The 72089-nt window shown below is 38.6% G+C and overlaps 2 protein-coding genes across 4 annotated transcripts; one reads left to right on the top strand and one right to left on the bottom strand.

Moving 5' to 3' along the window:
* The first annotated feature begins 21849 nt into the window (after positions 1–21849).
* Positions 21850–68587, top strand: GFM1 (G elongation factor mitochondrial 1). 3 transcript variants are annotated; one of them, XM_033203110.1, is made up of 18 exons: positions 21850–22258; positions 23170–23322; positions 23697–23829; positions 24277–24481; positions 26848–26964; positions 29863–30013; positions 31056–31213; positions 32607–32691; positions 36661–36798; positions 38597–38698; positions 40354–40410; positions 43352–43489; positions 44333–44415; positions 57079–57241; positions 59929–60073; positions 65858–66018; positions 67163–67216; positions 67354–68587. In XM_033203110.1, exons 1-18 carry the CDS (start codon positions 22178–22180, stop codon positions 67483–67485), a joined length of 2256 nt encoding a protein of 751 aa, XP_033059001.1. In that variant the 5' UTR covers positions 21850–22177; the 3' UTR covers positions 67486–68587. The 3 variants fall into 3 exon arrangements, with proteins under 3 accessions (XP_033059001.1, XP_033059012.1, XP_033059021.1); XM_033203121.1 differs by having other exon boundaries at positions 22083–22114; positions 67354–68159; XM_033203130.1 differs by lacking the exon at positions 21850–22258 and adding an exon at positions 22739–22756 and having other exon boundaries at positions 67354–68159.
* LXN (latexin) lies at positions 44440–50702 on the bottom strand. Its single transcript, XM_033203142.1, has 6 exons — positions 50359–50702; positions 48970–49032; positions 47469–47646; positions 47033–47169; positions 45043–45105; positions 44440–44775 (listed from the first exon to the last, which is right to left on the bottom strand). Exons 1-6 carry the CDS (start codon positions 50485–50487, stop codon positions 44677–44679), a joined length of 669 nt encoding a protein of 222 aa, XP_033059033.1. The 5' UTR covers positions 50488–50702; the 3' UTR covers positions 44440–44676.
* Positions 68588–72089: the final 3502 nt, after the last annotated feature.

The following is a 72089-nucleotide window of genomic DNA, read 5'->3' as shown; positions in this document are numbered from 1 at the left end:
GGCAGGCGTGGTGGCGGGCACCTGTAATCCCAGCTACTCAGGAGACTGAGGCAGGAGAATTGCTGGAACCTGGGAGGCGGAGGTTGCAGTGAGCTGAGGTCGCACCACTGCACTCCAGCCTGGGCAACAGAGCAGGACTCCATCTCAAAAAAAAAAAAATCTGTATACACATACTAGGTAGGATGGTTTATTTTTAAGATTAGTATTTTATTTCCACTCCTTTTATGAGCCAATGATTTACGTGAGTTTACGAGGTTTTTTAATAAAATAAATAGAAATTAGAAGCTTGTTTTTCATCTGTATATTCATTATTGTTAATTTCATGAGAATGCCATTTGTTTTTATTCTTGGAAGTCTTCTACAGGAAGAACTATGTTTTTTTTTTCACTGTGCTCTGTTACAGGATGTTTTAAAGTGATTTACCTTGTGTCTACTTAAAAGAGTCTGAAGGCTGGGTGCAGTGGCTCAGGCCTGTAATCCCAGCACTGTAATCCCAGGAAGCCGAGTCAGGCAGATTGTCTGAGGTCAAGAGTTCAAGACCAGCCTGGCCAACATGGTGAAACCCCATCTCTACTAAAAATACAAAATTTAGTTGGGCGTGTTGGTGGGCACCTGTAATCCCAGCTACTCAGGAGGCTGAGGCATGAGAATCTCTTGAACTCGAGAGGCAGAGATTGCAGTGAGCCAAGATCACGCCATTGCACTCCACCCCGGATGAAAAGAGTGAAACTCCCATCTCAAAAAAAAAAAAGAGTCTGAAAAGTCAATGTGTTTAGATCTATGAAATTACTTTCCACGTAATTTGCTGATTGTAAAAAAAAAAAAATCCAGACTTATAAAACATGAATGGCTAATCTTTTGGGAAATGTTAATCCTAGTATTAAAATAAGGAACAATAGATATAAATTGGAAGATCATCAGAATTAAAATTTTCTAAGGTCCTTGTAGTCTTAAGGTTCAAGGTAAAAATAAATGATTAATTGATGACTGTGTTAAGAATGCTTGTCAAAATAGGGTAGCCACTGAAAGAATAGACTATCGATAGAGTGTATGCCTTTGAAGGAGATAAAATGAATTCAATCTCAAGGCAAGAAAGGAGGAAAAAGGTAAATACAAAACATAAAAAATTGATGAGAAATAAATGTAAATATGTATATAATTTGTGGCAAAACATTAAAAAGCAAAAATTTTCAGTTCAAATTTTTAAAAAATCTAGCACTATACTGTTTCCAAAAGTCATATTCAAAAGACATTAAAAGGTTGACAGAGGATGGAAAAGATTAGCCATAAGAAAATAATAATGACAAATATTAGCCATAAGAAAATTGGTATGTCTGTATTATAATGAAACATTTAAGGCAAAAAGTGACTACTAGATAATAAAGGGGGACCCTGCTAAATAATAAAAGATTTGACTGATCAGGAAGATACATCAATTCTAAGCCTATGTATACCTAATAACATAGCATTAAAATATATGAAGCGATATTTGAGAGAAGTGACTTCTGGTTCTAAACAAATGGAGCATACATATTTTTTCGTGTTCTTCCCACTAAGTACAGCTAAAAACTCTGGTAATAATTCTTAAACATTAGAGCAGAGAGAAAAAGACTAGCTAGGGACTTTGGTACTTGAAGAATGATATGGTGTGAAAGGAGTGGAAATAAAATAATCTGAAAAAAAAGTTACGTTGTGTATATAGTCTTAAAATAGTTTATAGACTATCATAAACATACATACAAATATGGTTGTGGGATATAGACATTATTAATCCTCTTTCTATGGTGCATAGAGTTAATTTTTAAGAAAAAAACAACTTTTCATAAGACTCCAGCTTCAAATTTTGCCTCACCAGAATCAGTGTGTTTTCAAGAACTGGAACTTTCTCAGGTTGTTTTCATTCTTTAAAATGATCGACTTTACTATTTGATTACATTTATTATGGAAAATGTAAAGATGCAGAAGAATGCTAAAATAGAAAATACCCATTATCCCATTATCCCCCAAACAACGAAAGATTTGTATATTCATTTCTAGTCCTTTTATGTGGATATATAGAATTTTAAAAACAAAATACTGTAAAATTATATCCTGATTTTTCGCATTTTGGAGTAACCATTTCTTGAGGACAGTAAGTATTCTTTGAAAACATGATCTTCAGTTTCATTGTTTACATCAGAGTCTAATTATAGCTGTACCATACTTTATCTCCAAATATTTGCTATTTCAGATTGTTTTAAATTTTTGCTATTGTAAATTTTTATGAATACAATTTTTATACATAACTATTGCTAATAATTTAAGATAAATTATGGGAACAGAGTTACCAAATCAAAGAGTATAGCTATTTTTAAATTTTTGATACATTTTAGTAAATTACAGAAAGATTGTACTTATTTATAGTCATACCAATGAATGTCCCAGAAATGTCCATTTTTTTCATATCCCTTGCCCAAAGAGAATAGTAGATGTTACCTCTCAAACTTTGATTATTACAAATTTTAATAGAGGTAAAATATTATCTCCTTATCTTAATTTTGGACTTTTTCTCTGATAATTAATGAAGTATGATCTTTTTCCATATGTTTGCAGCTGGTTTGCTTTGCTTTGCTGTATATTTTAAGCAGTGCAGATCTTGTAGGAGCTTCCAACATAAGCAATTTCTCATCATATCATTAGTTCTTCCTAGATGAGCAAGACATGAAACTGTGTGTATTTATCACATTATTTCAAGTTAAGTATCCCAATGTGACTGAAATTATAATATTTTCTCCTGGGCAGCCATGTTATTTTAGTCTTGTAATCTAACAAAATTAGCTCTTATTCTTCACATAATAAAGAGGTTTTGAATATTCCATGAACCCTATATGTGATATGATAGTGAAGAGTAAATTTAAGATCTTACTTGCATTTTCTATCAGGGTCTTATAAAACTCTATTAACTACATATTCATGCTCCTTATAGCAATCCCTATCTGTAGCCATGGCGATGTTGGTATAGTAAATTCCAGCTTATCACCGTTAGAATTCCACCTCTGGAATTGTAGTCATGTAATATCCACCCCTTCAGCATAGAACAAGAATATTTCTGCTCAGGAGCTAAAACAGAGGCCTGCACTTGTGTCCATTGTCCCCTTTGAGTGACATCACAGTCCTAGCTTCTTGGCAGTTGTAGAGAACCTCTTTAGTTTGGAGGCAGCTTCATTTAGTCATTGGAATATGTCATAGGAATGGCTCCTGTCATAGAAGATCTGAGAACTTATGATTGTCCTGTCAATGAACTGATCAATAATGATATGACCAGGCTGAAATTTCTTCTTTTACATATGTATAGAAATCTCCTCCTTCAAAGCCCAGATGTTTGCTTGGATGGTAACCAGGAGACTACACCTGGCTGGCCAACTACAGGGGATTTTAGTTGACAAAGAGATTGACTGGCTGTGGTCTGATCCATCTCTGCATTTTCTCTGAGAATGGTCTTTCCATGGGCCGCTCCCAGTCAATGACTAAGTCCTGCAGGGATATAGGTCTGTTCCTGAGAGTCGTCAGACTCTGATATCTGACTTTGGCTCAAGAACTCCCCAGTGGCCTTGCCAAAACTTCTGGAGAGTGAAAGGCAGTATAGGATGCTTTCACCAACTCTTCTTTCCCTCTCTTTTTCACTCAGGATCAAACTTGTATGACTGACTGGTGGCCCTCTCAACCTTACCTAGCTACCTCCATTTTCTCTCTCAGGTGTTTCTCCTAATAAAATCTTTGATCGTTTAATCCTTTCTTGGCATCTGCTTCTCAGAGAAACCAGACTAATGCAAGTTAGTAGTTGACTTTGAAAAACAAAATGGTTTTCTGCCTCCCATACTTTGCAAGAAGAACGTAATCAACATTTTATATTTTCTCTAAAATTAAGGCACTGGATGGCTTGCCATATGGATGGCCACATATTTTTCAGTTCTTTCTCTAAAGTTTCTGGATCATCCAGGCCCATTCTACCAATTATTTTAGTCCAGGGTCATGGTAGTAACATCTAAGTTACATACAAGAGACAGTAGCTGGGACTAGAGGTGCCACCATGCCTGTTTTTACTATGCACATGGAGGCTGACACTGGGAGAAGGCTGTGGTCAGAGCACAGGGAAAAATGTGCAAAAAAGTAGACAGCAGTTGAAAATGCAGTGGGAGGTGAGAAAGGCAAAGTCTAAAGGAGCAAGTTTCTTGTGCCCTGGAATAGCTGGATTGTTTGGTTACATTCAAGTTCATTTTTAAATTTTGACAGTGTGATGTTTTGATACATGTGTACATTGTGTAATGATCAAGACAGGATAATTAGTATACTTATCACCTCAGATACTTACCAATTCTTTGTGGTGAACATTCAAAATCCTCTCTTCTAGTTATTTTGAAATATACAGTCCGTTATTGTTAACTATAATCACCATACTGTGCAATAAATAGAACTTCTAACTGTAATTTTGTACATTAACCAACCTCTCCCCATTTTCCCATCTTCCCTACTGTCCCTAGCTTCTGGTGACCCACTATTCTACTCTTTTTTTTATATTTGAGATGGAGTCTCATGCAGTGGCACGATCCTGGCTCACTGCAACCTCTGCCTCCAGGGTTCAAGTGATTCTCCTGCCTCAGCCTCTCGAGTAGCTGGGATTGCAGGCACTCATCACCATGCCCAGCTAATTTTTATATTTTTGGTAGACACGGGGTTTCACCATGTTGGCCAGGCTGGTCTGGAACTCCTGACCTCAGATGATCTGCCCACTTCAACCCCCAAAGTGCTGGGATTACAGGCGTGAGCTACTGTGCCTGGCCTATAATTTTTTCTATGAACTCATTTTTTTTTCCCCTTGGACTTTTATCTGTGGGAATCCTTTTTTTTTTTTTTTTTTTTAACTTTTTGTAACCCAGGCTGGAGTGCAACAATTCAACCTCTGCTCCCTGCAACCTCTACCTCCTGGATTTAAGTGATTCTCCTATTCTCCTGCCTCAGCCTCCTAGTAGCTGGGACTAGAGGTGCCACTATGCCTGGCTTTTTTTTTTTTTTTTCCGCATTTTTTGTAAAGACAAGGTTTTGCCATGTTGCCCAGACTGGTCTTGAACTCCTGGGCTCAACTGTTCCACCTGTCTCAGCCTCCCAAAGTGCTAGGATTACAGGCATAAGCCACTGTGCCCAGCCAATAATTCTTTAGTCCTGTGTTGAAGGTTTGTTTTTTTTTTTCCTCTCTCTCTCTCTCAAAAAGGATTTCTATGTTGTTCTTCTAGCTGCAGTTGCTTGGGGATAGCAGTTGGTCAACATAGATAATCTTAAATTCAATTATCTGCATCCTTTCCAGCATTTGTTACTGTTTGTCTTTTTAATAATAGCCCTCTTAACAGGAGTGAGATGATACTTTATTGTGGTTTTGATTTGCATTTCCCTCATGATGGGTGATGTTGAACATTTTTTTTTCAAATATTTTTTGGCCATTTGCGTGTTGTCTTTTGAGAAATGTTTGTTCATATTATTTGTCCATTTAAAAATCAGATTGTTCGAGTTTTTTGCTGTTAAAATGTTTGAGTTCCTTATGTATTCTGGATGTTAATCCCTTGTCAGATAAGCAGTTTGCAAACATTTTCTCCTATCCTGTACATTTTCTTTTCAGTCTGTTTCATTTGTTGTGCAGAAAATTTTTAGTTAGATATAATCCCATTTGTTTACTTTTGTTTTTGTTGTCTGTGCTTTTAATGTTTTTTTTTTTTTTTTTTTTTTTTTGAGGCGGAGTCTCGCTCTGTCGCCCGGACTGGAGTGCAGTGGCCGGATCTCAGCTCACTGCAAGCTCCGTCTCCCAGGTTTACGCCATTCTCCTGCCTCAGCCTCCCGAGTAGCTGGGACTACAGGCGCCCGCCACCTCGCCTGGCTAGTTTTTGTATTTTTAGTAGAGACGGGGTTTCACCGTGTTAGCCAGGATGGTCTCGATCTCCTGACCTCGTGATCCGCCCGTCTCGGCCTCCCAAGCTTTTAATGTTTTATTCATAAAATCTTTTCCCATACCAATGTCCTGAAATGTTTCCCCTATTTTTTTTCTATTAATAATAGTTTTATTATTTAGGGTCTTACATTTAAGTCTTTCATCTGTTTTGAGTTGATTTTTAAGGTGAGAGGTGGGGGTCTAGTTTCATGCTTCTGCATATGGATATCTGGTTTTCCCAGTACCATTTATTGAAAAGACTGCTCTTTTCCCAATGACTCTTCTTGGCAGCTTTGTCAAAAATCAGCTGGCTGTGGGTATGTGGATTAATTTCTGGATTCTCTATTCTGTTTCACTAGTCTACATTTCTATTTTTATGCCAGTGTCATGCTGTTTTTGTTACTATATCTTGTAGCAAAATTTGAGATCTGGTAGTTTGGCACCTCCAGTTTTATTCTTTTTTCCTCAGAATTGCTTTGGCTGTTCAGGGTCTTTTCTAGTTCCATAATGAATTTTAGAATTTTTTTTTTCTATTTCTGTTAAAAATGTCATTGGTATTTTAATAAGAATTGCATTGAATCTGTAGGTTACTTTGGTAGTATTGTCATTTGAAGAGTATTAATAATTCCAATCCATAAGCATGGGATGTTTTTTCATTTGTTTGTACCCTCTAATTTTTTTCATCATTGTTTTACAGTTTTTCTTATAGAGGTCTTTTATTCCCTTGGTTAAATTTATTCCTAGGTATTTTATCTTATTTTTTATAGCTAAATGGGGTTGCCTTCTTAATTTATTTTCAGCTTCCTCACTGTTTGTGAATAGAAATGGTACTGATTTTTATATATTAACTTTGTATCCTACAAGTTTACCAAATTCCTTTATTAGTTTTAAGAGTTTTTTTGGTAGAGTCTTTAGGTTTTTCTGTATATATAAGATTATGTCATCTGCAAACAGGGACAATGTGATGCCCTCCTTTCCAATTTGCATGCCCTTTGTTTCTTCCTCTTGCCTAATTGCTCCAGCTGGGACATCCAGTACTGTGTTGAGTAAAAGTGGTAAGGCTGGGAATCCTTGTTTTTGTTTCAGTTCTTGGAGGAAAAGCTTTGAGGTTTTCCCCATTCAGTAAGATGTTAGCTATGGGTTTGTTGTATATAGCTATTATTACATTAAAGTTCTTTCCTTCTATACCCAATTTATTAAAAGTTTTTATCATGCAGGGATGTTGAAGTTTTCATCAAAAGCTTTTTCTGCATCTATTTAGATGATCAAATAGTTTTTGTCCTTCATTCTGTTGAAGTGATATATGGCATTTATTAATTTGCAAATGTTGAACCATTCTTGCCTCCCAGTTCAAAGTGATTCTTCTGCCTCAGCCTCCCAAGTAGCTGGGATTACAGGCATGCACCACCATGCCTGGCTAATTTTGTATTTTTAGTGGAGACAGGGTTTCTCCATGTTGGTCAAGCTGGTATCGAACTCCCGACCTCAGGTGATCCATCCGTCTCAGGCTCCCAAAGTGCTGGGATTATAGGTGTGAGCTACTGCACTTGGCCCTACTTTTTTTCTTAAAAGGGAGAACTGAGCTGTAGCTTAGGGTTTTGTTGTTGTTGTTTTGAGATGGAGTTTCATTCTTGTTGCCCAGGCTGGAGTGCAATGACGCAATCTCAACTCACCGCAACCTCTGCCTCCTGGGTTCAAGCAATTCTCCTGCCTCAGCCTCCTGAGTAGCTGGGATTACAGGCATGCACCATCATGCCCGGCTAATTTTGTATTTTTAGTACAGACGGGGTTTCTCCATGTTTGTCAGGCTGGTCTTGAACTCCTGACCTCAGGTGATCCACCTGCTTTGGCCTCCCAAAGTGCTGATATTACAGGTGTGAACGACCGTGCCTGGCCCTGGATTACAGTTTTTGTGTGGTGGATCAATGTATGCTGCTTATGGGCAGGACTCCACAGTGTGTCACCACTGAGTTGTTTCTACCACTTATATGTCTCAGTTTCTGTCTCCCGAGGTGAGGGCTCAAAATGTTGGGTGATTAGCCCTTATATGCTTTTCCTGGACAAGTCTTTTTTTGTCTCTGTCACCCAGGCTGGAGTGCAATGGCATGATCTCAGCTTACTGCAACCTCTGCCTCCCAGGTTCAAGTGATTCCTCTGCCTTATCCTTCCAAATAGCTGGGACTACAGGTGCATGCCACAATGCCTGACTAATTTTTGGATTTTTTTTTTTTTTTTTAGTAGAGGAGGAGTTTCATCATGTTGGCCAGGCTGGTCTCAAACTCCTGACCTCGTGATCCACCCACCTCAGCCTCCCAAATTGTTGGGATTACAGGTGTGAGCCATTGCACCTGGCCACCTTTTTTTAAATTAATTTTTGTTGTGGATTTCCCTGTAGGGCCACTGCATGTTGTGAGGGGCTGCCGTGGACCCTGGTGGACTGAACAAAGGAGGACAAATGCAGGAATAAAGACAAAGACAAAAGTGTATATTTGGAATAAGGGGTCAGGGGGTTTCTTGCTTCTAGTGAATAGGGCCCTGAGCCTCTAGAGCCCTTCATATTTATTGAGTAAAGCAGATAGGGAGAAGGGGGTAGTTGTCAGTTGGCTGCTTTACTTAGGGCAGGCCTGCATGACTGCATTCTTTGAACAGCAGGCTCCAGATATCCCAGTAGATAACCTCAAGAAGCATGGTGCCAGGGAGTGACTGCCCTCAGCATCCCTTCTGGCGGCAGGTGCAGATGTGAGTTTGCCCACATCCTGCATTCATGATAAACAGTTTGCTGTTTGATCATATAGCCTCCAGTAGAATGCTGAGCTGGTCACGACCCTCAGGCTTTCAGCTCCCAACAAGGGGCCAACCCCCTAGACACTCCCAGGAGGCCCTTAGTCACCCAGGGGTGCCTTTTGGCTGGGAGGAACAAAATGCCCTTTCTCTTCTGAGCTGAGAAAACTCAGTGTCTCATTTACCTATGAATTGAACAATAGTTCAGTTATTCATGCAAATGTACACCAACAAGCCAAATCAAGATTGATTTTCAGAGAAAAAGCAATAGAGAAGACCCTTTAGAATGCATCTCTGAACTAGAATTAGGATTGTTAAACAACAACTTCCTAGGAGGAAACAAAACAAAAAACAGCCAAGACCACTTCCTGTAAACTGTGCACAGCCACCCCAACATTGTAGTTCTCATCTGCCATTACATATGCCAAGGTCAAATCCTCTCACAGTACAAGGTCATCTCTGGTACACCCAAAGCCAAAGAGGTCAGGTCATTCAATACAGGAAAAAAGAGCTTTGGAGCTAAGAAGAGTCTGCCTATGACTCTTGAAACTCCACAAAGAAAACAGAACACACCAAAAAGGGTTAGTGGTGGCTTTGTTCTGAATTCTTTAAAGGGGTTCAAGTTATTAGAAGCCTTCTCTAGATTTTTTTTGGTACTGCAGATGGCAAAGGGGGAAGGAGGTATAGTGTGGAAGAAAAGTAAATGAAAGAACATTTGGTTTTTAGGACAGGAAGCAAACATGGAAATCAAGTGCATCGTATTTTTTGTTTTGTGTGTGTGTGTGTGTGTGTGTTTTTTCCTCTATTGCAGCTGCGAGGAATTTTAGCCAAATTAGAGAGGCTTTGTTACCCATAATTTGGAATTCTTACTCGGATTTAACCAAGTCAGGTAGAGTTGGACAAATCTGATGGGAGAAAGACCAGAACAAACCACAACCAAAAACCCAACAATATGATCACTGAGCACTCTAATGGTAAGGAGAAATTAAGACCAAGTGCTTTTTAAGTTTAGCCAGGACAAAACCCCAATTCAGCTATTTACCTAGGGATGGGTCTCAGGCTGAAGACTGCGTTACTATCCTACAAGCAGGAAAAAACTCAAATTTGTCTTTCTTGTTAGGAGCAAGCTCAAACTCTATTAAAGGAGTTACCTGCCTTCCATCATCATGGAAGCAGGAAATCTTTCTTTTCTTGTTGGAAGCAAGTAAAACTCCAAAAATAGGAGCTGCACAGCAAAATAAACTTTAGATCTTGACCAAATTTTGGGAGATTAGGGATTCTCTGGAGGGGGTGCTCCCAGACCTCAGAAAATTGTCATATTGGTTTGAGCCATAAAATTAGCTCATGCTGGTACCAAGCACTGATAAAAGATTTGTCAGAGATCTGTTGGATATAAAATGCTTGGTGCAGTGAAGTAAAAACAGCACCTAGGCAAAAGTTTAATGCTCTTAGCAAGGCAATTTACTTTTGCCAAAGGGTGCCACTGAGGTCAATCAAGATCGCAAGTGCACAGAGAACAAAGGAGACCAGAGGGTTTTTATCATTAATGCAGTGCCTATCTCTGTTTCACTCCCCTGTGGGCTGGAGTTGTACTGCACAATCTGAGCTGACCCAATTGGCTACTTGTACATATTTTCCTAAATAGAGTAGGGAAGGGGGACGTGAGGTACAGAGGTGGAGCATGTGAGACGTGCAGTTTCGGGGGAACAGTGGGTACAGGCAACCAAAAGAACAGATGTTAGTTATTGATTAGAGCTGATGGGAAGAGGGTAGGCTGTTTACGGTAACTAGGGGCAAGGAAGAACGAGAAAGTTGAGTTTGAGAACAAAGGATAAGGAAGTTAACAGGCTAATTCCTTTGAAGAGAAACTCAAAGATTTATTGTATCTTACAATTCCTCCCTTTTAATTTTCTTATGATTCTTTCTCTTCAAACTTTTATAACATATCTTGGATTTGCTGTTTGATTTGATCTTCTAAAAGGAAAAGCTTACTTGAATAAGGTGGAGGAGAACTAAGGGAGGCTTTAGTAAGTCCTGCTTGTACAATTCTTTGTATTAGCCCATGGATGCATGGTATGACACAACACCTGACGGGAATGAGTACACCTATTACAACTGCAAGGGAAATAAGAACTGAGACCATGATTCCTTTCTGTTTACCGAACTACTTTCCTAGCCATCCTGAAATGGGGTCATTGACTCCAGAATTTTTAGCTAATTCATTGGATAAAGCAGTAAGTCCCTGCAAGTCCTTTGTCCCATCGGGGGCAGTGTTGTTTGGGATGAATTTACAACGTTGGGTTTTAATCATAACACAAACTCCACTTTTTTTGGCTAATAACATATCGAGAGCTATTCTGTTTTCCTAAGCCGTTTGGCTAGTAGGCCTTAATTGGCCAGCTATTCCTTTGATAGCATCCCTGGTGTAATTAATAAACTGCTGCTGATTATAATAGATGTACTCCAAGCTATATTTTTATTAATAGTTATTCATGGAAACATGGATTCAAATCCTGCAGCTATTTGGTCTCAGGCTTTGAACCTGTCGGGCACTCCCCGGGGTATTCCAATGGCATCTATGTAAACTTGAGAGTCAAAAGTCCCATAAGGGACTTCTCTTATTTTTTGTTGTGGTTTTTCTTTTTCTGGTTGATGAAATGCCAGGGTGAAAGGGATAGCCAACTGGACAAGAGCACAAGTGCTGCTCCAGTTACTTGGCAGAGTATTCAGTAAGGGTCCACTGCAATACCACCATACATACGCTTGAGGATGACTAAGGGGAGACTTGATGGGTAAGCTCTTGGAAGGGCTTAAGCTCACCGCATCCTATTAAGCTTCTAAGGAACGCCAAATTTTCCCCGTTGTGAGAGACATGAGGTGAAATTGATGTTGGGAAACAGAAGCTGGATGGCCCTCAGGGACTGACCTGCAGGGTGTTGGACTTCAGGATATAGCAGAGAGAGCGTGGCATGATTTGTTGCCCCAGGCTGTGATATCCTGGAAAAGAGCTACTATACAGCCTATGCCTGGTTGATTGAATGACCATCCTAGTGGAAACGGGACAATCTGTGCCTCTGGGCTGCTGTGCGCACAAGCATAACAATTGCTTTTGTTTAACGTGCGGTAGGAATATTGAATCCATTTCAACCAGGCATTTAAATCTTGATATCCTGTTTCAATGTTAGGATTTGTCTTAAATCTTTTACTTCTAAAATATTTACTTTAACGTTGTTAGGTAGGGTAGAAGGTTCAGATGGAGAAGAAGAAGGTGGGGGTCAATAAAGCAAATTTTAAAGAAGCCTATATGGTCATATCCATTGACTTCTGCTCCTAAGCCATACAGGCGTTCTAAAGGGGACGCAGGGTTGGTGGAGGTAGGGGCATTAATAGAGATAGTTCCTGGGTTACAATGGTCAAATTGACAATTAGAGGGAGTGGTTCCTTTCGTAAGGCAGAGGTAAGATTTTAGGTCAGTAGAGCCTTATGGGGAGGTCCCGCTGTGTGCTCTGGTAGTTAGGATGACACCTGCCCATTGAGAACATATCTCCTAACTTGGGGTGCCTTGGTACCCCCGCCACGAGCAAGGTGGGGGGGTCAGTGGCTTCTCTGAAGGGGCAGAGGTATTTTTCTTAAGTAGAGACATATCTTTGCCAGTATTCATCCTTTTGACAAGGCATGACAAGGCAAGCATCGAAAGTAATGATTTGGGATGAGTCTGACCTAGTTACGTTCATAACAAGGACAGCAATATAATGAGGAAAGAAGAAAGGGTAATAGAATAGATAAAAGAGAGTTAAACTTTTCTTAACCTTAGTTTGAGGAGGTTTTCATCTTGGATAATGACCAATGACTTCAGAGATGGCAGTGCTTTCTTGACTCGGGTATGATAGGTCCATCTTTTCTTCCTATTTGGACTATGGTTTCAGTGTGTTAGAAGCACTAGGCTGGCTCCTCAGGCTGGTGTCAATGTCCTGGAAACTCTAGGGGCACTGCCTGTACTGGAAAATCATGAGTTCTGAAGGAAGAGAAAGTGGAAGATAAACCAAGTATGTAGGAATGTTGGATTGCTTTGAGAGGTAGTTTGGATTCTTACTAGGGTAATAGGAAGTCAGAGGATGTTTGAATTTTTGCAACCAAGTCTCCAGACTTGTTTGGCTAAGGGTGTAAATTCCTATACAGGTATAAACTTTGACTATGCTATACATGGCTTGGGGTCTTTAATGGTCCTCTAATGTAGGTGGGATAGGACTTTCTTTATAAAAGGTTTGAATAACATTTCTCTAAGTTCCCTTTAATGCCAACAGGAGAAACGGCAGCTGGTCCAGCTTATCTGATTTGCTAGGTTATTTTCTTGACTTTTGAAAGACAGGCTTTTTGGTGCCTAGAGACATGGACAATAGCTATTTTTTCTTTTCTGGTAACTGAAGGCTGTTCAACACTTGGGTGATTAACTCCTCATGAACAAGGCTTTGACTTTTACTATTAATTCAGTCTGAATTTTTCTAAATGTATGAGCCACCATAAAGGCATATTTAGAATTAGTATAGATGGTTCTCTCTCGATCTTGCAGATACTCTAAAGCTTAACTAAGTGCAGACAGCTTATAAATGTGGATAGACTACTTATTAAACACTTTGATTTTATCTCTCTAGGAACTTTTATTAATCACGGAACACTTGTTGCGTTCTTTTTCCCTTAATCACTTTTGAAGGGGGTTTCTTTTAAGTTTGGCCAGATGTTTGTATGGTAATCAGTTAAATCTAAACATGTGTGCTTTCTTTTTAGATTTGGATCTATCATTAAGAAACTTGCTAGGTTAAGTGAATTGTCAGTAATTAATGTTAAACCATCCTTTATAACAGAATAGCCTCATACTTATACACATGTAATTCTTTTCTGGTGGCACATTTTAATATAAAATATAAAACCTTAATATATAATATAAAACTTTAAAGAATCAAAGTTCTTTTCAAGTGGATATTTTCACTTTTAACACTGGCCTGACCATAATAAATGCTAGTGGATATATCAGCTGAAAGATTATCTACTACCTCCTCAGGAGACTTAGCTGCAGAGATGACTGGCTGCTAGGAGCTGCGGCTGAGGCCTGGTATTACTTGGCCCTGGCAAAAGCAAGGCAGATGTCCCATAATGTAGTCTGCTCAGGGCATAGACTGGGGCCTGGCCTGTGTGTCTTGCAGAGCTGCCATCAATATGGTGCCGGGACCTTGGACTACCCAGCGGGCAGCATGGACTTTGCCTGCCGCTGGAGTGTACTATGGGCTGGATGATGCCAACAACATGTTGTGGCAGATCCTTGATGTTGCCAACCCGGCAAAAGCCACCTGGCGAATTAGGAGCTTGGAGTTCTTTTGGGGAGGAGGACTTAGGCTAGGCCTGAGGGGAAGGGTTGGGTGTGTTAGGTGGGGGACTATGGGTGTTAGGTGGAGGGTGGCCTAGGGGATCTCGTGTGCTGTTCTCTTTGCCAGGATCCCCTGAGCCCCTTCCCTCACTGGTTCTAAAGTAGGGGCGGTGCATAAGGGAAAAGGGAGGACAGGTCTTGGCTTCCAACAAAGAGCATAGACCAGTTTTTCTTGAGACACAGGGCTTTTATTATTTACATGTTGAATTAAAAGTTGACATAGTATATCCTCAGTTGACCCAAACTTTGGCCAGAAGATTGAGGGATTGAGGATAGGTCTTTGAGTCCAAACAGAACAGCAATATTTTATCATTTATTGCTTTTTCTTACGTTTAGTTCTTTCATTATCTTCCCAACCTTTTAGCATGAGACCTAGAGGGCTATGAGGTGGTATATCTTTGAGACCTAGGGGACTATCAAGGGGGATATATTTGTTGCTAACTTCATCTTTTTTGCTTGTAATATTTCCCATACTGGGTCCTGGCTAGGCTCAATCGCTCTTATTAGGAATCTCTTGCCTAGCGGGGTCTTGCTGTGGCTCATCCTCTCATATTAGGGATCTCTTGCCTATTTGGGGAGTTCTTTGTGGCTCAACCCCTCATATTAGCAGTCTCTTGCCTATCCTTCAGTGGAAGCTTTGCTAAGGCTTAATTCGCCTATCTCCGCCTGCTGGAGGTCCCTTGCACCCTTGTTTTGCTTCATCGGCTCTGGCCACTTCCCTCACAGGAATGTTTCAGTTCCCTCTTAGCATCGATGGCAGGTCAGTATAAATCCCTGATGGGACCCCCAAAGGGTCGCCCTAAGCCATATAAGGTGACCACGGAACCGCAGATTGGACTCACTCCGCACAGCAGTAGTGCCTGTTACCATTCAAGCACTTTCAACCTCCGGAATGCCCCGACCATCCCCTCCGACCACCAAAGAAGTACTTTGTCGCCCCTGCGACGTTTCCTACCTTGGTCTGTGCAGAGAGTTTACCTGTTCGCCGCAGTATTGGCAAGCCTCTCCTCCCCATGTTGCTGAGAGTCTGGATTTATTCGTCACAATGGGTGGGTCTCGATCTCCCGTCCCTGAGGCCACCGCAATGGGGCAGTGGGATGCGTCTTGCCTTGGTAAGGAAGTTCACAGGCTAAACACTTTGAAGAGAACTCAGAAAGATTTATTTTATCTTACAGATCAGCAGTACCTCCACTCAGATTCCCTTCATGGTTACCAAAATGTGAACCCTGAATATCTGAGACAGGTCTCAGTTAATTTACAAGGTTTGTTTGGCCAAAGTTGAGGGCACATGCCTGTGACACAGCCTCAGGAGGTCCTAACAATGTGTGCCCAAGGTGGTCAGAGCACAGCTTGGTTTTATACAGTCGGAGACATAAGACATCAGTCAACATATGTAAGATGAACATTGGTTCTGTCTGGAAAGGTGGGACAACTCAAAGCAAAAGCAGGACAGCTCAAAGTGGGGAGGGGTCTTCTAGGTCATAGGTAGGCAAGAGACAAATGGTTGTATTCTTTTCAGTTTCTGATTAGCCTTTCCAAATGAGGCAATGATGAGAATTTATGGTTTGTAGGGCATGGAGCATTATGCCCCAGACCCCTTAGATAGGAATTTGGGCAAGATAAAAAAAAAAAAAAATCAGAGTTTAGTCCTCAACAGGTTCAAGAGTCCAAAACCTGAAGAACTTGGAATCCTATGCATGAAGGTAGGAAGCATCCAGGATGGGAGAAAGATGGAGGCCAGAAGACTTAGCCAGTCTAGTCCTCCCACGTTCTTCTGCCTGCTTTTATTCTAGCCACGATGGCAACTGATTAGATGGTGCCCACCCAGATTGACAGTGGGTCTGCCTTTCCAAGTCCACTGACTCAAATGTTAATCTCCTTTGGTAATACCCTCACAGACACACCCAGGAACAATACTTTGCATCCTTCAATCCAATCAAGTTGACACTCAATACTAACCATCCCAGAGGCCAATGTGGCTTGAGCAAAAGGGGCAGGGAAGTAGGAATTCCTTGAGATAACAGCAACAATGAATTCACTGGATGGAGTGTCTTTAGCAGACAAAGGACCTGGTCTGACTTAAAAGTATCCCTTTAGTTACTGTGTTGTGAATTTGAGGCAGAATAAATAAGCTTAGGAGGCCATGCTAAGCAGTTGTACAGGATACCAGCCTGCTTCCCAATGGTTACAAGTTCCTGACACCCAGTACAGCCGGGAAAGAGAACAAAAGCCTTTATTCATATTGTAGCTTCCCCAATTTCCAGCCAATTAGCATCAAAACCCACGAAGCTATTAGCTACAAATTCCTGCCTTGAGTGAGGGGCAGGGGGAGGGGGACTGGGTGGCTAGAAATTTTTCAGGTTCTGCATGTGTAACTCGGCTCAAGGTTTAGCTTATAATAGTTTTTTTCCTTATTTTGATAGTAAAAAACACACCACCAGGAAGAGATTTTGTATGCTAATGATACCTGCAATGCCCGTTACTGCAGTGGTCACCAACCTTTCTGGCACGAAGGACTGGTTTCATGGAAGACAATTTTTCTACTGTAGAGGGTTGGGGGATGGTTGCAAGATGATTCAAGCACATTTATTGTGCACTTTATTTCTACAATTTTATCGTTTTCAATGTAATATATAATGAAAATTATATATATTACATTATATATTACAATGTAATATATAATGAAATAAGTATACAACTCACCATAATGTAGAATCAGTAGGAGCCCTGAGCTTGTCTTCCTGCAATTAGACAGTCCCATCTAGGGGTGATAGGAGACAGTGACACTAAAAGTGTGTTGCTTATGTCCAGTCTGCTCCATAACTCATTTTGGTTGCTGTCACTGCAGAAAACCCTACTTCACAAAGATAGGGTGTTGGAAATGAAAGCAGGCTTTTCCATGCTTTTTAGGCAATCTCAGGATATTCTGCCTTGACTTTAATCCAGAATGTATGGAGATTTTGAAGTTGTCTCAAACATACTTTTAAGGCCACCATTATTTGTGATCTCAAACTAAGGGATGAGATCACCCCTCATATTGTCTTATGCCCAATTTCTGCCTCCAAAGAAAGAAGAAGTAAAAACTAAAAGACAGAAATGAAATCCACAAGCAGACAGCCTGGCACCACACCCTGGGCCTGGTAGTTAAAGATTGACCCCGACCTAATTGGTTATTTCCATTAAAAAGGCACTGTGAAGATCCCTGTCCTGTTCGGTTCCTTTCTAATTACCTGTGTATGCACCCCCAGTCATGTACCCCCTGCTTGCTCAATTGAGCATGACCCTCTCACGTGGGCCCCCTTACACTTGTGAGCCCTTAAAAGGGACAGGAATTGCTCACTCTGGGAGCTTGGCTCTTGAGACAGGAGTCTTGCCAATGCTCCCAGATGAATAAACCCCTTCCTTCTTTAACTCGGTGTCTGAGGGGTTTTGTCTATGGCTCTTCCTGCTACAAAACTATTGATCCTCTTCTAGCACAGACAAAGTTGATTTACAAATAATTTATTCACAAATGGGTCATGGATCAATTCCTTCCCAGTTCAGGGATCTTTTGCGGTTGGGAAGTAATGCTCAAACTCTTCTGAAAGCTAAGATAGGTGATCATGCACCAGTTAGGAGAGAGAAGGCCCTGGCTTAGTCTCTTTCAAAATCTCTGTTAATGTTTGAAACATGTTAAAAATCCCAGTGTTAACTCATCACCCCATAATTCCAGTTTGGTTTTGAATGCAGCCACTTTATCTGCCAACTTGAACACAGTTGTCCTTCTCCCCTGAAGTGACAGATTGAGTTCATTGAGCAGGTTAAATATGTCATACGATTGAGCAAGTTTTGTGACCCATTCTGTGTCACTGAAATGTGCTGCCAGTGGTGACTGTTTTTCTAAAAGAAATCTGTGGAATGACTCTCATAACTCAAAAACTCCGGCCAGTGATCCACCTTTAAAAATCCATCTCATTTCTGTGCATAAGAAGGTGGGTGTGCTCTGTGTGCATCTCCTCACAGAGCTGCGTGAACAGACGTGAGTTAAGGGCATGTACTTTAATGTGGTTGATAATTTTAATCACATCCTGCAAAACGTTAAGTTCAGGTGATACTTTTCTGCTAGCTAACATTTCTCTATGGATGACTCAGTGTGTAGACTCACATTCAGAAGCAACCTCTTTGACCCTAGTAGTGAAACAAGAAAGCTGTCCAGTCATGGCAGCTGCTCTGTCTGTGCATATACTGACACAAAATAACCAATTCAGTTTTGCTATGTAATCATTCAAAGATGACTAGTTATGCTGCTGTGGTGGTGGTAGGCAACAAACGTGCACATAACACATCCTCCTGCACATCCTCCTGAAAAATCACACAAAAACAAGCATTGTTGCTTTGTTGTGAACCTCGGTAAATTCGTCAACCTGGATTTTGTACCAGAGTGATCTATTAATCCATCCATCCTTTCTTTCTTTCTTTCTTTTCTTTTCTTTCTTTCTTTCTTTCTTTCTTTCTTTCTTTCTTTCTTTTTTCTTTTTCTTTCTTTCTTTCTTTCAAATAGAATCTCGCTCTGTCACCCAGGCTGGAGTGCAGAGGCATGATCTCGGCTCACTGCAACCTCTGCCTCCCAGGTTCAAGAGATTCTCCTGCCTCCGCCTCCTGAGTAGCTGGGATTACAGGCGCACACCACCATGCCTGGCAAATTTTTGTATTTTTAGTAGAGATGGGGTTTTACCATGTTGGTCAGACTGGTCTTGAACTCCTGACCTTGTGATGTGCCCGCCTTGGCCTCTCAAAGTGCTGGGATTATAGGCATGAGCCACTGCGCCCAGCCCCATTAATCCTTTCTAACAATTGTACCTTGATATCCTCTGCTATTTCATCATTTCCTCTAATTATAGTGCTAGCCCAAAGAGGCACACGTACCACCTTTTGAACTGCAGCATCTCCTAAAAGTTCAAGACAAATGTCCTTAGCAGCAGGCAGGTTTAATTCTTCTCCAATAGTAAAGGGCTTCTTAGCTTTAGCAATGCTGTTAGCCACCAAGAATGATGCTGTCAGTGCAGATGCATTTGATGGAAGTGGTGGCCTTCAATAATTGCTTCTTTCTTCGTGTTCATGTTTTTTCTTTTGAAAAACTCCAAAGGCTTCTCTTTTAATGTAGGGTGCTTGGTCTCCATGTGGTGAAGCAGTTTTGAAGGTTTTCATAGGTTTGTTAGATAGCCGCTTGCCACATATTTTACAAAGCAGGCTTGGAGAATGTGAATCACCTGTTGCAATGAACCTGCAACTTAAGTAGGGCTCTAGGTATTTTCTTTTAAATGCAATTTTCCTTTTATTGTCAGTCTTAGAGTTTTCCATTGTCTCATCATTGGGTCTGTCCCCATTTTCAAAGAAGCTCTCCAGTGACATTTGTTTTTTACTCATTTGGCTAGGGTTGGCTTGCGGGCTTACCAAAACTGTGATTGAGACAAGTGCTCAGTGTGGGAAGGAAGCGTGGACAGATTTGGTAAATAAAATAATGGGCGGGTCATGCATGATTTTAAAGTCTGCCATCAGATGCAGCTGTAAAATTAAAGTACATCAACTCACTTGCCACTATAAAGCTTGCCACCAGTGCAGCTTTTGTCACTTGCCACTCACTGATATGGTTTTGATATGAATCTGCAAGCAATTGATGTGCAGTCAAACCTCTTTGCTAATGTTAATCTGTATTTGCAGCTGTTCCCCAACACTAGCAGCCCCACCTTAGCTCCACCTCAGGTCATCAGGCATTAGATTCTCATAAGGAGTGTGTAACCTAGATCCCTTGAATGCGTAGTTCACAATAGGGTTCACACTCCCATGAGAATCTAATGCCACTGCTGATCTGACAGGAGGGAGAGCTCAGGTGGTAAAACAAGTGATAAAGAGAGGGTGTAAATACAGATGAAGCTTCACTTCCTCGCCCACTGCTTACCTCCTACTGTGTGGCCTGGTTCCTAACAGGCCATGGACTGGTACTGGTCCCTGTTCCAGAGGTTGGGTACCCCTGTGTTAGAACATGTAGATCCTGAGTACATGTGCCAACCACAGGTCCAGCTTTGCATACTTGAACTTACCAGTATTTTATGAATATGGATGTGCAGCTCCCATGTTACCAGTGAAGGGTCTTGACTATGAGTCATACAGGTTCTTGGTGTTTGAACAAAGAATTGAACAAAACACATAAGCAAAGCAATGAAAGAATGGAGCAATGAAGGCACAGATGCGTTGAAACAAAAGTACACTCCACAGCTCAAGAGCATCTGTTATTCTGGGACTTAAGTACCCACTAAAGGGTTTCCATTGGTTACTTGGTTACATCCTATGTAAATGAAGGACTGGCCCACAACCAGCCTGCTTGGTTGCAGGAGATGATCAATCAGAGGCTGAAGTGAAGTTATAAAGTTACACATGAGGACTTCGCCTGCTACCAGTCTGACTGTTTGCCATAGGGAACCAGTCAGAGGTACTTTCCATTTTTTCATCTGCAATGCAATGCACTGGGAGTAGCCTCTGATCCTTTTGTTACTTGGGCATGGAGAGGTGGGGTTTTCCTTTTGATTCAGCTCTAGGAAGCCAGCAGGGCCTTCGGTTCCCTGCCTCCAGACCCTGTTCTCCTGCCTCACCCATAAAGGGAATTCCCTAAAGATACTAAAGGCTGTCTATCTCTCTGTCTCTGAGCAGCCCACTCTGCCTCTCGGAGTGTACTTTTGGTAAACCAAATAAACTTTTTCGCCTACTCTTACTTGTACTTGCTTTCAAATTCTTTCGTGTGGCGAAGTCAAGCACCTGAACCGGCCCACTGACAACAGCAAGGACAGAAGCAGTGCGATGGGTTACGAGGCTATTACGATAGTTTCTTCCAGAAATTGCAGTACTGAGAGATGGGGAGAAGTAAGTTCCGGATTTTTTTTTTTTTTTTTTGATACAGAATCTAGCTCTGTCGCCCAGGTTGGAGTGCAGTGGCACGATCTCAGTTCACTGCAAGCTCTGCCTCCCGAGTTCACGACATTCTCCTGCCTCAGCCCCCCAAGTAGCTGGGACTACAGGGGCCTGCCACCACGCCAGGCTAATTTTTTTTGTATTTTTAGTAGAGACGGGGTTTCACCGTGTTAGCCAGATGGTCTCGATCTCCTGACCTCGTGATCCGCCCACCTCAGTCTCCCAAAGTTCTGGGATTACAGGCGTGAGCCACGGCGCCCGGCCAAGTTCTGGATATTTTTCTGAAAGTATAGCTTACAGGATGTGCTGACTGATTAGACCAGAGATGTCACAGCGTGGTGTCAAAATAACTAACATTTTTGGCTAGAGTCACTAAAGCTTACATTTATGAGTTGGAGAAGACTGTAGAAGGTTTGGGGAAGAAGATCCGAAGCTCAGTTTTGGACCTATTAAGTTCAACATGACTCTAACACATCCAAGCAGAATAGTCAAGGATGCAGTCTTCCATATGGACTGGATATCTGACAACGAACAATAACAACATTTTGAAATGTTAGTAGTTGTAATTGATAGTTCATTCACTATATTTTTTCCACTTTCTTTTTCAGGCCATGTCATATATATATACATATATATATTTGTAATAGATAATTTTGCTTTTTACCTACTTAAATTCTGTTATATACACTTCTCCACATTGCTTTACAGGCGTAACAACCATGTTTAAAGGCTGTATTTTAATACGGAGGTAATATTTGAAAAAGAAGACGAAGACCAAAGAAGGACTCCCTTCCCCCACCCATACACCTGTGTGGTCTTACTGGAAGCAAACGCAAAGCGATTGCACTTTCTCTTCCAAGTCGATAGACGGCGCGCGAGCAGCGTAGGCACTGCTCCGCCTCCAGTCCAGTTGCTCCTCTTTCATTTCCTCACTCTCTTTTTCCTTGCGTCCTTTGCCCCGGAAGTGCTCTTACAACATTGGCCGCCGGCGTGACTTTGACCGATTCCCGGTGCGTTACCGGCAGCTGAACCGACCCGGAGCCACGGGAGTTGTCGCGTGCTCTGTGCTTGCGATGAGACTGCTGGGAGCCGCAGCTGTCGCGGCTCTGGGGCGCGGAAGGGCCCCCGCCTCCCTAGGATGGCAGAGGAAGCAGGTACTGGAGCACAGAGAGGCTGAATCGGGACCATTCCCGAGACCTTGTGGTCCCTTCTGGGCCATGGAAGGCAGTGACACCCCTGAGTCTTCCTGGCTGGCAGCTCCGAATACTGGCGGTCGCGCGTCAGTGCTGAAAAGCCCCTCCGTGCCTGCACATTAGCTCGTTAACTTGTTTGTTTTGCTCTCTGGTATCCCTGGGGTTTAATCAGCTAAAAGTACCTGTCAAATACTTTCATATTTTATCCACCTTTTCTAAGGTTGTTTTTTGTTTGTTTTTGGTTTTGGTTTTTTTTTTTTGCCTGTCTTTCCCCATAAATAGTTGTGCATTGTGGAAGTGCAGTCCTATAGGGAAAGGTTTATATTGTATCTTAATTCCATCTAATAGGGATCCCCATCCCCTGCCCCCAGAGTAAAGTTAAAACAAACTTCATGAATTGTTTTTGTTTCGAGGGAATTGTAAATCTTTTGGAGCCATTAGCACCACTGCATAGAGCATGTAAGTTCTCAAACGTATTTGTCATCTGTGAACTACAATAAAGGAGAAAGGGAAAAAAATTAAGTTAAATTTAAGCTAAAATTTGTATTTTCTATTAAAGTTTTTTGGAGCTGTCTTTGTGATTTTATCTGCCCCAGTGTGTATTTTCAAATCTGTAGTAAAAATTATCTCCCATTTTAATTAAATTAAATGTATTCATTAATTAATTTAAAAGAATACGTCTTTTCTGTCTTTTGTAGTCTCTCCTCTGATTACAAGAGTTCCAGGCTTAAACGTTTCCCCTGGTGCCTTTCTCAAGCTATCTCATATCCAATGAGATTTCTTGGAGAAATAATGTCCACCATACTCCTTTAATTCTCTGTTGTTCTCTCTTATAAAAGGTGCGTAGAACTGAGCTCTCTTATTTTTTTCAGATTAATTGGAATGCCTGCCGGTGGTCTTCAACAGGGGTGATTCCTAATGAAAAAATACGAAATATTGGAATCTCAGCTCACATTGATTCTGGGAAAACTACATTAACAGAACGAGTCCTTTACTACACTGGCAGAATTGCACAGATGCATGAGGTATATATTCATGGTTGATTCCGGATGAATTAGAACCTGATTTTAATTGTTTTGTTGGCATTATTTAATAAAGCTTATAAACCTGAAAGATTAAAACAATGGTAACAGTGGACCTTTGACAGGCTTATCTGAAAGTTGCTTAAGTATCTGTGTTCTGGTGTTCTTTTAAGTTTTTATAGACGGGGTCTCACTTTGTTGCTCAGGCTGGTCTCAAACTCCTGGGCTCAAATTATCCTCCTGCCTCAGTCTCCCACAATACTGGGATTATAGGCATGAGCTCCTGCACCTGACAACTGTTTCCATTTCAATTAAGTTTTCTTTCTTTCTTGGAATGCAGGAACAGAGAAAGTCTGAATTGCTGTGCTTGTGTTTAGGTGAAAGGTAAAGATGGAGTTGGTGCTGTCATGGATTCCATGGAACTAGAGAGACAAAGAGGAATCACTATTCAGTCAGCGGCCACTTACACCATGTGGAAAGATGTCAATATTAACATTATAGATACTCCTGGTGAGTTGGATTCTTGGTTTTATTGCAGCCTCTTTTGGCAAAAGCGCATTTGGTTCTTTCTGTTACAATGACCCAATTAATTTTTGAGTGTCAAATACTCAAAAGTATAACACTGAATTCCTATTAAAGAAACCTAACTTAGGACCTAGAGCACTTCATCCTTATGTAGTTTTCTTGAAAATTTTGTGCAAGTAAATTGTGGGTAAGCAGATTCTTGCCTTCTACATATTCTAGCTGATTTTAAAGGTCCCTATGCCCTAGTATCTTCTTGAAGTGGTCTTGCCGGGCCCTCCACTTAAGGGTTGATGAATAGTATTGGTGAGCTCAGGAATCTGCATTCTAATTAGAAGACTTTTGTGATGAGCAGAGATACAAAAACTTTTAATAGTGCATATGTTAAAAATTCAGATTGCTCTTTAAGACCCTGTCATACTTCATCTTATTCAGGGCATGTGGACTTCACAATAGAAGTTGAAAGGGCCCTGAGAGTGTTGGATGGTGCAGTCCTTGTTCTCTGTGCTGTTGGAGGGGTACAGTGCCAGACCATGACTGTCAATCGTCAGATGAAGCGCTACAACGTTCCATTTCTAACTTTTATTAACAAATTGGACCGACTGGGCTCCAACCCAGCCAGGGCCCTGCAGCAAATGAGGTAATGAGCCTTAGAATGAACAAAAAGGATGTGATGATCTAGACAGCAAACCTTATATCCAGAAGGATGATTAATTCACTGTCATTAAACTTTATTCTTAAATTTAGCTTTTTAAATGTATTTATGTGAGTTACTTAGTAAATGGAACAGTGATTTTAGTAAATTGGCTTGTGGTATGTTCTCATCAGCTACCTTCTCTGTAAAATGGGGACAATATTACTTAAATTCTAGGGAAATTGAAGATGAATTCAGAAAACAGTCTGTTTATACTGTTTTGCTATTATTAGAGAAGTTACAATCTAGATTCTAAAAATGCCTTGTGTTTTATTTAGACAAAAGATCATCTTTGGTTTTACTTTTTCCTTGAAGCATTTTATTTTGTTTTTTTTTTTTTTTTTTTGAGACGGAGTCTCGCTCTGTCGCCCAGGCTGGAGTGCAGTGGCCGGATCTCAGCTCACTGCAAGCTCCGCCTCCCGGGTTTACGCCATTCTCCTGCCTCAGCCTCCCAAGTAGCTGGGACTACAGGCACCCGCCACCTCGCCCGGCTAGTTTTTTTTATTTTTTAGTAGAGACGGGGTTTCACCGTGTTAGCCAGGATGGTCTCGAACTTCTGACCTCGTGATCCGCCCGTCTCAGCCTCCCAAAGTGCTGGGATTACAGGCTTGAGCCACCGCGCCCGGCCCCTTGAAGCATTTTAATTTATGCCCTTAAATAACTTGCCATAGAGATGAGATTTTCTTGTTTTCAGATGGAAACATATCTTCTAGGACAACAGTAACACTTCCTTTCTGTACCAGATAGAACCAGTAGTATTTATAGCATTTTAAATTTTACACAATACTGTATATTTCACAAAGCTTTAAAAAGAGTCAGAATTTCACTTTTCACCTTTTGTAGATGTGCACGTGTAGCTGTAGAGTTGATGGATATATAGGTATAAAGTTTATGGTAGTGGACAGGCTGAGAATGGTGTGTCTGATGACAAAAAATCTGATGGAAGTGATATATTTGATATGAAAATGAACATTTTCTTAGTTGGATATTTATAACTTTTGGTAAAGTGTTTTTACTTTTTGTCCTTATGTTACTTATGCTTGGCAATAGATGGACTTTTTTCACCAAATCTTCTGAATTCCAAGGAAACACTGTTTTAGCATTTATTTGATTGCTTCGGTTTATTCTTTTCTCCACTCCCATTTATTTGTTTTCCATTTTGTAACTTCTGTAAAGCAGATAAAAATCTGGAACTTCTAGATCTGACCTTCATGTCTTACCTTTTCTATCGTACTTATTCTTTCTGTCTCCTTCTAATTTTGCATTGGGCTTATGAGAGAATTCTTGAGGTTGATCTTCCAGCTCACTAATTTGATATTCATTTGTGTCTCTTCAGTTATTTAGCTTGCCTTAAAACTTTTTTTTCAGCAATTATGTCCTTAATTTTCATAAACTTTCTCTTTTATTGCAACATTTTTATCAGTAGAGGTAATCGTTTCTCAAGTCTTTACATTTTATTTTCTTTCCTCTAGTAACTCTCTTCTTGGAGATAAGTTTTATTAAATTCACATTTCTCTCTCAAGCTTTTGGTTTCCTTCAAATACTTGGTGATTCTTAGATCTTTAACCCTAGTTATGGATGGGAGTCTAGAGTCTAGACTGAACAGTGGTAGCTAGAGCATATTCTTTTCCAATGAGAATTTTTGCCAGTGAATGCCGTTTCTGTTCAGTTTTGAGCCTGGGCTGGGCGCGGTGGCTCACACCTGTAATCCCAGCACTTTGGGAGGCTGAGGCGGGTGGATCACAAGGTCAGGAGTTCAAGACCAGCCTGGCCAACATAGCGAAACCCCATCTCTACTAAAAATACAAAAAATTAGCCGGGCGTGGTGGCAGGCGCCTGTAATCCCAGCTACTCAGAAGGCTGAAGCAGGAGAATCACTTGAACCCGGCAGGCAGAGGTTGCAGTGAGCGGAAATTGCGCCATTACACTTCAGCCTTGGCAACAGAGGGAGACTCTCTCAAAAAATAAATAAATAAATAAAAGGTGGGCTCAACTATCCTACTATTTAATTTCCCGGCTAGCCCCCTATTAACTGTTCTTCCCGCTTCTGCTTTTGATCCAGTGTATCTGGGGATCTTAAGGTAAAACAGTTATTTTGGAGTTTCTTTTTGTTGCCTGAATGGGGTTGTCGCTTCCTGAGCTCCTTGACTTACATTGTCAGTCTGTTCCCAACAGCTTCATATTTTCTGTTCTGACCTGATGGTAACACCCTTCTCAGTTCTCCAGTGTCTGCCATTGATTTTTTAAAATACTCATTTCAAAGGGATTAGGGGAAAAGAAAAAAGGTAAACAAGTGTACTTTTATTTTTCAGGTCTAAACTAAATCATAATGCAGCGTTTATGCAGATACCCATTGGTTTGGAGGGTAATTTTAAAGGTATTATAGATCTTATTGAGGAACGAGCCATCTATTTTGATGGAGACTTTGGGTAAGTGCTAAAAATACATTATTAAAATTTTATATTTTGAAAAGCATTAAAAAGAAGGAAAGGATAAGTTCATCAAACCCAGAGTAACTGTCTTTTTGAAATGTGGCTGGAAGAATACTCTGAGATGGTTTTGTTTTAATGCCTTTTTTAATCCTTGTTGCTCCCCCATTTTATTTAGTATTTATTCTGAGAGAGACTGTTATTTTTTGAGTAATAAACTCATATCACATTATGGCACGCGTGGTGTGGTGAAAGGAGGCCTTCAGTTTGGGTTAGTAAATTTGGGTTAGTAAATGTATTATAACTTTTTGCACTTGTTCATTTATTCATTCATTCTGTGGACTTTTATAGAGCACCTGCCAGGTCTGGGGTATTGTGATAAAAATTAGGAAGAAAATAGGAATCATAAATATTTGCTCCTCCTGCTTTATAATTACATGGACAAAAAAGATTGATAAGTTAAAACAGTTAAAATTGTACAGATGTAGTTTGGGAAATGCAAGAAGTAAATTGGTAACTTTTTGATGTGGTATTTGGTCCATCAGCTTTTGAGTGACCTTTACCTACAAAGTACTGCAATTGCCTGGTGGTTATCAAACCTCAGCATTCATAACAATCTCCTGGAGACTTTGTTAAAAGACATAGTCCTGGCTCTGCCTCCAGAGATGCTGATCAGTCCATTGGGGTGGGGCCCGTAGTTTGCATTTCTGGAAGGTTTCCAGTTGATGCTGCTCTTAGAGGTCTGCAGACCATACTTTGAGTGACACATCTAGACAATGTGAGGAGTCATAAATGATCCTTTGTTCTGAGGAGTGACCTCTGGAGCCTGGTAGTTTCTCCACAGGCACTTTCTGAGGGACTTCCTTCCTCTGCTATGGAATTGGGATTGCAGGTCTGGCAGGTGGGTGAATGGCATTGTGATCAGTGAACTGTAGAATTTATCTTCATCAGCCATCTTGTAAGCAGGAAAAGGATGGAGTCTGTCCAGGGGATAAGGTGTTTCTCTCACTTTTTATGTGACAACTGAGTAATGACAGCAAAGTTTACCTTCCACTCCTTAGGATATAAGGCCCAATAAGGCAGAATTTTTCATTTTATTTTTTCCTACTTTATTCACTACTATGTCCCAGCCCCTGCAACTGCCTGGTACATAATAGGGACTCAAAAACATTTGTAAATGAATGAATAAATCCACTTTCCCAGAATTACCAAGGCACATATTTCTGTTGTCAGAAGTAGAGACTCTTAAACTTTGTTGTACATCAGAACCACAGATGCAGCTTCTTAATGTACATGTACCCTTCTCCAGCCCTAGTTTACTATATGTCTATTTGGAAAGGAATCCACAGATGATTCTGACACGTGAAAGGCTAAGAAGCAGGGAGCTTGCCAGGAAGGTTGAAATTAAGATCTGAGGCTGTGGGGAGTGTTAGAATATTAAGAGTTACTTTTTGTTTCCTTGGAAATGGCTTCTTTTGTCTTTATTAAAGTTAGGAATGTATTTTCTGAAACGCTTATTTTTTTATATTAATTTCCATTTTAAAAGAAATACCTTGAAAAATTTTCAGACTGCTTTTAAATATCCTATCAAGTATATCCATTTTAGCTTTGAACATTTTATTTGTAATTTTATCTGTTCAACCTCTGGAGGAATGGAGAACTGATGTCACAGATGGAAGAGTCTGCCATATTTAGTCACCCTTTTTTTAACTACAAATTGGGATATTCTTTGTTAAAAAGTGTATGATCGGGCCGGGCACGGTGGCTCAAGCCTGTAATCCCAGCACTTTGGGAGGCCGAGACGGGCGGATCACGAGGTCAAGAGATCGAGACCATCCTGGCTAACACGGTGAAACCCCGTCTCTACTAAAAACTACAAAAAACTAGCCGGGCGAGGTGGCGGCGCCTGTAGTCCCAGCTACGCGGGAGGCTGAGGCAGGAGAATGGCGTAAACCCGGGAGGCGGAGCTTGCAGTGAGCAGAGATCCGGCCACTGTACTCCAGCCTGGGTGACAGAGCGAGACTCCGTCTCAGGAAAAAAAAAAAAAAAAAGTGTATGATCTGTTATTAGATGGAAAGGCATAGAGTAAGGTCTTCCTAAGTGCTGCTTGCTAGAGATTGTTATGTTGTGATTGATAAGAATATGATTAATAGAATTTTCAAGAACTCAGATGGGCCCCAGATAGATTGGCTTTGAATCTTACCTCTTCTGTTTACTAGTAGGACAGTGTTGGGCAAATTACTTTGCCTGTGTAAGTGAGTTGATCTGAAAATGCAGATAATAAAAGCTACTTCATATGTGAAGATCAAATAAATAGCTTGTCAGATATTTAGTTTAGTGCTTACTGCATTATAAGTATTCAGTAAATGGATGCTGTTATTACTTTGCATGCTTGCCAGTTTTAAAATAATTAGAATACAGTAAAAACTACACGGAAGAGTTTAAACTTTGATTTAGTTGATACTTTGTCAAGTCATTGTTTTGAACTTGTGTTTTACTGTATATTGAGTAAGGATAAACCAGGTTGCATTAAATTGGGAAGATTTTGTGTTATATATTTTATCATTATCTTCTGTAAAACTTGATATGCAGAAAAGTAGAATGTGATGTCTATTATAAAACCAGAGATTTTTTTTTTCTCATGATAGTGGACTGCTTTAGCTCTTCAGTTACTGGTAGTGCAACTTTGACTTTAAACTTCCCTGTTACAGTATATTTATCTACTATTCTGTGTGCATTTTAAAGGTATGCATTAGTCTTGTTTGCCATTTGAACACAAATGTATCAGAGCTCTGTCTTACGTAAAAAAATGTTTTAACCCTTAATCATATCTTTTTCATTAGTCCTTCATATATCAAGTTGAATATCCTTAAAGCACCAAAATATTTGTTTTCTTAGTCAGATTGTTCGATATGGTGAGATTCCAGCTGAATTAAGGGCAGTGGCCGCTGACCACCGGCAGGAGCTAATTGAATGTGTTGCCAATTCAGATGAACAGCTTGGTGAGATGTTTCTGGAAGAAAAAATCCCCTCGATTTCTGATTTAAAGGCAAGTGCTTTCAAAATAAGTCTTATATTAACAACAAAAACAAGTTGTTTTTTTGTAGGGAGGGGACATGATGCTTTTATATATGGGCTTTATTAATGAAATCTCAGTACATTTATTTAACATAATTGGCTCCCTCAAAAAATACTTGACATGGTATATTACTTTTTTTAAGTGAAGTATATAATAACTTCAAATGAGAAAAGTTGTTGAGGACCCTTAAATTATTGGGGACTTGATTTTACTTTCTATCTAAAGAGTGTCAGGTCATTTTATTCATTTATTGGTTGTGGCCACAGCACTATTGTTGGCCTCTTCCAGCTGCTAGAGCTAAAGCTCCACTACATATTCTCTAAGGCCTGTTCAGCCAGCAGACACATTGATGGTGTTTCACTAAGGGTTGGGGCAGGAGCTGGAGCCTATTACTGTCATGACCTATAATTTATGAGAGATTTGTACTGTTTGGTTTCCTGTGTGTATGCTCTTTACAAAGAGAAAAAGATAAATGTTTCTTAATCGAGCATGTGTTCATATGGTTTAAATATTTAAAAGGTATACAAAGGTAAACAGTAAACACCCTTTTATTTTATTTTTTTCCGTCTTCCCAGTTCTCTTCCCCATCCCTGAAACAGGTTACCAGTTAATAGTTTCTGGTATATCTTTCCATAGGCTTTTGGTTTTGCATATATATTACTTTTTCCTCCATTTTACACAATTGTAGCATACTCTTTGCAGTGTTCTTTTGGTGTGTCTATTTTCTATGTGTATATGTGTTTTTTTTTTAGCAAATTGAAAATTAGTGACAATTGGTGATTCCAAGAGTGTCGAAAGCAGTTGTATAGTAAATCACTTTCCCACCCTGAAGGAGAAAGTGATTTTTTTCTTTGTATTTTGACCTTAAGTTCATTGGGGACCTGATTTTAGTCTCTATTAGAATCAGCACTCCAAAGAGTGGAGTATGAGTTCATTTTATTCGTTTGTAATTGACTTGAAGCACAACATGTAATTTTAACATTAACTACCATTAAATTGTTTTCTTTTGTAGATAGCAATTCGAAGAGCTACTCTGAAAAGATCATTTACTCCTGTATTTTTGGGAAGTGCCTTGAAGAACAAAGGAGTTCAGCCTCTTTTAGATGCTGTTTTAGAATACCTCCCAAATCCATCTCAAGTTCAGAACTATGCTATTCTCAATCAGGAGGAGTAAGTCTTGAAAACTGAATCTTAGTTTATGCAGAAATACTTTCATATTTATGCACTGTGAAGGAATTTAAGGATGGTTCTTCTGGTTATGTCTGTGATTTTTTTTCATAATTTACAAACAATCATGGTTTTTATTTGGGTAACAGTTTTGACATATAGAAAAATATTTATTATATCAGTTTCTATATCATATTCTGTTTTGAGTTAAAAGTATGATTTGTTGGCCGGGCGCGGTGGCTCAAGCCTGTAATCCCAGCACTTTGGGAGGCCGAGACGGGCAGATCACGAGGTCAGGAGATCGAGACCATCCTGGCTAACAGTGAAACCCCGTCTCTACTAAAAAATAGAAAAAAATGAGCCGGGCGAGGTGGCGGGCGCCTGTAGTCCCAGCTACTCGGGAGGCTGAGGCAGGAGAATGGCGTGAACCCGGGAGGCGGAGCTTGCAGTGAGCAGAGATCCGGCCACTGCACTCCAGCCTGGGCGACAGAGCGAGACTCCGTCTCAAAAAAAAAAAAAAAAAAAAAAGTATGATTTGTTTTACTATCTCTCAAGGTTTACATCATTAGAAAATTTTCTCATTTGGGACTAGATGTTTTCAGACATACTGTTAAAAAAAAAAAAACTTTAAGAAACAAACTTCTGCCGGGCGCAGTGGCTCACGCCTGTAATCCCAGCACTTTGGGAGGCTGAGGCGGGTGGATCACCTGAGGTCAGGAGTTCGAGACCAGCCTGACCATCATGGAGAAATCCCATCTCTACTAAAAAGACAAAAATTAGCTGGGCGTGGTGGTGTGCGCCTGTAATCCCAGCTACCCAGGAGGCTGAGGCAGGATAACCGCTGGAACCCGGAGGGCAGAGGCTACAGGGAGCTGAGATTGCGCCACTGCACTCCAGCCTGCCTGGGCGACAGAGCAAGACTGTGTCTCAGAAAAAAACAAAAAAAAACAAACTTCAAAAAAAAAACTCATTGATTATTTTCTTTTCTTTCCCTATGAGACCATTTCTGTGTTTTTTAGTCTACTCTTGTTCTATCACTATGTAGTAACTAAGCTAAGCTCTGAAGACTTTTTTTTTTTTTTTTTTGAGACAAAGTCTTGCTCAGTTGTCTAGGCTGGAGTGCAGTGGTGCAGTAATAGCTCACCACAACCTCAAACTCCTGAGCTCAAGGGATCCTCTCACTTCAGTCTCCCAAAGTGTGGGGATTACAGGCATAGCTATGCCCAGCTGAGAACTTATTTCTATTGATCTCTTTCAGTGAAAGTTTACTTATGTGTGACACCAGTAATATCCCACACATGTGCTTTTTCTCAGATAATACTTCCTGATGAAATAAAGTGATATAAAAGAAATATCAATATTACATCTCATAGATTTATATTTATTTTATTTTAAGTGACTCAAAAGAGAAAACCAAAATCCTAATGAACTCCAGTAGAGACAATTCCCACCCGTTTGTAGGCCTGGCTTTTAAACTGGAGGTAAGTTGCTTTCTAATGTATTTAACTGCTATCTGTAGAATGTTTTTACTTCTTGGCTTTATTCCTATTACAGAATGACTCTGACCTTTATGAAAGATGCATAAAATAGGAAAAGTAGAAGGAGCAGATAGAGAATTTCCAAAGCTCTGACATGATAGTTCTTTTGTTATTAGGTGCATTTCTTTCTAGTCTCTTCTCTTTGCCTGAAGAGTGTAAATTTTTACCTAAATCATACTACCTGTATAGTTTTGTCTTGCTCTTTTTATTTAATGTCACAATAGATAATGGTCCATGTTTCTATAAATAGTTTAAACATTTTAAGTAGTAGCATAACAGTGCATTAAGTAGATACACCAAAATTTGCTTAAAATTTCCTAATTGTTAGATGTTTCCAGGTTTCTACTGTTATAAATAACATTGAGTCCATTTCTAGAAATATGTCCTAAGGAACTAATGAAGGGTAGGGAATTAATGTTAGCTTCAGCTCACCTTATAAAACCAAAATCTCACACACAATTGAAAATGCCCAGCCGGTCGCAGTAGTTCACACCTGTAATCCCAGCACTTTGGGAGGCCAAGGCAGGCAGATCACAAGGTCAGGAGTGGGAGGCCGAGGCGGACGGATCACAAGGTCAGGAGTTTGAGACCAGTCTGGTCAACATGGTGAAACCCCGTCTCTACTAAAAATACAAAAATTAGCCAGGTATGGTGGCAGGCACCTGTAATCCCAGCTACTCAGGAGGCTGAGGCAGGAGAATTGCTTGAACCCGGGAGGCAGAGGTTTCAGTGAGCCGAGATCGCACCACTGCACTCCAGCCTGTGCGGCAGAGCAAGACTCCATCTCGAAAAAAAAATAAAATAAAATAAAAATAAAATGCCCAGTAATTACAATTTGGTAAATAAACTGAGGTACATTCTTATAGTGCAACATTATTCAGACTTTAAAAGTTATATTGAAATGTTTTTTTTTGACATGAAAAGATGTTTGTGATTTAAAAAGAAACAAACTTACTTATTTTAGAATATTTTAAAGAAAAGTTACGAAGATAGTCCAAAGAATTCCTATATATCCTGCACCCACTTTCCTCCATTGTTAATATACACTGTCACAACTAATGGACCAATATTGGTATATTATCATTAACTAAAATCCATACTTCATTTGAATTTCTTTAGTTTTTGTCTAGGTCCTTTTTCCGTCTCTAGACAGAAGGACTACAGAAGGCCCATCCAGAGGACCATGTTATATTTGATTGTCATGTCTCCTCATGCGCTCCTAGGCTGTTAACAGTTTCTTAGACTTTCTTGTTTCTCACGAGATTGACATTTTTGAGAAGTATTGGTCAGCTCTTTTGTAGAGTATCGCTCAATTTGGGTTTATTATTTGATGTTTTTCACATGATTAGATTGGAGTCATGTTTTTAGGAGGACTACATCGAGGTAAAGTGTTATTCTTGTCGCATCATATCCAAGGTACAGACTTGCGGCATGATTTATCATTGTTAATGCTAACCTCAATCACCACACCTGGCTGAGAGAGTGTTTGACAGGTTTCTCCGCTATAAAGTTACTGTACTTTTTTTATTCCCCTTTTCATAGTGTACTTTTTAAAAGGAAGTCACTTGACTCAGCCAACACTTAAGGGGTGGGGAATTATGTTCCACCCCCTTGAGGGGCAGTATCTACATAAGTTATTTGGAATTCTTCTGAATGGGAGATTTGTCTTTCTTCCCTGCTCATTTGTTTATTTGGACAATCGCTTATTTAATATCAGTATGGACTCATGTATATGTATTTTGAACTTTGAGTTATAATCATGACTATGACTTTGAGTATGTCATTTGTCGTTCAGAGTGACTGGGTTTGGCGATTGGGAACTCCCATTTGGCTCCTGTGTTCCTTTAACATCTTCCAATGTTTTGCCTTTTTGAATACTTCCTTACTTGCCAGCACCACAAGACGCTCCAGGCTTATCTTGTATATTCTGTGTCTTAGCCCTAGAGTCAGCCATTCTCCAAGGAGCACTGGTTACTTTTTAAGTAAAATGGCATTAGAAACCAAGATTTGGGGACTGGATGGGCTTTTTGTGGAAATGCTGTTGCTTCTGTTCATAATATTTTAAGTGGGGAAAAGTGGTAGATAAGTTGGAAGTGTTAAGAGTGGTTATTTCTGGGATGGGATTATATTTTGGGGGCTTTTTCCTACTTTAAAAATATTTTACAATGTATTTATTACCTCCAAAATTAGGGGAAAATTTTTTTGATTAAAAAATAGAAACATTACAGTAAAATTTTTTACATGTAAAGCTTTTAAAAATACATCTATAAGAATATTTTCTTAGGATTTCCAGAATAGTGATTATTGAGTTAAAAGCATAGAATGTTTTCATATTTAATGGTTTATATTGCCAGATTGCATTCGTACTCTCCAGATTAATGTATTGGATTATTTCAAGGAATATCATCATTGAGTATTATTTAAAAATCATTACTGATTTAACAAATGAAAATTTTTATTGTAATCTTTCATCTTGATGAAATACATTTTGATTTTTAAAAGCAATCAGTGCTTTAAAGTTTATATACTCAAATATGTCAGTCTTTTTCGTTTAGTCATTTTTTAATTTTTAACCTTAGAAACCTTTTATTTGTGTATATTTTGTTAATATTTACTTTCGTTCCTTCTACTTTTTTAGTTTTTTTTTTCTTTCCCCATCATTAATTCAGCGGGAATTTGGTTTGGTGGGTAGGATCTAAATGTATTTCCTCTGCCTCCAAATAGAGTATCATTTGTCCAGTTAGTACTTTATGCACAATCCTTTTTTCCTTTTCCATTGATTTGTCATGTTTCCTTATTTGTCATGCTTCCTTACCATCTGTTGACCAATATATTTTATACTTCAGATTTTTATACTGTACTCTTTGGGGTGGTTAGTCTAATTTGTGCTGTTTCTGAATTTTGTGAGTTTCAAGCATTTTAATATGTTTTTATATATGTCAGGGTTAGTTTTATCTCATTACCATAGATTTTGAAAAATTTCTGTTTTTACCTATTACCTCTGAATGAATTTTAAAATCACTAATCACATGTTTAAAATTTCCTGTTGGGATTTCGATTGCCACTTTGTTAAGCCTACAGTTAACATGGTAAGAACTGGGAACTTTTAAATATATGTTAATTGGTCACTGCTAGTATATTCAGTCACTTCACAGAACTCTTTTTTTTTGGAGACAGAGTCTCACCTACTCTGTCACCCAGGTTGGAGTGCAGTGGTGAGTTCTTGGCTCACTGCAACCTCTGCCTCCCGGGTTTAAGCAATTTTCCTGCCTCAGCTTCCCGAGTAGCTGGGATTATAGGTGTGACACCAACCCCGGCTGATTTTTGTGTTTTTAGTAGAGATGGGGTTTTGCCATGTTGGCCTGGTTGGTCTTGAACTCCTGACCTCAGGTGATCCACCTGCCTCTGCCTCCTCCCAAAGTGCTGGGATTACAGGCCTGAGCGACCAACCCAGCCACAGAACTCTTACTTGCATAATTTTCCACGTGATTATCAGAGATTGTATTTTAGATGTATAGCACACACCTACTGTTTCTAATGGTATCTTTGTTGTTTTTCCGATTATACCTTGTTTTGTTTTATATCTTATTGTATTAAACTTACAAAATAATGTTAGAAGGCAAAAGATACTTCCTTATTATGTAAAAAATTTAAAAATTTTGTTCTAATACTAATAGCTTATTTCAAAGGAAACAGAAATAACTTAGATTGTGATACCAAAAAGATTGATGAATAACAGCCATTTATCTGTGTTCAAAGCTAGTAGTAGTTTATGACAATAAACTGAAGTATGTAAGATAGATTACTAAAATTGGTAGAGAATACTCGGAGGGACTTACGAAGCTTTCCTCAGTACTTTGATTATTATGTTTATTTTTATTCTTCCTGCCCCTACCCGATCTTGACTTCTAGGTAGGTCGATTTGGACAATTAACTTACGTTCGCATTTACCAGGGAGAGCTAAAGAAGGGTGACACCATCTATAACACAAGGACAAGAAAGAAAGTACGGTTGCAACGGCTGACTCGCATGCATGCCGACATGATGGAGGCAAGTACAAGGTCATCGTGAGATTAGAAATTCCTCTAATATGGGTGAAATAGACCTTTCTTGGTATCCTGAGCCCCACTAGAAAATTAATTCTGGTTAAATGTATGTTCCTAGTTTCTTCCTTTTTACTTAAATGTGTTGCAGCTCTGATCTAGCACTTTGCTATAGGCTAAATTAGCAGATGTTAACAACTCATTTTTTAAAAATACCACTAGTTGTGAATTAGTTATATTTTCTCAAGGGCCAAGGTTAAGGAAAAGAAATAGTTTCCTAACACTCAGAATACAAGATTCAGCACTTACCTCAAGAACTATCATTACAAAGAATGTAATAGGCATTTAAGACTGTGGAACTGTGATTCTTAAACGTAAGAGAATCATAAATTTACACACTTTTCCACATTGTTTTATTTACTTTCTGAAATACAGCAGGCACAAAAGCCCTGTTTAACCCCGGAGCTTTTATTCCTATTGTAGAACCCACTACAGGACCATATTGGGGCCAGAATTCACCTGAAGATTTAAAGCTTTAGGGGCTGATCTGGGAGATAAACTTTGTCTTACGCCTTGAATTCTTGAATTGGCTCGGAATCTGCTATAGTCTTCTGTAGTCCTTATGGTTAGGTCTTGGAAGGGATACTGAGTGCATGAGTTGGTCCCCTACTCCCACCCTCTCCCAATCCAGCTATATATTCCTGGAGAAATTTATCAGTCTAAGCAAAGTCTTATGAATTTTTTGGTAGCTATAACTTGTTTCTTCTAGAAGAGGTATTGTCAGTCTCAAAACCTGACAGCATTGCTGTTTTGTGACATAGGCAGCAGGGGGCAGGCTAAATGATTGTCATAGCTGTTTCATGGACCAGGAGCTGGAAGATTTGTACAGCTGTGTCACCATTAAAGAAAGACATGTTTACTCACAGCTACAGCTGTTGTGAATGAACTGTAAATGTAAAAGGACAAAAACTAGGAAGCTTGGAGGCACCAATGCTTTGTTCTTAGATTTCCTGTGTTTTCTTGACTGCTTGCATCTGTGAGAAATTAAAATTATTTTTAGTACAGTGGGCTCCATTCTCCTACCTTTGTTTTCAGAACTTCCTTTACAGGTTTCCTGGTATATCTCTGTCATACACAATCTCATTGTGTAACTGCGGCAACATGTATAGTACTTTTTTTTTTTTTTTTTTGAGATGGAGTTTTGCTCTTGTCTCCCACGCTGGAGTGCAGTGGCGCGATCTTGGCTTGCTGCAACTTCTGCCTCCCAGGTTCAAGTATTTCTCCTACCTCAGCCTCCCGAGTAGCTGGGATTACAGGCACCCGCCACCACGCCTGGCTAATTTTTTGTATTTTTAGTAGAGACAGGGTTTCACCATGTTGGGCAGGCTGGTCTCAAACTCCTCATCTCAGGTGATCCACTCGCCTCGACCTCCCAAAGTGCTGGGATTACAGGCGTGAGCCACCATGCCCCGCCAGTACGTGCCTTTTAATTCCATAGAAATAACTTCAGAACTTTGAGGCACTGTGTTGTTAGTACTGCAGATCCTTCAAGTAATGAGTTTTCTGTTTAAAGTAAAATCTTGTCTGTTGATATATGGTTTAAATGAAGGCCTTTTAAAAATACGTCTTAGCGTGGTTGATTGTTGTTGTATTGGTTCTAGCTAATTCACTATACAATTCAAGCTGAGATATTCTACCATGCTTATTTATATACAATGTGTGTACTGTACAGTTACTTTTTAGTTACCACGTCTTTATTTGTATTACTTATATCAAATATCATTTTGTTTTATTTGTTTTTTTAGGATGTTGAGGAAGTGTATGCTGGAGACATCTGTGCGTTGTTTGGCATTGACTGTGCTAGTGGAGACACATTCACAAACAAAGCCAACAGTGACCTTTCCATGGTAATCCATTTAATTTCAAAGCTACTTATCACTAGAATTTTAAAAGTCTGTTTTTTCATGTAGTGCATTTAATACTTCAGAAAAACAACCACAGAAGTTTTCGTTGAGTACCACAGTCATCAAGTTAGTGGTGGCTCTTTGAATGTTGGTTATAGCTCTTTGAATGTCAATTAGACAACTGCTCTGTAAGCTAACTCACCTGGTTTTTTCATAGTAAAAAGTAGGAAGAGTTTTGACTGGAGTAAAAAGGAAAACTTGGAGGATCCACAATCCTCCCAAGTTTAGCAAGAAGGAAAAATCTCCACCAGATGGTACCTGGACAGTGGCTCTGATTCCTCCACCCTGAGACCTGCTTCTACACTCGGGGTGCATTTCTGATTGTTACCACTAGCGTCAAGCTAGTTTCAGTGGAGTGCTACTTCCTTACTAACTCGGTAGCAGGGAAGTGTACTGTTCCCTCAATCCCTTGTGAGACCAGACTGTAGCATTTAGACTAGACTTGGGATAACAGAACATAACCAGGCTCAGAAGGCAATATGCAACTACACAGTCTGATTTATAGAAACAGTCCGCCGTTTGGAACTCAGAAGTCCCTTTTTATCATTGAGGGATTCTGAGGGAGGAGCATGCACAGGTAGTTCCTGTCTTTGAATTCCCTTCACTCACTCACCTTTTTTGCCTCTGTAGTAGAGCAAACTCTGTTACATTATGGCCATTTGTTCATAAGAGTGATCTCTTTCATGAATTCAATAAAGAAAGAGTATGATGAGTACATAGGTAATTTGCAGTGGGTCATTTACATAAGTACTGACCCAACTCTAACAGATTAGCACTGTAATACTTCCTGCTATCTAATGATGAATTCATGATTTTATAGTTTAGTTTTTTTGTCTATAATATCCTCTAATGTGTGTAGTATTACCTGTTGATTTAGGACACTACAAAAAAGCATAAATCTCTACAATTTTTGTTTGAGATCCAGATAAAAGGAATGTTTTCTAAGTATTATTGATAAGACCTTCTCTAAGTACTTGTCATTAGCAACATGAAGTGATTGGTGGTTGTGGAAAGTGCTTACCAAGGCTTTGAAACAAATAGGCCTTGATTAGAGTCTCACCTTTGCCCTATGCTACCTACTGGCCCTTAGCCATTTTGTTTTACCTTATTTCCAAGCTTTAGTGACTTTATTTGCAAAATTGGAATAATACCTGCTTCTCAGAGTTGTAATTGATTAAATGAGGTATCATGGGTATGAAGAATGTGGTGCCCTTTCTCTGTTTGCCTTATCAGTAATTGTAGTATATTTTGATTAAATAAAGTAACTTAGAAGATTACAACAGCCACCAAGCAATAAGAATTTCACATCTCAGTATTTGGATTAGTCGTAGTGATTATGTTAAACAGATAAATAAATACATTCATTAATTTTATTTTGGGAAGGAGGAACTTATATAAGTAGATAGCTTTATTTATTTATTAATATGTTGTATTAATATACTTATTTAATGCAAAACAGATCAAGATATATATTGTCTAGCCTAAAGACAATGGCTAGTATTTATCCTTTGTTCTGTTGTAAAGTGGCACATTAATCTATCCCTGACCCATGTGGGTCTGTTTTTGAATTCTTCTGTTTTCTTTTAAAAATATTTTAGGAGTCAATTCATGTTCCTGATCCTGTCATTTCAATAGCAATGAAGCCTTCTAACAAGGTAGGAGTTTGATTTAAAGCTCAGTATATCACAATTAAAACTTGAGCTCTTTTTCCTCTCTCTCTACCATGCGCTTGATATCTTGTAATAACCAGCAGTCTTATGGTCTCTATTTCCTCTGTTGGTATTGAGATCTTCTTTTTAAATTTACCAGTCTGCTCCTAATGATAACTCCTCAGTATATTTGAAGAAATGGATGGTGTTAAAATACTCACCTTACTGTACTTTATAACTCTTTACTATATTGTTGGCTTCAGAGTGGTAAGTGTAACTTCCCGGATTCAAATCATAAACAACTGAAAAGGGGGAATCAGGGGCATTTCTCCTAAGTTGTAGTAAAACCCCACTATAAAGTACTTTATATTGTTGAACTGATTAATTGACTCATAGGTTATAATATAGCTCTAGGTTTTGTGGTATTTCTGAGGTGTCTGAGTATTGCATGGAAAGCCTGAAAATAAGACTTTTTCACTTTGAAATATAATTTTTAAGATAATTTTATACTTTATAGTTTTATAATTGGGTTGATGTAATTTAACTTTTAATAAATCTAAAATTGCCTGGTTAGGTTTTGCATTTTCATTCTTTGCCATGGGAATTAGTCTGATCTTGAACCATAATTTTTTAGTTCTTAAGTTGCCTTGGCATTCATAACAATCATGTTAATGTAGTATATTGAAATTCACTTATTCATACATTGAGTGAACATTTTGTGATTTGTTATACAGAATTTATTACAAAACATAGTCTGATGAATTGTCATGTGTGATATATCACTCACAGCTACTACTACATGTATTTTGAGGAATCTTGAGGTTTTCCAGACCTTTTCTCAATACAGAAAAGAGAAAATTGAGGTGGCAAGACATATTAAATTACTCCATTTTCTCAGGAACTCGAGGAAAGGTGAACCTCACATCTTAACCTCAGTAGGATGCCATAGTTTTTTCCAAGTACGTTGTTAAAATTGCTTGCTTTTCTTTTTGGAAGTATGCAAGGTTAGAACTTAATGCTTATGTATTATGCTTCTTCATTCCTAAATTCAGAGTTTATTTAAGACACTTAACTGTTGATAATTTACAATAATGGAGGGAAATCAGTGCTTCAATATCCAGAAGGTTTTTTGGTGTTTTGGGGTTGTGTATGCATTAAAAAGTTTAAAGATGTTTGCTTGCTGGAATAAGTTAATTTAAATCAAATAATGAAGTCTCCATGAGTCTCAATAGTAGGGGCAGGCATGATGTTTCTAAGTTGAGAGTATCTGGCTTGTGCAGGAAAAAGGCAAAAGACCTAGAAAGACTAAACTGGGATTCAGTCCCAGCTTTGCCATGCAACAGCTGTGTGGCCTTGAACAAGTCACTTAAACTCTCTGTACCTCATTTACTCACCTGTAAAATGTGGATAATTCTGCCTTGCAGCATTGTGGTTGGGATTTGAGAAAACGTATGCAAAACACATACCACAGCTCCAAGTGTGTGGTAAATGATAGCTGTTAATATTGGTGGTACTGGGCATGTAAGTTTTCTGTTGCTGACATAGGAAGTTACCACATGTGGCTTAAAACAACATAAATATATTCTTTTATAGTTCTGTGGATCATAGACTGATAACTGTTCTCAAAGGGCTAAATTAATCAAGATATTGGCAATGCTGTTTTCCTTTCTGAAGGCTCTATGGGATCATTTCTCTCCTTACCCAGGTTATTGGCAGTATTCAATTCCTTGTGGTTGTAGGAAGGGGGTCCCCATTTCTTTGATGATTGTTACCTGAGGGCTGTTCCTAGCTTCTAGAGGCTACCCACCTTCCTTGGCTTGTGGCCCGCTTCCTCCATCTTCAGTGCCAGCAACAGCTGGTTAAGTCCCTTTCATGCTTCAGATATCTCCTGCCACTTCTTCCTTCATGGAATCCCTCTGATCCACCCTTCTGGCTTCCTCCATGTTTTAAAGGCACACATGATTATGTTGTACCCACCTAGATAATTGATAACAATCTCCCCATCTCCAGGTCTGTAACCTTAATTACATTTTTTTTTTTTTTTTTGAGACGGAGTCTCGCTCTGTCACCCAGGCTGGAGTGCAGTGGCCGGATCTCAGCTCACTGCAAGCTCCGCCTCCCAGGTTTACGCCATTCTCCTGCCTCAGCCTCCCGAGTAGCTGGGACTACAGGCGCCCGCCACCTCGCCCGGCTAGTTTTTTGAATTTTTTTTTAGTGGAGACGGGGTTTCACTGTTAGCCAGGATGGTCTCGATCTCCTGACCTCGTGATCTGCCCGTCTCGGCCTCCCAAAGTGCTGGGATTACAGGCTTGAGCCACCGCGCCCAGCCCCTTAATTACATTTGCAAAGTCCCCTTTACTATGTAAGGTAGCATATTGACAGATTTGGGAGGATTAGGGTATCTTTGGAGGGCCATTACTTTGCTTACCACATGGGATTACATGGCATCTAAGGAGAAAAAAGGTGCATCATACCACATCCAAGCAGACTGTTTTGAAAGGGACAAGTCTCATTGTGGTATTTGCCTATTTGTTGGTCTTAACTATCCTGCTTGGATCTACAATAGTGTCTTGGTAAACATGCTGATTCCTTTGATTATGTATAGGATTTCTAAAATGTAACACAGTTTCCAATTTTTGCTTTATGGGCAATTTTCACAAAAGGACAGTTTGTCAGTGTAAGAGGAAAGGCCATAGAGTGAAGTCTTGGACTCTTGTTTTCTATCTTGATATGGAAAGAAAATTCTTTTCAGTGAGCTATTCCCTGCTTTCTTGGCTGTGCGGTATCCAAGCTCACATTGTTTTTAAAAATGGAGTAGAACTAGATGTGTGTCATTTTTATTTCTTAACTGCTGATGTATTTTATTTCATTCAGTAAAGTTTTCTCTAAAATCCCATTGCTTATCATGTGCAGTAAAACATATAGTGATTTTCTTCTTCTTTTGAAGAACGATCTGGAAAAATTTTCAAAAGGTATTGGCAGGTTTACAAGAGAAGATCCCACATTTAAAGTACACTTTGACACTGAGAACAAAGAGACAATTGTATCTGGAATGGGAGAATTACACCTGGAAATCTATGCTCAGGTAATGAATAATAAGGAAGTTAAGTTAAAATCAATTTATTACTGTCTGTTTTGTTAAAAGTCAATAATTCTCAATCTAATGTCTCTAACTAACTGGTTTTTCATCTAATGTCTCAATCTAATGTCTCTAACTTCACTCTGGTTTGTATGCAGATGTGGTCTACTGCTTCCGCTACTATGTGTTACAAAATAATTATTTTTGATCTCTAAATCTTTTTATTTGTAAAACGTTCTAGACCCCTAGAATCAAGGCTCAGGGGATTTGCAACAAGAATATCTGTCCATCTCCAGGTCATGGTTAACTGGGTCAGGTAAATCCTGGTTCAAGCCTTAGGGAGACAACCTGCGGTTGTACCAACTCTTCAGGCCATTTCTTCTCAAGTTAATAATTGAAGATCATTATAATGTAGATGAAAGGAAGGTGGGGCCTATACCTTCCCAGGAAAGGTCTTGTATGTATTGATATATAAGTAAAAAACAAATATATGTGATTAGAAATTTTGATGAGATCATATCTTTGAAGTTCAGATAGAAAATCCTGACAACAGATTTATATATTATTCCAATGAATATGTAATAATATGGAACAATGGTGACGTTTTAGTGGGTAGATTAATTGGAGGTAAATATAAATTAACCAATGTAACTTAGAATTCATTTATATAAAATCTGTAAAAGCAGTTTGTATTAAGTATCACATACCTAATCCTTACAAAATACTAAAATGATTTAAGATTTATCTATTATATTTAAATGAATGCTAGTAAGATATATAAGATGGTCAGGAGTTTTTCTTTCAGTTTATTTTTTTAAATTTGAATAATATTTTCCCCACTCTTTTTAGAGGATGGAAAGAGAATATGGCTGTCCTTGTATCACAGGAAAGCCAAAAGTTGCCTTTCGAGAGACCATTACTGCCCCTGTCCCGTAAGTATGCAACGTAATTAAACATTTGAGGCTGAAATTGAAGCTTTTTATTTTGGATATACATACCACTATTACTGTTATAAAGACATTTTTATATAGGGATACTTTGTATTATGAATCTATAAAGTTCTAAACCATAATCAAGACATTTATATAAAGTGACACTTTGGGATTATTTGGCCTCATAAGCTAGATGCCAGTGAAAATTGGCATATACATCATTAATAGACATGTTTACACTTCCAGTGTTAGGGTTTTTGTTTATTCCAGTTGTACTTCCTTTGGCAGACGGCTGTTATGTTTTACTTTAGTGCCATATTGTGGATGCCAGAGAACTTGCATTTGCCAGGGAATAATCTCCTGCAAGTGAAGAAAATTAATGCCATGATAAAATTCAGAAAACATTTAGGAAAACGTAGTTGGGTTTATATTTTGTTAGAGATAAAACAGTCTTTGCAAAGAATAGTACTTTTGTTAAATTGCTACAGCTATAATATACTGAAGTATGGTGCCTATCTGGATTTACATGAATTCTGATTTAGAGTCAAAATTAATAAAGCATACTTTGGCAATACAGGGAGTCTCAGTTTTCAGAATGGCATCAAATAAAGGTAAATTATACTTTACCTGAGATCCTATATCATGAAGTAGAATGGTGTAGTGTAATTCAATAAAGTCATCATTTCTTTGCTGTGACAAAAAATAAAAACCTGTTGTTTAAAACTTAATATCATTGGCAAAAAATTACATTTAATTTTGAAAATCATCTTTGATTAGTAGATGAATATAATATTTACATTTAGGTAAAAATAAAAATTGAATGTCAGAATTTCAGTTTAATGTGACAAAATCTATTCTCTTACACTAAATAAAGTGTTCTTTCAAGATGCATTTTAAAATCATGATTTTATATTTGTTCCCCAAAAAATGTTTACCTGTTTTTAGTTTCCAAGTTGTGGTAGCTACTTAAGAGAATTACCAAGTGTAGCTTGTTATTTAAGAACCTTTCGTGTTTCCATTGTACAGAAAAGCATAATTTATGGGATAAACTGTAGCAATGGGTGTTTACATTGAAATAATACAATTTTATAATAGAAATTCTCTTTTTGAAAACTGAAAAATAAGGCCAGGCACAGTGACTTACACCTGTAATCCCACACTTTGGGGGGGCTGAGGTAGGCAACTTGCCTGAGCCTAGGAGTTTAAGAACAGTCTGAGAAACACAGTGAAACCACGTCTCTAGGAGAAGAAACAAAAAATTAACCAGGCATGGCTGTGTGCGCCTGTACTCCCAGCCACCTGGGAGGCTGAGGCGGGAGGACCGCCTGAACCTGGGAAATTGAGACTGCAGCGAGCCATGATTACACTAATACACTCCAGCCTGGGCAACAGAGTGAAACCCTGTCTCAAAAACAGGCAAACAAACAAACAAACAAAACCAGAACACCTGAGAATAATAAAATGTAGTGAGTGTAGTTATGTGATTGTGTAATTAAGCTTTTTTCTGTACTGTACAGTAGAGGAAAAAAACAGTTTCAGTATGGCATGACTATAGAAAGTTGAACACAAAACTTTGATTGCTAAGGGAAATAGTCTGTATTAAGCTGAGCACAAAAGCTAAATGTCGGATTATAACTCAAGACTTTCCTCTTCTGAAAGCACAGCTTTGCTTGTGACTGCCATAAAAAGTGGCCTTGAGGATCTTTATAGAGCAGATTAAAGGTGAGGAGAGTCATTACAATTGTCCCTTAGTATCCATGGAGGACTGGTTCCAGGATTCCCCTCAGATACCAAAATCCACAGATGCTTAAGTCTCTGACATAAAACAGTGTAGTATTTCCATATAATCTATGCATAGCCTTTCATATACTTTAAATCATCTCTAGATTACTTATAATACCGAATACAATCTAAATGTTATGTAAATAGTTGTTATATTACTTAGGGAATCATGACAAGCAAAAAACCTGTGCATGTTCAGTACAGATGCTACCATCCATTTTTTACCCGTTATTTTTGATTCTCAGTTGTTTGTATCCATGGATGCAGAACCCATGGACAGAGAGACCTGACTATGTATTGTGCACCTGGGATTCTATCTTGCTGCTACTAATAAAACTCTCTAAACCTTTTTGTTCTAGAAGAGGGTCTGAGTAAAGTATCATAGTTAAATCTGACTTGACTAACCTGAAAGATTAAGAGCTACAATTACCATGATGCTTTTTGAAAGTGCAGTCTAGATACTTTGTATTAATAGAAAGTGTTTCATTGAAATCCTTGGCTTTGCCTTGCTATTGTTATGCTTCCTAGTCAGTATGTTCCCAGAGAATGCAACTAACCAAGCACAGTTATTAGGCAAGTTTGAGGCAAAGGAGGCCTGTGGTTTGCATCTCTCAGCCAAATCAAACAACTTTTTAGACCAGTTACTGTTGCTTTGGACTCTTCCTACAATTCTTCACCTTCTCTAATCTTGATTGTAACTGACCTCCCCTTTGAAATCCCAGGTTTGCTATTAAATACAAAATGACTATAGGGATACTATTTATCCAATTATGAATTACAATACTTTCGATAAATATTAACCTCATGAATAGTGTATTTTATAGAAACTACTTACCACTTGCTTGACAGTTTGAATTTTTACCATTTTATACCATGTGTCTTCGGTAGAATTTTGCCATATTATGTAACCACAGGCAACCCAGGCTAAATGTAGAAGGAGCGTCATTTCTGGAGATACATTTCCAAAATTGTCTGGTAGGAGAAACATTTATATGATAATTATATATGTAGTATTAACCTTTTAAAACAAAATGTAAATTCTAAATCATGTCTTAGTTTCCTTCAAATGTGTGCAGAAAATAATTTAATTAAGCTAGGGATCTGTGAAATTTCTGAGGCCTCTTTTTTGTTGGATTAGATTGGAGATGAGTATTTTTGCAAAAGTGTGCATGTTTCTAACATACTTAGCAACTAACAATTTTAAGCATAGATAATTGAGATTGATTTTAAAGTTGAAACAAATGATTTTCATGCCATATTTATGTATATACCTGGAATATTTTGTGCTTCTAGAGGTTCCTTCATCGACTTGAGTCTTTGATAAAATGTGTTGTCTTCTTCATCTGGATTCTTTCCAGTTTCTCCTTCAAATGTGAAGTTGACTTCTGGTGCAGTTTCTTGTCCCATTAAAGGGTAAAGTACTTCAGCTGTGCAGTTCACCTTAACTTGCTGTTTGAAATTTAGCAAGAAGATCCTTATATACAGAAGGCTATTCATTATTAATTATCATCTTTGAGATATGATTTAAAGCATAGGCCCTTAATGGTGTTGTTTTAGACTAGACTTCAGAGTGCATGTTTTCAGAGGTATCTAACTGGGCCTGGCCTATTAATATTCCATACTTATCATGTGAGTACCCTAAAATAGATACCTTATAAATGATATGGGTCATAATCTTCTAAAGTCTAGTCTTAAAACTGAATATATCTCAGTATTAATGGGGTGTCTACTTGCAAGGCCAGATTTTAGTCTGACTTTATATACCAACTCAAGACTCTGGTTACTTTTAAAGTTTTTCCATTACTCTTACTCCTTGCTCCTGAAATAACAGAACTTTTTTCAAATGCAGATGCAGCAGTCTGTGTCTGGATATAAAATTAGAAGATTATAGCATTGGGTTATGCTTTGTAAAGATGGCTGTCTAGCAGCTCAGATGCCTTTTAATGAATCTCCTTATTATGCTCAACAGAAAGGCAAGCTTGTTAAAATTTCAAGATGGCTGTGGTACAGATTGTCGTTCCTTTCTTTGAAGTTTGTCTCATTAATAATTTGCCAGTTGTGTATAATCTTTAAAATTTCCCTTCCTCATTACTGGAGGATCTTTATATGAATGGTGGTATCAGCTGGCATTCTATTGCTTGTGAATATCTAAGAGCACATTCTTTCTCTAAAAACCCAATGAAAAACAGAATGAGAAAAGCAGACGTAAGAAAGTGATTGGGGAATAAATTACTTCACTCATTTATATTAGGCATAAGTGCAGATTGCCCTAAGAGTAAGGAAATTCATTTGAACTGAAGTATATAGTCTTTTTCTGTGTAGGTTAGTAGAAATAATTCACATGCCTAGGAATACCCAACGATAGTAAAGAACTGATCCTTGTAAACTTTGACCATATGGTAATTTTTAGAGGCAGGGATTTCACAACAACTTTTTAAAAATAGGTAAAACTAATCAGTGTTATGGATTTGATCAGCAAAGATGATCTGGAATATTTAGAATTAAATTTGATTTAATAAGAACATTTTGGCTGGGCATGGTAGCTCATGCCTGTAATCCTAGCACTTTGGGAAGCAGAGGCAGGAGGATCACAAAAATTAGCCAAGTGTGGTGGCATGCACCTGTGGTCCCAGCTACTCGGGGTGGCTGAGGTAGGAAGATGGCCTGAGCCCAGGAAGTTGAGGCTGCAGTGAGCCATGTTCCGCCACTGCACTTCAGCCTGGGTGATAGAGACCCTGTGTCAAAGAAAAAAGAAAAAAAAAATTGACTTACTTTTTGTATAATTTCTTCAACAGCAAATTTAAGGCGATACTTATGTCCTCTTCCTGGAATATCCTAAAATTAAGCAAATGTAATGGAGACAAGAAAATATTATAACAACATTATACTTGCATTGTTAGAAGCATCCATCTCATTTGGTTGGAGGGGCTGGCTGAAGGGGAATGGTGAAAGCCTCAGGTCTTAAAAGGCATGTCACCATGAATGTAACATCTAATCTAGCAAGTCCCCTGTCAGGTTTACTTTGGATGAAAACAAAAGGTAGGATAAAAGCATACAAATTGGGCACAACTCACTTTCAGTCATCAAAAGACTTTAACCTCTGGATCTGTGATTTTAAAGTCTCTACATAAGAAATTTTGAAACTGTTTAATTCTAAAGATGACAAATAGTGTCATCTTTGAAAAGATTTTTCATAAAGCTCAGTGTACCCTCCAAATAATGTTCAATGAACGTGAATTTCATTTTGAGGCAGATTACTGCAAAGCAATTGGATACTTAATACAATTAAGTATTGTTTTTACTTGTATATTAGTGGAACTGCAAAATGATTAACAAATTTTATAAGACTAAGAAATGAGTTTCACTTTTAAATCAAGATACTGGTTGAAAATTTATACCTAATTATGTTATCTGGTCCAGTTTCAAAATAAGATCTATGGTCTGTCACCTCTTAAAGACTGTTAGCAGTGAAAATTCTGTCAGATAAATAAGGGATAATCTGAAATCCAGTGGATTTTAGTAAAATGAAAACAAACCTCGTTAGTGATTGCTGAGGCCTTAAACATTTAATTCAAGCCTTTAGCAGAGGGTGCACATCATTTAAGGCAGTCATGTGGTAGTGGTGGTTGGGTGGCTAAAGACCAGCGTCAGCCCACAGTGCTTTTATTGTTTGACTTCGTCCGTTTCTCTTGCTGTTTGTTTCCCCCTTCATTTTGGTCAAAGGGTCTAATAAGGATTTGTCTTAAAATGTAGGCAATAGAGAGTCATTTGGAAGATGGGAGCTTTTGTTGGTCCAGATCAGAGCAGCAGATGAGAAACGTGGCAGCCTTAAGAGTCTTTCGAATGGTTCCTACGGGTTACACTTAAGGAAAGTGCTGCCCCATTACTTAGAGCGTTTTCCCATTTTCCTGTAACTGTGCGTGTAAAAACTTTGTCTCTGCCTTAAGATGAAAACAGCCCCGGGCTGTCTGCAGAGACTGTAGTATAGACATTCCCTCAGAAACCTTAATATCTCAAGACCAGATACCAGCAGTGTGTCCTAAAACAGAAGGTGGGTAGGGGGTGGCACGGAGTATCTGCACACAAAGGCTGAGACCTCGGGTCAGTGGAGGGAGCGCAATCCTGAAGCCCCCGCTGCGCGCCACCCCCTGCTAAACTCACCTCCATGCTGGCTTGTTTGACCTTCTGCACCTCAAACACCCTGTGCGGGGTCCCCTGCTGGTAGTTGATGTAGTTCTGTGCCACCAAGGCTGCCCTGGAGGCTGGGTAGTTGGTCGGCGGGATTTCCATTCCGTTAGAGCAGTGACTTCAGGGCTTGGGCTGCTGAGGCTTAACGGGACCAGTAGCAGAGCGCCGCCCGTCCTGCTTGCTGCTGGGTCGGGTTGCCGAGGCGAAAAAGTCGCAAGCTCCTTCAGTCTGTCTTCTTCCTCAGCAACTTCCGACTCCGGAAGCTGCTGCTTGGGCTCAGGCTCTCTCCGTCCCAGCGCCCTGGGCTGGCTGCTTCTGAGGCCCCGCCCCGCTACTGCCAGCAGCCGCCTTCCTTACTCCGCCTGCCGGTTCCTACTGGAAGAGAGGCCAGCATGCTGTCCGCCACCAGCAGGTGGAGGTGTGGGGAGGGAGTCAGTGGGCTAGGTTCTCTGGGATTGCGTCTTTCCTTTCATTAAGCTTTATAGAAGTGCAGGGTGGGGCTTTCTGGCCTTCGCTTATATAGGACGCCTCTGAAGCCTCCAGTTTCCTGTCCATGGGGAAAAAAGTCTGGTTGCTTCGCTTGTAGACTGGAGTGCAACTTCCGTATACTCCGCACGCAGTGTCCCTGACAGGGCAAGGTGCACAGGTACTCTAGGTAGTGATTCGATTCCTTCATTTCCCTTCCCCTTGTGAGAGTCCAGGAAGAGGCTTTCTCGTCCTCAGCTCTTTGTGGGTTTTGGACCAGTTCTGCCCAAAGCAAAGTATGAGAATCTGCAAACTATAGTGTTAAATTGGGGGATTATGTAATTTGGATCAGGAGAAAAAAATGCGCCTGTACCCCTCTCCTTTACTAATCTTAAAATGATGAAGTTTTAATGTAACACCATGCTTCCAATTTGAGTCATTTTGAATATTTTACTTCAAGGATTAAAATAAACTTAAAAACTAAACTTAAACAAAGCACTATCTCTGGTATGTGGTCTCCCTCATTGAAATGGGTCTATAAACCTGACTTTGTAGAAGTACAGGTTTATCCTTGGTGGTCTTAGGCTAATTGGGCTAGGATAACTTGGAGATTCTATCAAGGTTTGGCCAAGGTCTTGGCTGCCTGGATTGGGACCTTTTGTTTTTGAGTCAGAGTTTCGCTCTGGTTGCCCAGGCTGGAGTGCAATGGTGCGATCTGAGCTCACTGCAACCTCTGCTCCTGGGTTCAAGCAGTTCTTCTGCCTCAGCCTCCCAAGTAGCTGAAGATTACAGTCATGTGGCACCACGCCCAGCTAATTTTGTATTTTTAGTAGAGACAGGGTTTCTCCATGTTGGTCAAGCTGGTCTCGAACTCCCGACCTCAGGTGATCCACCCGCCTCAGTCTCCCAAAGTGCTGGGATTACAGGCGTGAGCCACCACACCCGGCCTTTTTTTTTTTTTTCCTGTGTATTATGCTGTTTTAACAGCTTTTTTTTTTTGGTGAGACGGAGTTTCACTCTTGTTGCCTAGGCTGGAATGCAATGGTGCAATGTCAGCTCACTGCAACCTCCGCCTCCTGGGTTCAAGCGATTCTCCTGCCTCAGCCTCCGAAGTAGCTGGGATTAGAGGTGCCCACCACAATGCCTGGCTAGTTTTTTGTATTTTTAGCAGAGACAGGGTTTCACCATGTTGGCTAGGCTGGTCTCGAACTCCTGACCTCAGGTGATCCACCTGTCTTGGCCTCCCAAAGCGCTGGGATTACAGGCATGAGCCTCCGCGCCCAGCCAGGACCTTTAACTTGGTAGTAACACGCACACCCGACACTCTTGAGGTCTCTTTTTTTCCAATTATGTAGATTCCGCAGTAAATCTGGATTCTGGACTTGGGCCCCAGTTTCATGCTTATTATTGTCTCCTGGGATTTGGGGGTTCTGATTGACTTTGCCTTTAAATACCATCTGTCTGCTTGCCCATCATCTTATATCAAATGTCTCTCTCTCTGTCAAAGCTTAATCCAGAGCAAGGCTCTAACTCTGTTCAATTTTATGAAGGCTGAGAGAGGTGAGAAAGTTGCAGAAGAAAAGTTTGAAGCTAGCAGATGTTGGTTTATGAGGTTTAAGGAAAGAAGCCATCTCTGTAACGTAAAAGTGAAAGGTGAAGCAGCAAGTGCTGATGTGGAAGCTGCGTTAGTGATCAGTGATCTTCTAAGATCGTTGATGATGTTGGCTACACGAAACAACAGATTTTCTTTTTTTCTTTTTTTTTTTAGATGGAGTTTCACTCTTCCCAGGATGGATTGCAGTGGCATGATCTCAGCTCACTGTAGTGAGCCTCTGCCTCCTGGGTTCAAGCCGTTCTCCTGCCTCAGCCTCCCAAGTAGCTGGGATTACAGGCATCCGCCACTATGCCCGACTAAGTTTTGTATTTTTAGTAGAGACAGAATTTCACATATTGGTCAGGCTGGTCTCAAACTCCTGACCTCGTGATCCACCTGCCTCGGCCTCCCAAAGTGGTGGAATTACAGGCATGAGCCACCATGCCCAGTCAAACAACAGAGATTTTCAGTGTAGATGAAACCTCCTTCTTTTGGAAGAAGATGCCATCTTTGACTTTCATAGCTGTAGAGAAGTTGGTGCCTAGCTTCAAATCTTCAAAGGACGGGCTGTGACTCTCTTCTTAGGGGCTAATGCAGCAGGTGACTAAGTTTGAAGATAGTGCCCCTTTCCCATTGTCAAAATCCTAGGGCCCATAATAATTATGCTAAATCTACTCTGCCTATATTCTACAAATGGAATAACAAAGCCTGGGTAACAGCACATCTGTTTACAGCATGGCTTACTGAATGTTTAAAATCCATTGCTTAGAAAAAAATTCTTTCAAAAGATTACTGTTCATTGACAATTCACCTGTCACACAAGAGCTCTGATGGAGATGTACAGAGAGATTAATATTGTTTCCGTGCCCGCTAATACAACATTCATTCTGCAACCCCTGGATCAAAGAGTAATTTTGACTTTCAAGTCTTATTATTTAAGAAATACATTTTGTAAGGTGATCGCTGCCATAGGTTGATTCCTCTGATGGATCTGGGCAAAGTAAATTGAAAACCTGGAAAGGGTTCACCATTCTAGATGTCATTAAGAACATTTGTGAGTCCTGGGAGGAGGTCAAAATAACATTACCAGGAGTTTGGAATAAGTTGATTCCAACCTTCATGGATGATTTTGAGAGGTTTAAGACTTCAGTGGATGAAGTAACAGTGAATGTATTGGAAATAGCAGGAGAACTAGAATTAGAAGTGGAGCCTGAAGATGTGACTGAAGTCCTACAATTTCATGTTCAAACTTGAGCAGATGAGGAGTTCCTTCTTCTATGGATGAGCAAAGAAAGTAGTTTCTTGAGATGGGATCTACTCCTGTTGAAGACACTGCAAGCATTGTTAAAATTATAACAAAGGGTAAACCTGGTTGATAAAGCAGTGGCAAAGTTTGAGATGATTGACTCCAGTTTTGAAAGAAATTCTGCTATGGATATAATCCTTTCAAACAGCATCACATGCTACAGAGAAGTCTTGTGAAAGGGAAAGTCAATCAATGGGGCCCACTTCATTGTTGTCTTGTCTTAAGAAATTGTCATGTGACTGGGTGAAGTGGTTCACACCTTTAATTCCAGCTACTTGGGAGGCTGAGGCAGGAAGATCACTTGAGGCCAGGACTTTGAGACCAGCCCTGGGCAACTAGGGCAATAGAGGGACTCATCTCTAAAAAACATTTTAAAAGAAATTGCCACAGCCACCTCAACCTTCAGCAGCCACCACCTTGATCAGTCAGTAGCCATCAGCATCAAGCTAAGACCCTCTATACTCCTAGACCTTCAGTGCCTACTTCTAATTCTGATGCTGAAGTTTCAGATGATTGTTAACATTTTTTAGCAATAAAGTATTTTTTAATTAAGATATGTATGGTGGGATTTTTGTTTCGACATAATGCTATTGCATACTTAATAGACTATAGTATCGTATAAACATACAGCTTTTGTAATCACTAGGAACACAATTTGTGTGACTTGCTTTATTGTGATATTAGCTTCATTGCAGTGGTCTGTTACTGAACCCACAATGCCTCCAAGATATGCCTGTATGTTGTGATGCTTTGAAAAAGAAAATGAACAAAAATGTATTTGTAATATACTGTCTTCCTCATAAAGTGTTTTAATTTATAAATACAGTGTTTCTTTGGACTACGTAGCTTTTTAAAAAATTAATAGCAATAAAGCATTTCTCATCTTTTCTAGTTATATTAGCCAGCAACTATAAAGTAACTAAAGGATGAAATGGTTAGTTCTCCTCTTAAGGCCTTTTCTAAGAAGTTGGAGGAATTTTTTTCTCTTATTTTTTTCCTTTTGATGAGTCATGTATCTGTGAGCCAGCCCCTTAGGTTGTCGTTGTGTGTGTGAGGTTTTTGAATAGGTCCTCTGCTGATAGTGTCCAGGAAAGTGGCTGAGTACATTCTGATAACTCAGAGCTTTTTGCTGATAATGAAATTTTAGGTTTCACGCTAGTTAACATCTCGTGTATTACCACTAGTACTGAGAAATACAATATGTGAGCTTCCTCAAGTCACCATTTTGAAGCCTTATGAATGCAGTCACCATCTCTGTATATCAAAGCTAGTAACACTGGTTGTGAGATAATAGGCATTTAAAAGTATACATACCAATTTAGGCTCTCTTAAAAACATAATTACTAGAAATGCCCATTGCTTGCAACTTTGTTATGATTCTGAAGTCAAAACAAATCTGCAAATTTCAGGTAAACAACAAAGCCAACACAATTCTTACATATATATATATATTTTGTTGTTGTTGAAAACAATGTGGCCCTGACATAATTTTTTTTTTTCGATAAAAAAATAGATTGAGTGGGTACAGATGTAGTTTTGTTACATGGATATATTGGGTAGTGGTGAAGTCTGGGGCTTTTGGTGTAACCATCTACTAGATAATATTCGTTGTACCCAATAGGTCATTTCTCTTCCCTCAACCCCTCCCCACCCAACAATTCTAATCAACATTCATTTTAATGTGACAGATGATGTTTTGCCAAAATGAAATTGTCTTTCATAATGTGACATTTCTTTCACCTTCAGCATTTCTGTTTAGCTGCCTGTCAGGCAGTCTTAGTTCTTGTACCTTTACTTTTTCTAAACTACTGCAAAATCTATCTTCTTGTAGCACCGTCTGTTAGCTTTTGAAGTGAATAAACTAACCCCAGCGCTTGTAAGTTAGTTTATATCTTTTTTGTATTAGCCTTCTAGAAGAATGTTTAAGATCCTTGGTTTTAGAGCAAATCCTGACTCTGCCACTTAATGCTCTGTCACATTGGGCAAGTTAGTCTCTCTGTCCCTCAGGTTTCTTATCTGTAAAATGGTGATAAAAATAATACCTACTTCATGGGTTTGTGGTAAAGAACAAGTAAGACAATCCATATAAGGTACTTAACATAAGCCTGGCACAGAAGTATTCTGTTGTTTGGCACTCTCTCGATTATAAATTCAGTTATGGTTCCTGAAAGTGTGTGGAATTAATTGTTTGTGATTTGGTCCTTTAGAGCATTGCTGCCCAGTAGAACTTGATGCAGTGATGGAAATCTTTTAATTTAAATGTAAACAGCCATGGTTAGTTATTACCATATAGACAACACAGATCTAGAGTACGTTTGTATAGATGTTATATTGTTGACATCAAAAACATGATTTAAAATGTCTCATAGAAAACGTTGTATATACTTGAGAATGTGAGAGCGTTCCACAGTTTTGGAAATTTGCCTGTTGTAAGCTGGCATCTCCTAACAGCTTAGAACAGGCAAATATTGATATTTGCTTTTTCCAAACCACTGTCAGATTTGTATGCAGGAATGCACACTCATTAATGTCCATTTTCTTACCTGCTAATAATTTTGAAAGCAGCTGGCCTCTTCCATCGTGTAGTCTTGAGGAAGATTTCAATTTAAAGGAAGAAATGCCTTGCAAACAGTAGATACTCATGAAATGATTTTTTCAGTGAAACAGTAGCCTGTGTTTACATATCTTTAGTATGTATGTAAAGTGCTTATTCTATCATATTAATGTTGCCATTAGTGGTTTGAAGTAAACACTGACCTGTGTTTAAATATGTTTTTGTGTCTTTTGAATGACTGACTTATGTTAGTCTCTATCATTTTGCCACTGATCATTTTCAGGTATTAATTATTTCACTTGGAAATCCCTTTTCTTGTATTGCCTGAGTCTGTGATGCCCAAGGAATAAAATCAAATAGGAACTATCTGAATAAATTAACTTAGCCATCAAAGGTCCTATTTTCAAGTAGATGTCTTTGGTTACAGAGATTTAAAGAAAGAACACTGTGTTCCAGGGAAATGGGCAAGGTCTTTGGAATGTAGGTTATTAAAACAAGAACCGTAGACTGACCTTTTTCTTTTAATTACTCGACTTTTACTTTTTTATTTGTGAAATTCATCTGTGTATTACCTTGGGTGGTATATCCCACCCTCACTTCAAGTGAAAACAGAAACGAGAGGGTTCTTTTTAAAATCTACAGTAAACTTTTATTAAAAGACCATGATAATAAATAAATAATCAAATGTGTTCTTTTAAATTAATAGGGGTTACTTTATTTTGTAATTACATAATGCTCCTTTTTTTTTTTTTTTTTCTCCTAAATCACTTTCAGGTTTGAGTTTACACATAAAAAACAATCAGGTGGTGCAGGCCAGTATGGAAAAGTAATAGGTGTCCTGGAGCCTCTGGACCCAGAGGACTACACTAAATTGGAGTTTTCAGATGAAACATTCGGATCAAATATTCCAAAGCAGTTTGTGCCTGCTGTAGAAAAGGTAAATTTTTTAAAAAGCGTTTTTGCATTTTTACTTACTAAAAGCAGTTCATCACGTATTAAATCATACTTTATCTTCCATCATGTTGTCTATCACGGTTTGTTTTAGTTACATTCCTGTTTCTCTGATTATTAATTAGGCTTTCCATCTGATTTAGAATGTCTAGTTCATTAAGTAAAAGAGCTATAAATCCATGCTATGACAATGATGGGAAATTACTATGTTTCTGAATCATAGTTGTATTTTTCTTAATAAATTGAAACTACTCTTGTAATCAGCAATTAAAATTCGTAGTAGTTCTTAGGGATTTGTAAGAGTTTTATGTGTACTATTGTAGCTGAATGATCATTCTTTAGATTCCCAACACCTGGGTGCTACTGTCTCATTTGTACTACTGATTAATATGCTTTGGGAAATCAGTATTCAGAACAGTTTCTTCATTTGTAAACTGAGAGAAAATACTTAACCGCACCCCTCACAAAATTGAGGATCAGATAAGACTATGTGACATTTCCTTGGAGAAGTGCTTTGCACATGTGAGGGGTGTTTTGTTCGCTTTCCAGGTCATTTGCTTTATGACTGTTGTAGGCCGGGCACGATGGTTCATGCCTGTAATCCTAACATTTTGGGATGCTGAGGTGGGCAGAACACTTGAGCCCAGGAGTTTGAGACCAGCCTGGGCAACATGCTGAAACTCCATCTCTACAGAAAAATGAAAATAGAAAAAAAAATTAGCCTGGTGTAGTGGCACACACCTGTAGTCCCAGCTGCTCTGGAGCCTGAGGTGGGAGGGGAGGATTGCTTGAGCCCAGAAGATAGAGACTGTGGTGAGCTGTGCACCACTGCACTCTAGCCTGGGCGACAGTAAGACCCTGTCTCCAAAATGGAAAAAAGAAAAAAGAAAAAAAAAAAAAAAACTGTTGTAAACCCTTAATTAATTCACATAGACTGTGTTTTTTTTTTTTTTTTTGAGACCGAGTCTCGCTCTGTCACCCAGACTGGAGTGCAGTGACGCAATATCGGCTCACTGCAAGCTCCACCTCCCTGGTTCACGCCATTCTCCTGCCTCAGCCTCCCTAGTAGCTGGGACTATAGGCACGTGCCACCACGCCCGGCTAATCTTTTGTATTTTTTTTAGTAGAGACGGGGTTTCACCGTGTTAGCCAAGATGGTCTCGATCTCCTGACCTCATGATCTGCCCGCCTTGGCCTCCCAAAGTGCTGGGATTACAGGCGTGAGCCGCTGTGTCTGACCAGTTTTTGTTTTTAACCTTTTAACTTAGAAGATCTTATTATCAGGTTATAGTTTTGATTTCAGTGGTGGAGCATTTTTTTTTGTGTGTGATTAATGTATTCTATTTCAAGACAGTATTTTGTCATTCACACACTTTAAATTCTTACATCCACTAAGATGAATGTAGATGAAGGAGAACTTAGATATTTTACAGCAAATATAACTTACAGTTTTGAAATGTCAAGAAATATTTTGTGCTATCTGTGCAGCCATGTTACTGTGTTGCCAAGAAAAACTAACAAGTGGTAGGAGCTCTACAAGTATTAGTTAAGTGACTGAATTAATAAAAATTGTAAGCTCATCAAATGGTGCTCTTTAAATATGTGTAGTTTATTGTATATCAGTTATACTTCAACAAAGCTATTCTTTTTAAAAGAATTAGATTTGAAAAAATCGTGAATTACTCTTTAATTCTAGTTCTTACTGACATTTTGTAACACCAGAGCTGTAATGTAGTGATCTACCAATGAGGCAAAGCAGTTAGAGGTATGCAGTATGGGGCTCAAGACACAGCTAGTGAATAAACACCAATTTTGGTGGGGGTTTTCTTTTAGGGAGTTTCTTAGTTTTGCCTTTCCACTGTTTCCTCATTGTAAAATTAAGATCACGCTGTCTCTATGATGTGTTATGAGTAATTGAGTTGAGTAATTCCTGCAGATGAGGTTATGAGAAAGTGACTGTTAGCACTTTAAGTCTTACTTTCAAACCAGCTTATGCCCTTAACTAATATGCTTTTCCAAGGAATTGTTCATCTAAATGCCACAGTAGTAAACTTAAATATAAAGTTGTACTATTTACAATAGCAAAGACATGGAATCAGCCTAAATGCTCATCAATGATAGGCTGGATAAAGACAATGTGGTACATACACACCAATACTATGCAGCCATAAAAAAGAACAATATCATGTCCTTTGCAGGGAGGGGCGTGGATGGAGCTAGAGGCCATTATCTTTAGCAAACTAACTCAGGAATAAAAAACCAAATACCACATGTTCTTGCTTATAAATGAGAGCTAAATGAAGAGAACACATGGATACATAGAGGGGAACAACACACACTGGGGCCTATTAGAGGGTGAAGGGTGAGAAGGAGAGGATCAGGAAAAAATAACTAATGAGTACCAGGCTTAATACCTGAGAGATGAAATAATCTATACAACAAACCCCATGACACAAGTTTACCTGTGTTACAAACCTGTACATGTACCCCTGAACTTAAAAGTTAAAAAACAATAGTAAAGTTGTTAAACATTTTTAAAAAATTCTCCTTTGAGGGGTGAAATACAGCACACATAAAAACGTACACTTCTGAACACAAATATTTTGGGGTTCTTGATAATGTATCTGCAAGTAAAATCCACTCTCTCCAGAAGTTGTGTTCATTCATTAACAGGGGTTTTTAGATGCCTGCGAGAAGGGCCCTCTTTCTGGTCACAAGCTCTCTGGGCTCCGGTTTGTCCTGCAAGATGGAGCACATCACATGGTTGATTCTAATGAAATCTCTTTCATCCGAGCAGGAGAAGGTGCTCTTAAACAAGGTATGCTGTGCCCGGGTACCTTAGCGTATCTGTTTTCCTGATAGATCATCATAGCCTCAGAAGGCAACACTATTTTTAGTCTTCTTCACCCAGAGCCCTAGGCACCACAGGGAATATTGTAGGTAGTGGGCGAATCTTTATGGAATTGAGATCAAGGTAGATTATTACATTCTCTTTCTTGCAAAACTAAAAGACTGCCGTATTCTCTTACATTCTCTGGGGTTTTCTTTCAGGTATTTGAATTCATAGATAATTTATAAGTTCTGTTTTTAATAGAGAAGACTGAAATGTTCAGAATTCTAAGAAATTTTTAAAAGATGTCTTTACCACAGTCTTGTTATTTCTAGTGACTTATTCAAATGTCAAGAAATCCATAAATTTGTAAGTAATTTCTTCATTATGACATCGTATGCTTTTAGGCATTTTGAGGATGGCAAAGTATTTTGAAAGAATTTGGTAAACCTTATTCACAATGCAGATTTCTTGCAAAACTGCTAAAATTGTCAACATTTCTCACAGAATAATATTTGTATTTAAATGCTGATGAACTAGAACCTTATGCAGTTGCAAACATATCTGATTCTTTGCTTTTAAGAGAAAAAAAGCTAGTGACAACATAACAGTTTCACATCAGGATTATTCAAGAAAGGAACTTCAAAGCCATTTCCTGAAGCCAGAAAATTCCATTCTCTTTGTCATCTTTTCCATGTCCTTTATGTGAAAATACATTAGTAATGTCCACAAGTGTCTTTACACAGTAGAATTATGATTCACAAAATATTTCCAAAATATCTTTTATCAAAGAGGATTAAAGTGGACAGTAGAAACTTTAATCATAGTATTTCCTAAACATTCTGTAGATCAGGATTTATTGATTCTGTATGAATTTGAACTTTGTGGTATTTTTGGTCACACTTTGCATCTGTGATCAGGTGTGGGGGGCAGTGGTTGGGGAGAGTTGCTGATTCCTCATTTATGTTTCAGTTTCTCAGTTATGAAAGAGAGGTTTCCTTTATATCAGCTCTCTATTAAAAATGCAGTTGAAATTTATGATGTAGAGATCTTGTCACAGTCTGAAGATTGTGTAAATAAGAAACAGGTAAATAAAATGACAAAATGAGACTTTATTAGGTATGACTCACATTAAAATACTTGTGTTTTTACCTCTGTGTGTTTACCACTTTAGTATGCCTTAAACTGACAAATTAGTTATAATCACTTTATATACTTTTTAAAAGTACAGTTAAAACAAATTAGTACTGATTGTTCTATGGTGGTTCTTTACTGGTTGGTAGCTTTCCTGGAAATAGAGGTTACATAAAGTCAGATAATTGATATGGTTATCAATCAACAAGGAGCCTCATCCTTTTTAACTGATCCTACATTTAAATATAAGTAAATACAGGTGTATGTGGCCATATATATACATATATAAATAAAGTGGCCATATATGTTTTCCTACAGGATATATATGTTATATATCATATATGTATATATATTTGTAGATGTGTTTATATAAAATACAAAGTACATGCATATATACTATATATAAAGTGTATAATATATAACATAAAGTATAAAATATATGTAAACTATATAAAGTATATATAAATATATAATATGTATAATATACTGTGGGAAAAGATATATAAAAAATACAGATAATATATATAATATATCCTGTGGAAAAAAATGTATATGGCCACTTTATATATAAGAAATATAAAATATGTATATATATAATATTACTTTTAGGACTTGGATGCAATGCACCATCCAAAAATGGCAGGGTGAGTTAGGTTTGGAGCTTTGTTTGTCTCATGGTCTAGGGTTAGAGGAAGGCATGTGTAAGGGTAAGATTCATTTGGAGCTAATATATTTATATATATATATATTTCCTGTGGGAAAAATGTATATGAATATTAACTAAACAGTTGAATATGTACCATTTAGTTTTTTGTTATTTAGGTATAGTATATATATTAAGTATGATTGCCTCTTAGATGTACAGGGGGAAGACACTAGATTATAATTGAATTGAGGTTTTTTTTTTTTTTTTGAGACAGAGTCTCACTCTGTTACCCAGGCTGGAGCTGGAGTGCAGTGGTGTGATCTTTACTCACTGCAACCTCCACCTCACAGTTTCAAGCAATTCTTATGCCTCAGCCTCCCAGGTAGCTGAGATTATAGGCATGCGCCACCACGCCCAGCTAATTTTTGTATTTTTAGTAGAGACAGGGTTTCGCCATGTTGGCCACGGTGGTCTTGAACTCCTGACCTCAAGTAATCTGCCCACCTTGGCCTTCCAAGTTTCTGGGATTACTTTTCTATTTTTGAGACAGCGTCTTGCTCTGTCACCCACGCTGGAGTGCAGTATCACAATCTTGACTTACTGCAACCTCGAACTCCTGGGCTCAAGTGATTCTCCATCTCAGCCTCTTGAGTAGCTGGGAGTACAGGGGCATGCCACCATGCCTGGCTAATTTTTTTAATTGTTATTTTATGTAGAGATGGGTTATTACTTTGTTGCCCAGGCTGGTCTCATAAACTCCTGGGCTCAAGTGATCCTCTTGCCTCAGCTTCCCAAAGTGTTGGGATTATAGTGTGAGCCACCATGGCTGGCTGAGTAGTTTTATTTTTTACAAGATTTACTATACAAACAAGCAGGATGCTAGCATGAGAAATAAGTTACCTTACTGTTTCTTCATCTGATTTTTATTTCTCCGTGATTGAAAGACAAAAATCTTGAAAACATCACACTGTATCCCCCAAATATATACAATTATTCTTATTATTTTTGTATATTATTATTATTGTCTGTCGCCCAGACTGGAGTGCAGTTGTGGTGATCTCAGCTCACTGCAACCTCCGCCTCCTGGGTTCAAGTGATTCTCCTGCCTCAGCCTCCCAAGTAGCTGAGATTACAGGTACATGCCACCACACCCAGCTAATTTTTGTAGTTTTAGTAGAGACCGGGTCTCACCCTGTTGGCCAGGCTGGTCTTGAACTCCTGACCTCAAGTGATCCACCTGCCAGGCGTAAGCCACCACTGCGCTTGGCCTATATAATTATTATTTGTCAATTAAAAATTGAAACTTTTTAAAAAAACATTAGATTTGAAGTAAAAATAAAAATTAGCTTTTTCTATCCTGATAAAAAAAAAAGACAAAAATATAAAAGTCAGGTGAAAGGAAGTTCTTGCCACACTCAGCAAGAAAATCAACTTTTTTTTTACATACACCTCTGTTGAATGCCATATTAGAGTTTTACAGTGAAAATGTTGGTAAATGAGCTTAATATAAGAATAGCTTATAACTATAAGATATTATAGTTATTATATCAGTATACTATTATTATATGTTATATCTTATCAAAATTGGAAGAACAATAGTTCACATTCTCCCGTATTCTTGATTTTAAAAATGAACACTAGAATTCATTTGAACCTAATTTTAAATATTGTTCATGAGACTGATCAGTGATGTAACCTAAAACTGAAAGGTGAAATTGACTTGACTACAGATCTGCTGGAGGAAAAATTTCTTTTAGGACTTGGATGCAATGTGGCTATTGAAAAATTGCTGGCGAGTTGGCTTTGGAATCTTATCTCATGGTATAGGATTAGAGGAAGACGTGTAAAGATAAGATTCATTTTGGAACTAAATCAGGGAGTAGATTTAGAGAGTTAAAAGGAAGGGAGCAGGATAAGGGGATGTGAAATAGAACCAGAAAGACTGTCCTCAATAATTGAGTGATGGACACCATATACTTGCCTCTTTCCTTCCCTTTACCCTTTCACAATCTAGATGTTTTACATTACTTATCCTGTTGAGAACATTAGATAATGTGTAACTAAATCTAGATATGTCTGCTCACATCTCTCCTTCTGGGCGCTTTTTTTCATATTAATTACATTTCTTTAGAGCCAAGGACGCTCTGCTGTTGTAAAGAAGTTATGCAAGGAACAGAACTGTTTCTACACTCTAAAATTGTTAGTCTGATTTAGATGTCCATGTAGGTTTCTGCAGGGCTTAGCCAGTGAAGCATAGGAGTCTGCAGTACCTCTTTGAGTTCAGTTATTTCTCTTTCAGAACAAAATTCACTCATTAGAACTAATTATTTGAGGGTAGATGTGAGCTAGGATATATGATTTAAATTTAAAAATATTTCTAATTATATTCTTGTTGTCATAATTATTGCAGTTAAGCTGTACTGTCTCTAGAAGAAGCACTAAGTGAATATATAAGAAAGATTTTTAGTTTTGGTTTATTATAATCAAATTGATACTTCTGGAAAACCTGTGATTATATTTAAACAAAATATTACCCTTGTCATCATTTCTGTGTTTTGCTGAAAGCCTTTATTTGGAGATAATTTAACAAACCTGAGACTGAAGTATTTGTCACTATCACAACTTCCAAATTAAGTATAAATGTTTGAAGTTTTATTATATTCTCTCCATATTGTTACATTTAAACATTAGCACTTTAACAGAAAGAAGTGTTTTGGTTATATATTAAACGGGATAAAAAGAAATACAAATGCACTGAGTTTTAGTGTTTAAATGGTCAAATCTAGTCCAGAATCCTTATTTTGTAGATGAAAAAATTTGAGACCTGGACGAACTATGTTTTTCCAAAAGGCATATAACTTCTTTGAGGTAGAGCAAAAACTAGAAACTTGGTCTTCTCATTCTCAATCAGGTGTTGAAATTGTTCAGACTAGAAAAGGAAAGACATCATAGGCGTGGCTTGATTCTTGCTTCTGAGTATAGGAAGGGTACCCTCCACGTCCCCTCCTGCCCTGTGACAAAAGTTATTTTCTTATAATTAAAAATAACTGTCTGGGCCGGGCGCGGTGGCTCAAGCCTGTAATCCCAGCACTTTGGGAGGCCGAGACGGGCGGATCACAAGGTCAGGAGATCGAGACCATCCTGGCGAACACGGTGAAACCCCGTCTCTACTAAAAAAAAAATACAAAAAACTAGCCGGGCGAGGTGGCAGGCGCCTGTAGTCCCAGCTACTCGGGAGGCTGAGGCAGGAGAATGGCGTCAACCCGGGAGGCGGAGCTTGCAGTGAGCTGAGATCCAGCCACTGCACTCCAGCCTGGGCGACAGAGCGAGACTCCGTCTCAAAAAAAAAAAAAAAAAAAAAAAAAAAATGTCTGCCAGGGACTGCAAGAAAGAATGGGTTTATCCAGCCTGACCAACATGACGAAAGCCTGTCTCTACTAAAAATACAAAAATTAGTGGTAGCAGACGCCTATAATCCCAGCTACTTAGAGGCTGAGGCAGGAGAATTGCTTGAACCTGGGAGACGGAGGTTGCAGTGAGCCGAGATTGCCTCATTGCACTCTAGCTTGGGTGACAAAGCAAGACTCAAAAAAAAAAAAAAAAAAAAAAAGTTTACCTTGGTCAAATTTGTAACAGTCATTATCTTTACCCCTGACGATTTTCAGAGAGAATACCTAACTGAGTTGGATAATTTAGATGGTAAAGGACTTGATCAGATGTTGTTTTAAGACCTTTTTGTATTATTCTCTGCTATTTAATGAGTTTTAAGGATAATAATATGACAATGGAAATAACAATATTAAAATTAAATGTTGGAATTTCTATTTAGAAGAGTGACTGTTATTACTACAGGAAACATGAGTCTAGGTCAAATATTTTAAGCTTGCTATTTGTGTTTGTACCTTTGGGAAAGTGTCATCTTTCTCCCTTTTTTATATCTGGACAGTTGTAGTTTGTATGAAGACTAATGAACTTTTTTTTTTTTAACCCAGCCGTGGCAAATGCAACATTATGTATTCTCGAACCTATTATGGCTGTGGAAATTGTAGCTCCAAATGAATTTCAGGGACAAGTAATTGCAGGAATTAACCGACGCCATGGGGTAATCACTGGGCAAGACGGAGTTGAGGACTATTTTACACTGTATGCAGATGTAAGTACTCTTGGTCATTGACAGTCCTGCTTTTATTAACCATAGAAGGAAATCCAGATTAGCTTTTGTTTTTGCAAATGGACGCATTTCCTTGCTGAATTTGTGGCTTTATACATGTGGCATTTTCTGTAACATGCTATTAGAGCAACTCTTAAGTGCAGAAGTTAAATATAAGATTTATTTTGGCCAGGCGCGGTGGCTCAAGCCTGTAATCCCAGCACTTTGGGAGGCCGAGACGGGCGGATCACAAGGTCAGGAGATCGAGACCATCCTGGCTAATATGGTGAAACCCCGTCTCTACTAAAAAATACAAAAAAAAAAAACTAGCCGGGCGACGAGGCGGGCGCCTGTAGTCCCAGCTACTCGGGAGGCTGAGACAGGAGAATGGCGTGAACCCGGGAGGCGGAGCTTGCAGTGAGCTGAGAGCTGGCCACTGCACTCCAGCCTGGGCGGCAGAGCAAGACTCCGTCTCAAAAAAAAAAAAAAAAAAAAAAAAGATTTATTTTATCTTGACCTTTTGTAAGTGTGTCATTTTCTTAGATGTATATTATGTATATATCTAAGATGTATTTCTTAGATGTATATATCTCTCTTGGATAAGCACAGACGGACAAATTAAAAAGAAAAGGAAATATAAGATGTATATTATCTAATTTTAGCTTTATTTGCATAGTTATCTTTAATTTATCCCTTTTAATTCCCTTGCCTATACCTTTCTTGACTTAAATCTCAAGGGAGAAAGTGTTTATTACATTTCATAAGGCCTCCTGGAAAACACTATTCTCAGCATATCATTAAGGTGTCCAAAGGAAAGTTATATTCACATTTTCTCAGAAGAAACAGTTCTGAGTGCTTGAGCTGGGGCTACAGAGTGGAGTGGGGATGAGGAGGGAAGGCTGTCAATGGTGTTCACGCCATGAAATGGAAAGATTTGGTTTCTGGTTGCAACTGTCAAATGAAATAATTTTCAAATAGGATTTCCACTTGGAATAAAACAAAAATGTTTCTCTTTGGCTTTTGATTATTTTTAACTAAGTGTAGTGAGCAGAAATCTTAATCTAAAGGAATTAAATGGCTAAAGTGCATCTGTATTTTTCTCGAATATTTTCTCAAATGCTAAAATATCTACTGTGTTTGTTTTCAGGTCCCTCTAAATGATATGTTTGGTTATTCCACTGAACTTCGGTCATGCACAGAGGTAGGCAAGTTTAAACTTTACTGTAGCACCCTTCAAAAGACCACCCTACACAATGATCATGTTATAAAATCTTGACCTTGCATAACTTTACTTGATAGTTTAAAAAAAAAAAAATTCTCTCTTTTTAAAATCCTTAGGGAAAGGGAGAATACACAATGGAGTACTGCAGGTATCAGCCATGTTTACCATCCACACAAGAAGACATCATTAATAAGTATTTGGAAGCTACAGGTCAACTTCCTGTTAAAAAAGGAAAAGCCAAGAACTAATTTTGCTTACTGTGAGTTGACTGACTTTAACTGAATTTGTGTGGTCTTGATACTTTGATGGATTCCAGTGGAATAAATTCAGGCTGCTGAAACAAGAAATTCTGAGCCCAGGAAGCGGGCTCTTCTTTCTTCAAAAGAAGCCCTTCTTATTCATATTCAGAAGCTTCTGTTATATTCAAAGGTAATTGTATGTCTATCTCAATTCTATTGATTGGTTTTATAGTTTATTGAAAATCCTCAAATAAAATATAGTTATTACTGAAATATGTTTAATATTTATTTAAGGGGAGAAGAGACTAATTTCGGTTATACTTTTAAGCTTAGAATGTATGTTCATTTCCTTTTCAAATTTTGTATCATAGGAGTTTACAACACAGAGAAAAGCTGAAAAAATGCAAAGAACAACTACATACTTTCCATCTACCCTCCTTTGTTAACAGGTTGTTTATCATATAATGATTTGTTTTGTCATATTTGCTTTCATTATTATCTGTTTAAGTCTCATACCTCTGTATTTTTAGTTTGCTGAAGACTTGAAAGTGAATCGCATACACCATGATACTTCTTGGAGTGTCATTAATGGGCAGGCTTTTCTGTTGACGAGTGGGTTCCATATGATCTTCATAGCGTTTTTCAGGTTCTTCATTGGGATATTAAAATATTAGCCAAATTTCTCTCTGTTTTATGTATGTCTGATTATTTCAGTTTGTGGTTTCTGCAAATTTGTAACTGCCTCTGTTTTAGGAGTATAAGTATTCCTTGTGGTCTATTGTGAAGTGAAAAGTAGACCTTTGCATATACTATTCTTGTTTGTGCTCATCTTAATGTTTTTGTACACCTAAATCAAATGTAATTTATAGTTGGTTTCATCAACCTAATGAATACTAGTTAAATTTGAATTCCTTGGAATTTATCATATATTGTATTCACTGAGATTGCGAAGGAACAAATGGTAATCTTTTGTTTCCAGAAAAAGCTGGGCTTTCCCAAGCAGTTCTATTACCCGGTTCAGAATTGCTTCATCCAAAAATCATCTGATGGTGTAGATGGATCCTAGTCCTTTCCATTACCTGATGATAGAAATAAAATAATTGATTTTAAATTCCTTTGCTTTTCTTGACTTATAGATGTGGCTTTATACTTGCAGGTTTCTAGGGAAAAAAGATTTTTAAAAAGTATTGAGCACATGTTTTCAAGGCATTTGCTAAATACTTTTTTTTTTTTTAATTTTTATTTTTTTGTGCGGGGTCTCGCTCTGTCCCCCAGGCTGGAATGCAGAGGGACTATCTCTGCTCACTGCAACTTCTGATTCCTGGGTTCAAGCAATTATCCCATCTCAGCTGCCCAAGTAGCTGAGACTACAGGTGTATGCCACCACTCCCTGCTAATTTTTGCATTGTTTGAAGAGATGGGGTTTTGCCATATTGCCCAGGCTGGTCTCAAACTCCTGGGCTCAAGCTCTCTGCCTGCCCCAGCCTCCGAAAGTGCTGGGATTATGGGGGTGAACCACCATGGCTGGCTGCTAAATACTTTAAATGCATTGTACAATTTCATTCACACAACCCTAGGAGTAAGTACTATTATGTCCATTTGGTAATAGAGGAAGCACAGATAAGGTAAATAACTTTAATGAGACCACAAAACCTAAGTTTTTAAATTGATACTTTAATTACAATTATTCACTAAGTGCATTTCCCCCATGAGTGTCTTTTGCTACAGTAGCATCAGGTCTGAAAAAGTGTGATTGCTTTGGCATTTCATCGGCATCTTGTGCCATTCACAATAACTTTGAATATTGTTCCTAATGAGGAAATACATTCTGTGTACCTTCATGGAATTTAGCGTGATTCCTATGGCTATTGAGAATAGTCAGAACTACTGGAACTAAACTGGATAAATTTGAATAGTAAGTAAAAATTTTACTTATTTTTAATTTGTAAAACATCCTGGTTATAATGTTACAGTGTTAGAAAAGGTCTTAGATATTTAACCCAACACCAGCATTTCATAGGTAATGACTCAGGCCTAGCTGGTGGGAGTAATTAGAATAGGTTCATAAACGGACAGATCAGGACCAGAACCTACATCTCTTTCTAACTCATTAGTTATAGTTGGCAAAGATCACATACCAACCAAAGTCTGTAGCATGGAAAAAAATTAATGAGAATATTCGTAAGTGAGGGTTGTTTATATTACTATCAAGAAGGATAATTGTTGGCTAATTCGAATATTACATACTTGTGTTGGAGAATAGTAGCAGCACTAGGTAGTACTGTACTGATTCCCAACCCTCATTGCACTTGAAAAATCACTGGGGGAGCCTTCAAAATAAATACCTAGGCCTACACCCAGATATTTAAATTATTTGACTGGATCAAGATAAAACATTTTTTGGGTGATTCTAATATGCAGACAAAGTTAAAGACCACTGAAATATTGCCTGCACTGCACTTAAGCCCAAGACATGAAATGAAAAATTTGTGACATTCAGAAGTGTCATATTGTATTCCTTTGTGTGATATTAGAGTTTGTTTTTTTTGTTTAATAACTTTTTTTTTTTAAGAGATGGGGTCTTCTAAGACAAAAACCATCTGACTCAGCAATACCATTACTATATACCTAAAGGAATGTAAATCATTCTGTTATAAAGACACATGCATGCACACATTCATTGCAGAACTATTCACAATAGCAAGACATGGAATCAACCTAAATGCCCATCAATGATAGACTAGATAAAGAAAATGTGGTACATACACATTGTGGAATACTATGCAGTCATAAAAAAGAACGAGATCAAGTCCTTTGCAGGGACATAAATGGAGCTGGAAGCCAATATCCTCATCAAACTAACATAGGAAAAGAAAACCAAATACTGCGTGTTCTCACTTATAAGTGGGAGCTCAATAATAAGAACACATGGACACACAGAGGGGAGCAACACACTGGGGCCTATCGGAGGGTGGAGGGTGGGTGGACGGAGAGGATCAGGAAAAACTAATGGGTACTAGGCTTAATACCTCGGTGATGAAATAATCTGTACATCAAACCCCCACGACACAAGTTTACCTAGGTAACAAGCCTGCACATGAACCCCTGAACTTAAAAGAGATGGGGTCTCGCTTTGTTGCCCAGGCTGCTCACAAATTCATGGGCTCAAGCAATCGTCTGGCCTCAGCCTGTAGAGTAGCTGGGACAACAGGCACACACCACCATGCCTTGCTTGATAACTTTACCTTAAAAAAAAAAAAGTGTTCCTGTTTTTTGTTATTTCTTTCCTCTACTCACTCTTAGATTGTGTAGTTATAAAATCACTAAAATTTACTCAACTCCAAAGTTTAGGATTTTTCATATTTTAATGTTTTTGAAATCTGTGTGAGTCTCAAAATTGACAGTCAACCCAGTAGGAGTAAATCGTGACATGTTGGAATGTGTCCCTTTATACGTGATAGCTATTTGCATTGCTAAAACTGTAAATTATTGAACTGGAGCTTTAATTGCCACTGAAAGTATCTTCAAATAACATTGTAGTGCATCATTGAAATAAGTTAATTGTATTCAAGGAAAATTTATTGTGAGCATTCATTCATTTATCCATTCTAGTAGGTCTTAGGCAGCATGTTAGGTGACTATAGTACTTTGAAAACTAGGAAAGATCACAGAACAGGTCAAAATTTTCTAATTTGAGAGAAATTGATGTAATAAACTATGATGTCATGAATGACTAACATTCAGGTGCAAATAAGCTTCCAACTGACTTTCAAAAGAACTTGTTTAACTTCTAAAAATTCATAATTCAGGTAAGAAGAAAATGAAACTATGAATAAAATAAAATGGAATGTAGACAAAATCCCTGGTATTATTTTATGTGTCTTAAAATTCTGAAAGTTCTAACGGGATAGGAAAATGAAAGTGATGCTGTATGTAATTGTAATTAGCTAAGAGTGATTCAGAATAATTTAGTTTCTTAATGAAAAGAGGACGTAGGGAATTTAGTTTTTCATTTTCTGCCAAGTGATTTTTCTGTTGTTTATTAGCTAGTGAAACCAATATTGGTAAAATTAAGTTAACAATTTTAGAGTTTGTGCTAGAAAAGATGTTCTGAGGCCAGGCGTGGTGGCTCACGCCTGTAATCCCAGCACTTTGGGAGGCCGAGGTGGATGGATCACTTGAGGTCAGGAGTTCGAGACCACCCTGGCCAACATGGTGAAACTCCGTCTCTGCTATAAATACAAAAACCATCCGGGTGGGGTGGCACACGCCTGTAGCTCCAGCTGCTCAGGAGGCTGAGGCAGGAGGGTCACTTGAACCCAGAAGGCGGAGGCTGTAGTGAGCTGAGTTGGCACCACTGCACTCCAGCACTCCAGCCTGGGCAACAGAGTGAGACTCTGTCTCAAAAAAAAAAAGAAAAAAGAAAAGAAAAAATGTTCTGATGATGATAGTGATAACTTTTTAGTTGGTTTAACTTTTGGGTGTTTTGCAAATTAATTAGGTAATTGTGTTTGTAAATTTGTATGTATAGAATTCCCCTTCATAATCTACTGTACAGTAATAAATTTGCTAAAGGGTTACCTTAGAATCATTACCTGGTTGGATTATGGACA

Source organism: Trachypithecus francoisi, unplaced genomic scaffold (genome assembly GCF_009764315.1).
Source record: "Trachypithecus francoisi isolate TF-2019V2 unplaced genomic scaffold, Tfra_2.0 Lachesis_group0, whole genome shotgun sequence".
In the NCBI taxonomy this organism is placed as follows: Eukaryota; Metazoa; Chordata; class Mammalia; order Primates; family Cercopithecidae; genus Trachypithecus; species Trachypithecus francoisi.
Note: the sequence above shows the minus strand (reverse complement) of the source record. Positions and strands in the feature narration are given on the sequence as shown.

Excerpts from the sequence above, each read along its gene's own strand:
- LXN (XM_033203142.1), bottom strand. The coding sequence starts at position 50,487 with ATGGAAATCCCGCCGACCAACTACCCAGCCTCCAGGGCAGCCTTGGTG. Across the intron at positions 47,647-48,969 it reads TTGAAGAAATTATACAAAAA|CAAGTTAAGGTGAACTGCAC; the intron begins GTAAGTCAATTT and ends AATTTCAAACAG. Across the intron at positions 45,106-47,032 it reads TTCAAACTGTCAAGCAAGTG|CAAAGAAATGATGACTTTAT; the intron begins GTAAGTAGTTTC and ends TTTTTGTCACAG.
- GFM1 (XM_033203110.1), top strand. The coding sequence starts at position 22,178 with ATGAGACTGCTGGGAGCCGCAGCTGTCGCGGCTCTGGGGCGCGGAAGG. Across the intron at positions 22,259-23,169 it reads TAGGATGGCAGAGGAAGCAG|ATTAATTGGAATGCCTGCCG; the intron begins GTACTGGAGCAC and ends TATTTTTTTCAG. Across the intron at positions 40,411-43,351 it reads CAATGAAGCCTTCTAACAAG|AACGATCTGGAAAAATTTTC; the intron begins GTAGGAGTTTGA and ends CTTCTTTTGAAG.